General features: G+C 42.4%; 2 protein-coding genes across 2 annotated transcripts in view; one reads left to right on the top strand and one right to left on the bottom strand.

Annotated features, from left to right (window-relative positions):
• LOC109884937 (magnesium transporter protein 1) overlaps positions 1–8,292 on the bottom strand; it is a 35,692-nt gene extending 27,400 nt beyond the window's left edge. The window contains exons 1-3 of the mRNA XM_031797867.1: positions 8,160–8,292; positions 5,671–5,840; positions 3,964–4,081 (exon numbers count right to left, since the gene is read on the bottom strand). Of these exons, the coding sequence (XP_031653727.1) occupies positions 3,964–4,081; positions 5,671–5,840; positions 8,160–8,237 (366 nt within the window). The 5' untranslated portion in view covers positions 8,238–8,292. The remainder of the gene's footprint in view (positions 1–3,963; positions 4,082–5,670; positions 5,841–8,159) is intronic.
• Positions 8,293–32,129: 23,837 nt separating this feature from the next.
• On the top strand, positions 32,130–45,407 carry LOC109884936 (uncharacterized). The gene is made up of 11 exons (XM_031798088.1): positions 32,130–32,255; positions 32,782–32,895; positions 33,851–34,059; positions 36,397–37,420; positions 37,739–38,194; positions 38,564–38,663; positions 41,167–41,315; positions 41,478–41,590; positions 41,996–42,085; positions 44,394–44,516; positions 44,781–45,407. Exons 1-11 carry the CDS (start codon positions 32,195–32,197, stop codon positions 45,036–45,038), a joined length of 2,697 nt encoding a protein of 898 aa, XP_031653948.1. The 5' UTR covers positions 32,130–32,194; the 3' UTR covers positions 45,039–45,407.
• Positions 45,408–72,089: the final 26,682 nt, after the last annotated feature.

The following is a 72,089-nucleotide window of genomic DNA, read 5'->3' as shown; positions in this document are numbered from 1 at the left end:
AATAACACAGATATATAACTACTACTATGTACACAAATACTACTTAACTACTACTATATACACAAATATTACTTAACTACTACTATATACACAAACAACACAGATATATAAATACTACTATATACACAAATACTACTTAACTACTACTATATACACAAATACTACTTAACTACTACTATATACACAAATAACATATACACTGCTCAAACAAATAAAGGGAACTCTAAAATAACACATCCTAGATCTGAATGAATGAAATATTCTTATTAAATACTTTTTTCTTTACATAGTTGAATGTGCTGACAACAAAATCACACACAAATTATAAATGGAAATCAAAGTTATCAACCCATGGAGGTCTGGATTTGGAGTCACACTCAAAATTTAAGTGGAAAACCACACTACAGGCTGATCCAACTTTGATGTAATGTCCTTAAAACAAGTCAAAATGAGGCTCAGTAGTGTGTGTGGCCTCCACGTGCCTGTATGACCTCCCTACAACGCCTGGGCATGCTCCTGATGAGGTGGCGGATGGTCTCCTGAGGGATCTCCTCCCAGACCAGGACTAAAGCATCCGCCAACTCCTGGACAGTCTGTGGTGCAACGTGGCGTTGGTGGATGGAGCGAGACATGATGTCCCAGATGTACTCAATTGGATTCAGGTCTGGGGAACGGGCGGGCCAGTCCATAGCATCAATGCCTTCCTCTTGCAGGAACTGCTGACACACTCCAGCCACATGAGGTCTTGGGTTCTGGCAGTGCTCCTCCTTGCACAAAGGCGGAGGTAGAGGTCCTGCTGCTGGGTTGTTGCCCTCCTACGGCCTCCTCCACGTCTCCTGATGTACTGGCCTGTCTCCTGGTAGCGCCTCCATGCTCTGGACACTACGCTGACAGACACAGCTCGCATTGATGCCCCATCCTGGATGAGCTGCACTACCTGAGCCACTTGTGTGGGTTGTAGACTCCGTCTCATGCTACCACTAGAGTGAAAGCACCGCCAGCATTCAAAAGTAACCAAAACATCAGCCAGGAAGCATAGGAACTGAGAAGTGGTCTGTAGTCACCAACAGCAGAACCACTCCTTTATTTGGGGTGTCTTGCTAATTGCCTATAATTTCCACCTGTTGTCTATTCCATTTGCACAACAGCATGTGAAATTTATTGTCAATCAGTGTTGCTTCCTAAGTGGACAGTTTGATTTCACAGAAGTGTGATTGACTTGGAGTTACATTGTGTTGTTTAAGTGTTCCCTTTTTTTTTTTAAGCAGTGTATATAACTACTACTATACTTCAGTCTGGTTTTAGACCCAATCATAGCACTAAGACTGCACTTGTGAAGGTGGTAAATGGCCTTTTAATGGCGCCAGACCAAGGCTCTGCATCTGTCCTCGTGCTCCTAGTACTTAGAACTGCTTTTGATACCATTGATCACCACAATCTTTTGGAGAGATTGGAAACCCAAATTGGTCTACACGGACAAGTTCTGGTCTGGTTGAGATCTTAGCTGTCGGAAAGATATTAGTTTGTCTCTGTGGATGGTTTGTCCTCAAATCAACTGTAAATGTCGTTGTTCCTCAAGGTTCCGTTTTAGGACCACTATTGTTTTCACTATATAATTTTACCTCTTGGGGATGTCATTCAGAAACATAATGTTAACTTTCACTGCTATGTGGACGATACACAGCAGTACATTTCAATGAAACATGGCAAAGCCCCAAAATTGCCCTCCCTGGAAGCTTGTGTTTCAGACATAAGGAAGTGGATGGCTGCAAATGTTCTAATTTTAAACTTAGACAAAACAGAGATGCTTGTTCTAGGTCCCAAGAAACAAAGAGATCTTCTGTTGGATCTGACAATTCATCTTGATGGTTGTACAGTCGTCTCAAATAAAACTGTGAAGGACCTCGGCGTTACTCTAGACCCTGATCTCTCTTTTGAAGAACATATCAAGACCATTTCAAGGACAGCTTTTTTTCCATCTACGTAACATTGCAAAAATCTGAAACCTTCAGTCCAAAAATGATGCAGAAAAATTAATCCATGCTTTTGTTACTTCTAGGTTAGACTACTGCAATGCTCTACTTTCCGGGCTACCCGGATAAAGCACTAAATAAACTTCAGTTAGTGCTAAACACGGCTGCTAGAATCCTGACGAGAACCAAAAAATGTGATCATATTACTCCAGTGCTAGCCTCCCTACACTGGCTTCCTGTCAAGGCAAGGACTGATTTCAAGGTTTTACTGCTAACCTACAAAGCTTTACATGGGCTTGCTCCTACCTATCTCTCTGATTTGGTCCTGCCGTACATACCTACACGTACGCTACGGTCACAAGACGCAGGCCTCCTAATTGTCCCTATAATTTTTAAGCAAACAGCTGGAGGCAGGGCTTTCTCCTATAGAGCTCCATTTTTATGGAACGGTCTGCCTACCCATGTCAGAGACGCAAACTCGGTCTCAACCTTTAAGTCTTTATTGAAGACTCATCTCTTCAGTAGGTCCTATGATTGAGTGTAGTCTGGCCCAGGAGTGTGAAGGTGAACGGAAAGGCTCTGGAGCAGCGAACCGCCCTTGCTGTCTCTGCCTGGCCGGTTCCCCTCTCTCCACTGGGATTCTCTGCCTCTAACCCTATTACGGAGACTGAGTTATTGGTGCTCTTCCATGCCGTCCCTAGGAGGGGTGCGTCACTTGAGTGGGTTGAGTCTGGGTCCGAGTCTTCCTGTCTGGGTTGGCGCCCCCCTTGAGTTGTGCCGTGGCGGAGATCTTTGTGGGCTATACTCGGCCTTGTCTCAGGATGGTAAGTTGGTGGTTGAAGATATCCCTCTAGTGGTGTGTGTGCTGTGCTTAAGCAAAGTGGGTGGGGTTATATCCTGCCTGTTTGGCCCTGCCCGGGGGTATCATCGGATGGGGCCACAGAGTAACCTGACCCCTCCTGTCTCAGCCTCCAGTATTTATGCTGCAGTAGTTTATGTGTCGGGGGGCTGGGGTCAGTTTGTTATATCTGGAGTATTTCTCCTGTCTTATCCGGTGTCCTGTGTGAATTTAATTCTCTAATTCTCTCTTTCTTTCTTTCTCTCTCTCGGGGGACCTGAGCCCTAGGACCATGCCTCAGGACTACCTGGCAGGACTACTCCTTGCTGTCGCCAGTCCACCTGGCCGTGCTGCTGCTCCAGTTTCAACTGTTCTGCCTGCGGCTATGGAACCCTGCCCTGTTCACCGGACATGCTACCTGTCCAAGACCTGCTGTTTTCAACTCTCTAGAGATAGCAGGAGTGGCAGAGATAATCCTAATGATCGGCTATGAAAAGCCAACTGACATTTACTCCTGAGGTGTTGACCTGTTGCAACCTCGACAACTACTGTGATTATTATTATTTGACCATGCTGGTCATCTATGAACATTTGAACATCTTGGCCATGTTCTGTTATAATCTCCACCCGGCACAGCCAGAAGAGGACTGGCCACCCCTCAGAGCCTGGTTCCTCTCTAGGTTTCTTCCTAGGTTCTGGCCTTTCTAGGGAGTTTTTCCTAGCAACCGTGCTTCTACACCTGCATTGCTTGCTGTTTAGGGTTTTAGGCTGGGTTTCTGTACAGCACTTTGAGATATCAGCTGATGTAAGAAGGGCTATATAAATCAATTTGATTTGATTCAGGGAGTCAGGGAGACAGGCCGGTTCTAGCGGCCAGGGAGGCAGGCCGGTTCTAGCGGCCAGGGAGACAGGCCGATTCTAGCGGCCAGGGAGACAGGCCGGTTCTAGTGGCCAGGGAGGCAGGCCAGTTCTAGCGGCCAGGGAGGCAGGCCGGTTCTAGCGGCCAGGGAGGCAGGCCGGTTCTAGCGGCCAGGGAGACAGGACGGTTCGAGCGGCCAGGGAGACAGGCTGGTTCTAGCGGCCAGGGAGACAGGCCGGTTCTAAATAACATGTGAAGGGTGAAATAAACTAAAAGAGATAGAAGAGTTATACCATCTGAAAGACGTCAGATCCTTCATCAAAGTCGACGGTAGCGAAGAAGACCTTGTTGGTGAAGGCAGTGGAGTAACGCCAGGAATTAGCTAGGATCTGGTACTCATCGTCAGCCTGTCTGTAGTGGGGGTGGACACACACAGCATGTCAAATACCTTTCAATATTTCAGATACCAATGATTTAGTGTGTCAAGGACAATGGAACTAATAGAATAGTGCAAGCTGAATAAATCATACCATAAACAAATAATATGACATGTATTTGCCCCAACCATGTGTAAAACTAACATGTGACCCCTTACTGGCAGACTAGACACAGTCTCTGTTACTGACTGGCAGACTAGACACAGTCTCTGTTCTTGACTGGCAGACTAGACGCAGTCTCTGTTACTGACTGGCAGACTAGACACAGTCTCTGTTACTGACTGGCAGACTAGACAGTCTCTGTTACTGACTGGCAGACTAGACACAGTCTCTGTTACTGACTGGCAGACTAGACACAGTCTCTGTTACTGACTGGCAGACTAGACACAGTCTCTGTTACTGACTGGCAGACTAGACACAGTCTCTGTTACTGACTGGCAGACTAGACACAGTCTCTGTTACTGACTGGCAGACTAGACGCAGTCTCTGTTCTTGACTGGCAGACTAGACGCAGTCTCTGTTACTGACTGGCAGACTAGACACAGTCTCTGTTACTGACTGGCAGACTAGACACAGTCTCTGTTACTGACTGGCAGACTAGACACAGTCTCTGTTACTGACTGGCAGACTAGACGCAGTCTCTGTTCTTGACTGGCAGACTAGACGCAGTCTCTGTTACTGACTGGCAGACTAGACACAGTCTCTGTTACTGACTGGCAGACTAGACACAGTCTCTGTTACTGACTGGCAGACTAGACACAGTCTCTGTTACTGACTGGCAGACTAGACACAGTCTCTGTTACTGACTGGCAGACTAGACGCAGTCTCTGTTCTTGACTGGCAGACTAGACGCAGTCTCTGTTACTGACTGGCAGACTAGACACAGTCTCTGTTACTGACTGGCAGACTAGACAGTCTCTGTTACTGACTGGCAGACTAGACACAGTCTCTGTTACTGACTGGCAGACTAGACGCAGTCTCTGTTCTTGACTGGCAGACTAGACACAGTCTCTGTTACTGACTGGCAGACTAGACACAGTCTCTGTTACTGACTGGCAGACTAGACACAGTCTCTGTTACTGACTGGCAGACTAGACGCAGTCTCTGTTACTGACTGGCAGACTAGACACAGTCTCTGTGGCTGTTACTTGCAGACAGGTTTGTCTGAATTGAGAAAAGAAACACATTTTTTGCTCTATGAAGTACTCTGTCATGTTGTCTATTTGAAGTGTTCTCTTAGTATCCTGACATGCATCACTTTGGGGTGAACACCCACCTGTCTCAATGAGAGAAGACTTGAAATGGACAACATGGCGGTGTACACATTGTAGAATTACTCCATGGAGCAAATCATGTATTTATTTTCACAATTAAAACGGACACACTTTTATGACTCTCCTGTTTCCACTAAATGAGGACGAAGACAGTATTGCCAAGCTATGGTTGGTCGAAAATCCCCTGCGCTACACCAAACATTACCCACCCGATAACTCCCAAGAAATGGATACCAAAAATCTTTGTTTAAATCTCATTATGTAGTGTCACAATCTGTAGCGAACTTACTTGCAGACACCACACTGTCTCTGTGGCTGCAGGGCGGTGAACATGATGACCACAGAGTAGTTCCTGGGAGGAGCCTTCACAAAGCGACGGAACTTCTCCCCGTTCATACGGATCACAGCTCTTCTCCCTGTCCAGTCCATCAACTGACCTACCTTCTCAGAGAGCAGAGTCTGGAGAGAGAGAAGAAAGGTTAGGGTCTTATACCAGCCCAGTTCATCAACTAGCCCCCCCTCTCAGAGAGCAGGGTCTGGAGGGAGAGAGAGGTTAGGGTCTTATACCAGCCCAGTTCATCAACTAGCCCCCCCTCTCAGAGAGCAGGGTCTGGAGGGAGAGAGAAGAGAGGTTAGGGTCTTATACCAGCCCAGTTCATCAACTATCCCCCCCTCTCAGAGAGCAGTGTCTGGAGGGAGAGAGAGGTTAGGGTCGTATACCAGACCAGTTCATCAACTAGCCCCCCCCTCTCAGAGAGCAGGGTCTGGAGGGAGAGAGAGGTTAGGGTCGTATACCAGCCCAGTTCATCAACTAGCCCCCCCTCTCAGAGAGCAGGGTCTGGAGGGAGAGAAAAGAGAGGTTAGGGTCGTATACCAGCCCAGTTCATCAACTATCCCCCCCTCTCAGAGAGCAGGGTCTGGAGGGAGAGAAGAGAGGTTAGGGTCGTATACCAGACCAGTTCATCAACTAGCCCCCCCTCTCAGAGAGCAGTGTCTGGAGGGAGAGAGAGGTTAGGGTCGTATACCAGCCCAGTTCATCAACTAGCCCCCCCTCTCAGAGAGCAGGGTCTGGAGGGAGAGAGAAGAGAGGTTAGGGTCTTATACCAGCCCAGTTCATCAACTAGCCCCCCCTCTCAGAGAGCAGGGTCTGGAGGGAGAGAAGAGAGGTTAGGGTCGTATACCAGACCAGTTCATCAACTAGCCCACCCTCACAGAGAGCAGGGTCTGGAGGGAGAGAGAGGTTAGGGTCTTATACCAGCCCAGTTCATCAACTAGCCCCCCCTCTCAGAGAGCAGGGTCTGGAGGGAGAGAAGAGAGGTTAGGGTCGTATACCAGACCAGTTCATCAACTAGCCCCCCCCTCTCAGAGAGCAGGGTCTGGAGGGAGAGAGAAGAGAGGATAGGGTCTTATACCAGCCCAGTTCATCAACTATCCCCCCCTCTCAGAGAGCAGTGTCTGGAGGGAGAGAGAGGTTAGGGTCGTATACCAGACCAGTTCATCAACTAGCCCCCCCCTCTCAGAGAGCAGGGTCTGGAGGGAGAGAGAGGTTAGGGTCGTATACCAGCCCAGTTCATCAACTAGCCCCCCCTCTCAGAGAGCAGGGTCTGGAGGGAGAGAAAAGAGAGGTTAGGGTCGTATACCAGCCCAGTTCATCAACTATCCCCCCCTCTCAGAGAGCAGGGTCTGGAGGGAGAGAAGAGAGGTTAGGGTCGTATACCAGACCAGTTCATCAACTAGCCCCCCCTCTCAGAGAGCAGTGTCTGGAGGGAGAGAGAGGTTAGGGTCGTATACCAGCCCAGTTCATCAACTAGCCCCCCCTCTCAGAGAGCAGGGTCTGGAGGGAGAGAGAAGAGAGGTTAGGGTCTTATACCAGCCCAGTTCATCAACTAGCCCCCCCTCTCAGAGAGCAGGGTCTGGAGGGAGAGAAGAGAGGTTAGGGTCGTATACCAGACCAGTTCATCAACTAGCCCACCCTCACAGAGAGCAGGGTCTGGAGGGAGAGAGGTTAGGGTCTTATACCAGCCCAGTTCATCAACTAGCCCCCCCTCTCAGAGAGCAGGGTCTGGAGGGAGAGAAGAGAGGTTAGGGTCGTATACCAGACCAGTTCATCAACTAGCCCCCCCCTCTCAGAGAGCAGGGTCTGGAGGGAGAGAAGAGAGGTTAGGGTCGTATACCAGACCAGTTCATCAACTAGCCCCCCCTCTCAGAGAGCAGGGTCTGGAGGGAGAGAAGAAAGGTTAGGGTTGTATACCAGCCCAGTTCATCAACTAGCCCCCCCTCTCAGAGAGCAGGGTCTGGAGGGAGAGAAGAGAGGTTAGGGTCGTATACCAGCCCAGTTCATCAACTAGCCCCCCCTCTCAGAGAGCAGGGTCTGGAGGGAGAGAAGAGAGGTTAGGGTCTTATACCAGACCAGTTCATCAACTAGCCCCCCCTCTCAGAGGGAAAGTATCTACTTCCTAGCTAGCGCCAAAAGAGGGCGCCTTCCTGACCCGGAAGTGCTAACAGTTTAGTAGATGCGGATTATAGCTGCAGGAAGGTTAAAAGTTTTCGACCAAATAGAACATAGCCATGTCAATAAGTGATTTGTTAGTTATTACAAGTATCTAGATAGCTATATCTGCAGCATTTCGACGATGCAAACTAGCTAGGTAACCGGTTCCTGCCTAAAAGTTCATAGCTAGCTAGCTAGACCCATGAGCTAACGTTAGCGATTTAGTAAGTTTACGATGCTTGCAGTGTGATGATTATGTCACCGTGCGCTAAGAATAATATCTATACCTCCTTTTTCTTTTGTCCGGTTGAAGGGACACCATATAAAGTCAACACCAAAAACAACACAGTTAGATACATGTTCATTCTATTTCACAGAGGCGCTATCCGTCAGTCGTCTGGCCACGGATTCGCTGTTACATTCCCATTGGTACAATTTCAGCTTCAAGAGCCAATGGCGTGATAGAGGAAGAGACCGTAGATCCTGGTTGGGCCGCTCTGCTTATTGTCCCCGCCCGGTGGAGGAGGTGCCCCCAGGGAGAGTCATCTCGCTGGCTATTTCTTTATGGTCTGGGCTGGATGGGATCATAGACAAACTCAGCAACAACAAAAAAAGAAACGTCCTCTCACTGTCAACTGCGTTTATTTTCAGCATACTTAACATGTGTATATATACAATTGAGACCGAGATATAAACTGAACAAGTTCCACAGACATGTGACTAGCAGAAAGGGAATAATGTGTGCCTGAACAAAGGGGGGGGGGGGGGGGGGGTCAAAAGTATCAGGTGTGGCCACCAACTGCATTAAGTACTGCAGTGCATCTCCTCCTCATGGACTGCACCAGATTTGCCAGGTCTTGCTGTGAGATGTTACGCCACTCTTCCACCAAGGCACCTGCAAGTTCCTGGACATTTCTGGGGGGAATGGCCCTAGCCCTCACCCTCCGTTCCAACAAGTCCCAGACGTCCTCAATGGGATTGAGATCCTGGCTCTTCGCTGACCATGGCAGAACACTGACATTCCTGTCTCAGAGAGACATTGAACAAGCATGGGAAACGATCTGTGAAGATCGTGAAGTTATTTGGATTTTTATTAATTATCTTTGAAAGACAGGGTCCTGAAAAAGGGGCATTTCTTTTTTTGCTAATATAAACCAGATGGGACAGACCAGAGCTAGTTGTTCCCTCTCTCACTTCAGTGTGCTAGATATAGAGCTCACCAGCTTGTAGTCCTAAAACGTAGAAATGAGTTACCTCTGGTTCGTTCAGTCATCCCTATGGGAAAAATGTATTGGGAAAGAATAGGGTGTTGGAATAAAAGCTGAAAATAAGGTCTGAGGTTAATGCAGGACATCTTAGCTCTACATTTTGTTGTGTGAGTTAACAGCGGTCACTAACATGACCTTTATGAATTATGAAGCCTTGACCAGATACATGTCTCTCCGCCCAATGGGAGTCGTTGTCCACAAAGCAGCACTGACGACACACTACTTCCCGCCTATCCTTTCTTTGGATTGGTGGATATATCTGATTATTGTAATACTTTTTTGAATATTCAATAAGGGTTTTTGACGTCAACTGCCTGAATTCAATGGAGAGAGATGCTACTATGCCACTAGCCTTTGTCATGAATATGCATAGCCAACTTGTAAAATTATTTTTATTTTACCTTTATTTAACTAGGCAAGTCAGTTAAGAACAAATTCTTATTTACAATGACGGCCTACACATCAACCGCCTGAGAACTCGGATATAAAGTGTTTTTTCTCAAATTTGCCAGGATGTCACATGTCCTTGTTACAGTGGGGCAAAAAAGTATTTAGTCAGCCACCAATTGTGCAAGTTCTCCCACTTAAAAAAATGAGAGAGGCCTGTAATTTTCATCATAGGTACACTTCAACTATGACAGACAAAATTTGAAGAAAAAATTCCAGGAAATCACATTGTAGGATTTTTAATGAATTTATTTGCAAATTATGGTGGAAAATAAGCTAGGACATCAGAGACCCTGTCCATCTTCCCCCTGGAGCTAGGACATCAGAGTCCCTGCCCATCTTCCCCCCTGAAGCTAGGACAGCAGAGTCCCTGTCCATCTTCCCCCTGAAGCTAGGACATCAGAGTCCCTGTCCATCTTCCCCCCTGAAGCTAGGATAGCAGAGTCCCTGTCCATCTTCCCCCCTGAAGCTAGGACAGCAGAGTCCCTGTCCATCTTCCCCCTGAAGCTAGGACATCAGAGACCCTGCCCATCTTCCCCCTGAAGCTAGGACATCAGAGACCCTGCCCATCTTCCCCCTGAAGCTAGGACATCAGAGACCCTGTCCATCTTCCCCCTGGAACTAGGACAGCAGAGTCCCTGTCCATCTTCCCCTGATGCTAGGACAGCAGAGTCCCTGCCCATCTTCCCCCTGAAGCTAGGACAGCAGAGTCCCTGCCCATCTTCCCCCTGGAACTAGGACAGCAGAGTCCCTGTCCATCTTCCCCCTGGAACTAGGACATCAGAGTCCCTGCCCATCTTCCCCCTGAAGCTAGGAAAGCAGAGTCCCTGTCCATCTTCCCCCTGAAGCTAGGAAAGCAGAGTCCCTGCCCATCTTCCCCCTGGAACTAGGTCAGCAGAGTCCCTGCCCATCTTCCCCCGTGGAACTAGGTCAGCAGAGTCCCTGCCCATCTTCCCCCTGAAGCTAGGACAACAGAGTCCCTGTCCATCTTCTCCCTGAAGTTAGGACATCAGAGACCCTGTCCATCTTCCCCCTGGAACTAGGTCAGCAGAGTCCCTGCCCATCTTCCGAAAATGTCTGAAACCCTACTTAACCAGCACTGACCCCCCCACCCCCCTTCTAGCTCTGACTCTACTGACAGCAACGTTATTGAGAAAAATGTACTTTCTATGACGGTGATATGTGCTTGTCCCTCCTAGCTATCTGGAGATGAATGTACTGACTGTAAGTCATTCTGGATAAGACCATCTACTAAATGACTAAAATGTAAATGAAAACGCCTCTTATTTATCCACCATCTTTGATAAGGAGTCATTGGATGTATGAAGTAAGATTTGAGGTGTATTCAATACGAGTAAACTTTCTAAACATTTCAAATAGTTCACTCTGAACCATTTAAAACAAAGAGTTGAGACAAGTTAACTGAACAACAAACCAAAGAGGGTTTAAAGACAAGACAAAGGTACTCTCATTTTATATCACATGTCCAGTTCTTCTGGATCAGTGTCACTTTGAAAGTATCAATTCATTAACATCAGAATTTGGTGTTGGCATTGGTCTGTCATTGTGTTATAAATGGAGCCATATTTTTTTTTTAAGAGGACAATCTAGATGAGTTATACCCGTTGTAGTAATTTTCCTATTTTTACACATTCACAGAGACTTTTCTTGAAGGTGGAGCTATAACAGCCAACGCTCTTTATTTCACTTCCTGTTCTATTCTCACTTCCTGTTCAACACATCGTGTCAAACTCATTCCATGGAGGGCCGAGTGTCGGTGGGTTTTTGCTCTTCCCTTGTACTTGATGGACGAATTAAGGTCACTAATTAGTAAGGTAGTCCCCTCACCTGGTTGTCTAGGTCTCAGTAAGGAACTCCCCTCACCTGGTTGTCTAGGTCTTAGTAAGGAACTCTCCTCACCTGGTCGTCTAGGTCTCAGTAAGGAACTCCCCTCACCTGGTTGTCTAGGTCTTAGTAAGGAACTCTCCTCACCTGGTCGTCTAGGTCTCAGTAAGGAACTCCCCTCACCTGGTTGTCTAGGTCTCAGTAAGGAACTCCCCTCACCTGGTTGTCTAGGTCTCAGTAAGGACCTCCCCTCACCTGGTTGTCTAGGTCTTAGTAAGGAACTCTCCTCACCTGGTCGTCTAGGTCTCAGTAAGGAACTCCCCTCACCTGGTTGTCTATGTCTTAGTAAGGAACTCTCCTCACCTGGTCGTCTAGGTCTCAGTAAGGAACTCCCCTCACCTGGTTGTCTAGGTCTTAGTAAGGAACTCTCCTCACCTGGTCGTCTAGGTCTCAGTAAGGAACTCCCCTCACCTGGTTGTCTAGGTCTTAGTAAGGAACTCTCCTCACCTGGTCGTCTAGGTCTCAGTAAGGAACTCCCCTCACCTGGTTGTCTAGGTCTCAGTAAGGAACTCCCCTCACCTGGTTGTCTAGGTCTCAGTAAGGAACTCCCTTCTCCTAGTTGTCTAGGTCTTAGTAAGGAACTCCCCTCACATGGTTGTCTAGGTCTCAGTAAGGAACTCCCCTCACCTGGTTGTCTAGGTCTCAGTAAGGAACTCCCCTTACCTGGTTGTCTAGGTCTCAGTAAGGAACTCCCCTCACCTGGTTGTCCAGGTCTCAGTAAGGAACTCCCCTCACCTGGTTGTCTAGGTCTCAGTAAGGAACTCCCCTCACCTGGTTGTCTAGGTCTCAGTAAGAAACTCCCCTCACCTGGTTGTCTAGGTCTCAGTAAGGAACTCCCCTCACCTGGTTGTTGGGGTCTTAGTAAGGAACTCCCTTCTCCTAGTTGTCTAGGTCTTAGTAAGGAACTCCCCTCACCTGGTTGTCTAGGTCTCAGTAAGGAACTCCCCTCACCTGGTTGTTGGGGTCTCAGTAAGGAACTCCCCTCACCTGGTTGTCTAGGTCTCAGTAAGGAACTCCCCTCACCTGGTTGTCTAGGTCTCAGTAAGGACCTCCCCTCACCTGGTTGTCTAGGTCTCAGTAAAGAACTCCCCTCACCTGGTTGTCTAGGTCTCAGTAAGGAACTCCCCTCACCTGGTTGTCTAGGTCTCAGTAAGGACCTCCCCTCACCTGGTTGTCTAGGTCTCAGTAAAGAACTCCCCTCACCTGGTTGTCTAGGTCTCAGTAAGGAACTCCCCTCACCTGGTTGTCTAGGTCTCAGTAAGGAACTCCCCTCACCTGGTTGTCTAGGTCTCAGTAAAGAACTCCCCTCACCTGGTTGTCTAGGTCTCAGTAAGGAACTCCCCTCACCTGGTTGTCTAGGTCTCAGTAAGGATGTGTAAGGATGTGTAAGGATGTGTAAGGATGTGTAAGGATGTGTATGTGTAGAACCATACAGAGTACTTAGTGCTATATATATTTATATAACTTTATGTATCTGACTTAATTACCTTGTACCCCTGCACATTACTCAGTACTGGTACCCCATAGAGCCGTTATCATTACTCAGTACTGGTACCCCATAGAGCCGTTATCATTACTCAGTACTGGTACCCCATAGAGCCGTTATCATTACTCAGTACTGGTACCCCATAGAGCCGTTATCATTACTCAGTACTGGTACCCCATAGAGCCGTTATCATTACTCAGTACTGGTACCCCATAGAGCCGTTATCATTACTCAGTACTGGTACCCCATAGAGCCGTTATCATTACTCAGTACTGGTACCCCATAGAGCCGTTATCATTACTCAGTACTGGTACCCCATAGAGCCGTTATCATTACTCAGTACTGGTACCCCATAGAGCCGTTATCATTACTCAGTACTGGTACCCCATAGAGCCGTTATCATTACTCAGTACTGGTACCCCATAGAGCCGTTATCATTACTCAGTACTGGTACCCCATAGAGCCGTTATCATTACTCAGTACTGGTACCCCATAGAGCCGTTATCATTACTCAGTACTGGTACCCCATAGAGCCGTTATCATTACTCAGTACTGGTACCCCATAGAGCCGTTATCATTACTCAGTACTGGTACCCCATAGAGCCGTTATCATTACTCAGTACTGGTACCCCATAGAGCCGTTATCATTACTCAGTACTGGTACCCCATAGAGCCGTTATCATTACTCAGTACTGGTACCCCATAGAGCCGTTATCATTACTCAGTACTGGTACCCCATAGAGCCGTTATCATTACTCAGTACTGGTACCCCATAGAGCCGTTATCATTACTCAGTACTGGTACCCCATAGAGCCGTTATCATTACTCAGTACTGGTACCCCATAGAGCCGTTATCATTACTCAGTACTGGTACCCCATAGAGCCGTTATCATTACTCAGTACTGGTACCCCATAGAGCCGTTATCATTACTCAGTACTGGTACCCCATAGAGCCGTTATCATTACTCAGTACTGGTTCTCCATAGAGCCGTTATCATTACTCAGTACTGGTACCCCATAGAGCCGTTATCATTACTCAGTACTGGTTCTCCATAGAGCCGTTATCATTACTCAGTACTGGTACCCCATAGAGCCGTTATCATTACTCAGTACTGGTACCCCATAGAGCCGTTATCATTACTCAGTACTGGTACCCCATAGAGCCGTTATCATTACTCAGTACTGGTTCTCCATAGAGCCGTTATCATTACTCAGTACTGGTACCCCATAGAGCCGTTATCATTACTCAGTACTGGTACCCCATAGAGCCGTTATCATTACTCAGTACTGGTACCCCATAGAGCCGTTATCATTACTCAGTACTGGTTCTCCATAGAGCCGTTATCATTACTCAGTATTGGTTCTCCATAGAGCCGTTATCATTACTCAGTACTGGTTCTCCATAGAGCCGTTATCATTACTCAGTACTGGTTCTCCATAGAGCCGTTATCATTACTCAGTACTGGTTCTCCATAGAGCCGTTATCATTACTCAGTACTGGTTCTCCATAGAGCCGTTATCATTACTCAGTACTGGTACCCCATAGAGCCGTTATCATTACTCAGTACTGGTACCCCATAGAGCCGTTATCATTACTCAGTACTGGTTCTCCACGCATGAGCCAAGAGAGTTGCAAAGAAAAAGCAATATCTCAGACTGGCCAATAAAAATAAAATTGCTTCTTTTAATCAGAACAGCTTTCAGCTGTGCTAACATAACTGCAAAAGGGTTTTCTAATGATCAGTTAGCCTTTTAAAATTATAAACGTGGATTAGCTAACACAACGTGCCATTGGAACACAGGAGTGATGGTTGCTGATAATGGGCCTCTGTACGCCTATGTAGATATTCCATAAAAACAGCCGTTTCCAGCTACAATAGTCATTTACAACATTAACATTCTGATGTTATTGTTATACAGTCCAGGGTGATGTACATTCTGATGTTATTGTTATACAGTCCAGGGTGATGTACATTCTGATGTTATTGTTATACAGTCCAGGGTGATGTACATTCTGATGTTATTGTTATACAGTCCAGGGTGATGTACATTCTGATGTTATTGTTATACAGTCCAGGGTGATGTACATTCTGATGTTATTGTTATACAGTCCAGGGTGATGTACATTCTGATGTTATTGTTATACAGTCCAGGGTGATGTACATTCTGATGTTATTGTTATACAGTCCAGGGTGATGTACATTCTGATGTTATTGTTATACAGTCCAGGGTGATGTACATTCTGATGTTATTGTTATACAGTCCAGGGTGATGTACATTCTGATGTTATTGTTATACAGTCCAGGGTGATGTACATTCTGATGTTATTGTTATACAGTCCAGGGTGATGTACATTCTGATGTTATTGTTATACAGTCCAGGGTGATGTACATTCTGATGTTATTGTTATACAATCCAGGGTGATGTACATTCTGATGTTATTGTTATACAGTCCAGGGTGATGTACATTCTGATGTAACTTGGCTCTATGCATGGGCTACTGAGTCAATGTGCAGGGGTACGAGGTAATTGAGGTAGATATGTACACATAGGTAGGGATAAAGTAACTAGGCAACAGAACAGATAATAAACAGTAACAGCAGCATGAGTCAAAATAGTTTGTGCATAAAGGGTCAGTGTAGATAGTTAAGTAGTTAACCAATAGCCATTCAGACTATCAGTCTTATGACTTGGGGTAGAAGCTGTTCAGGTCCTGTTGGTTCTTGGTGCTTCGGTAACGGTTTCAGTATGGTAGCAGAGGGAACAGTCTATGACTTGGGTGGCTGGAGTCTGGCCCTTTTTAGGGTCTTCCGCTGAAGACATTATTTGTATTTATTGTATTGTATATATCTATGTATATGTATTTTAAAATCTGATTCTCCTGCTGCATCAGTTACTTGATGTGGAATAGAGTTCCATGTAGTCATGGCTCTATGTAGTACTGTGGAATAGAGTTCCATGTAGTCATGGCTCTATGTAGTACTGTGGAATAGAGTTCCATGTAGTCATGGTTCTATGTAGTACTGTGGAATAGAGTTCCATGTAGTCATGGCTCTATGTAGTACTGTGGAATAGAGTTCCATGTAGTCATGGCTCTATGTAGTACTGTGGAATAGAGTTTCATGTAGTCATGGCTCTATGTAGTACTGTGGAATAGAGTTCCATGTAGTCATGGCTCTATGTAGTACTGTGGAATAGAGTTCCATGTAGTCATGGCTCTATGTAGTACTGTGGAATAGAGTTCCATGTAGTCATGGCTCTATGTAGTACTGTGGAATAGAGTTCCATGTAGTCATGGCTCTATGTAGTACTGTGGAATAGAGTTCCATGTAGTCATGGCTCTATGTAGTACTGTGGAATAGAGTTCCATGTAGTCATGGCTCTATGTAGTACTGTGGAATAGAGTTCCATGTAGTCATGGCTCTATGTAGTACTGTGGAATAGAGTTCCATGTAGTCATGGCTCTATGTAGTACTGAGGAATAGAGTTTCATGTAGTCATGGCTCTATGTAGTACTGTGGAATAGAGTTCCACGTAGTCATGGCTCTATGTAGTACTGTGGAATAGAGTTCCATGTAGTCATGGCTCTATGTAGTACTGTGGAATAGAGTTCCACGTAGTCATGGCTCTATGTAGTACTGTGGAATAGAGTTCCATGTAGTCATGGCTCTATGTAGTACTGTGGAATAGAGTTCCACGTAGTCATGGCTCTATGTAGTACTGTGCACCTCCCATAGTCTGTTCTGGACTTGTGGACTGTGAAGAGACCTCTGGTGAGGTATGCATGGGTGTCCAAGCTGTATGCCAGCAGCTCAAACAGACAGCTTGGTGCATTCAACATGTCAATACCTCTCATAAATACAAGTAGTGATGAAGTCAATCTCTCCTCCACTAAGAACGTGAGAATGGGAGATCAAGCCTGACAGATCTCAGTAGCACTACATAGGATCACTCCAATATGGTATCCTTCCTTAAGACAGGATACATTCCGAGTACGAATTTCAGATTAGTCCCGTGTACCGGGTAGTGCTGTGGCTAACACCCTTAAATAGCTGCTGCCGCACTACTTCTTTTTTTTGGGCTCCTTCTAGAGAGAATTAGCTTGGTAAGAGCTCTATGTTAGAGTGTATGAGTGGAGAAGTATACCCTCAGCTTTTCAATAGCTTGGAGTAGCTAGCATCTCTATCAGAAGTATACCCTCAGCAATTCAATAGCTTGGAGCAGCTAGCTAGCTGGATGCTCTGCTGTCCCCCAACTCGGTTTGGCTTCTGCCATCTCGTTTGGGTTTTGTCCTTGTATTTAATTACTTCTGACAGTGTACCAAGCTGGGCGATACTCGGTTTGGTCGACCAGTATTGCGGCGCTGAGGGCTTGTCCTAGTTGTCTGTGACTTGTCTGTACACCCTCCGAGTTAGCCTTTGGTCTCAGCCTTTGGGCTCGGGGACTGCGCCTAACCCTGCAAGATCGGGAGTCTGTGTATGTTTCGCTCAGGCGGGCTTGCAGTTCTCCCTGAGAGTGAGCTATGTGTTGCGAGGCCACGTTTCATCTCCCACAGGGCGCAGCCATCTTGCCTAGACTCGTTTGTGTTCCACTGTGAACGAGCTATGCAAATTAGATAGCTTAATGTGAACACTGCAGGCCTAAGCACAGTTATAAACACACTTTCCCTTAAAACTTCTTGTGGCTGCAATCCCGTTAACAGGATCGATATGACAACAGCCAGTGAAAGTGCAGGGCGCCAAATTCAAAACAACAGTAATCCAATAATTCAAATTCCTCAAACATACAAGTATGTCATACCATTTTAAAGATAATCTTGTTTTTAATCCCACCTCAGTGTCCGATTTCAAATAGGCTTTACAGCGAAAGCACCACAACCGATTATGTTAGGTCACCAACAACTCACAGAAAAATACAGCCATGTTTCCAGCCAAAGAGAGGAGTCACAAAAAGCACAAATAGAGATAAAATGAATCACTAACCTTTGATGATATTCATCAGATGACACTCATAGGACTTCATGTTACACAATACATGTATGTTTTGTTTGATAAAGTTAATATTTATATAAAAAAATCTGAGTTTACATTGGCGCGTTACTTTCACTAGTTCCAAAAACATCCAGTGATTTTGCATAGCCACATCAATTCAACAGAAATACACTATACACTTCTCCTTAATGCAACCGCTGTGTCAGATTTCAAAAAATATTTACGGAAAAAGCAAACCATGCAATAATCTGAGTACGGCACTCAGAGCCCAAACAAGCCAAAAAGATATCCGCCATATTGTGCAGTCAACAGAAGTCAGAAATAACATTATAAATATTCCCTTACCTTTGATGATCTTCATCAGAATGTACTCCCAGGAATCCTAGTTCCACAATAAATGCTTGATTTGTTCGATAATGTCCATTATTTATGTCCAATTAGCTTCTTTTGTTTAGCGCGTTTGGTAAACAAATTCAAACTCACAAAGCGAGTTCACTAGTTGCAGATGAAATGTAAAAAAGTTCCGTTACAGTCTGTAGAAACATGTCAAATGATGTATAGAATCAATCATTCGGATGTTTTATCAGAAATCTTCAATAATGTTCCAACCGGAGAATTCCTTTGTCTGTAGAATTGCAATGGAACACAGGTCACTCTCACGTGAACGAGTGTGGCCAGCTCGTGGCTCTCTGCCAGACACCTGACTCATTCCCCTCTCATTCGGCCCCACTTCACAGTAGAAGCCTGCAACAACGTTCTAAAGACTGTTGACTTCTAGTGGAAGCCTTAGGAAGTGCACCATGACCAATATCCCACTGTATCTCCTAGCTGTATGGAGAAGGTACTGCTCTGTTTCAGCTGTTATGGTCAGTCTAGCTGTATGGAGGAGAAGGTACTGCTCTGTTTCAGCTGTTATGGTCAGTCTAGCTGTATGGAGAAGGTACTGCTCTGTTTCAGCTGTTATGGTCAGTCTAGCTGTCTGGAGAAGGTACTGCTCTGTTTCAGCTGGTATGTTCAGTCTAGCTGTATGGAGAAGGTACTGCTCTGTTTCAGCTGTTATGGTCAGTCTGGCTGTATGGAGAAAGGAGATTTTTGTATCCTTGTCGTTTTTAATTTTCATCCAAGACCTTTGAAATGTTTTAAGCATTGTTAATGTAATGTAATTAGTGATTTAAACTATCTGTGGATGGAAAGTGCGACACATACCTTTCGGGTATGACACTAACGATATGTGGATGGAAAGTGCGACACATACCTTTCGGGTATGACACTAACGATATGTGGATGGAAAGTGCGACACATACCTTTCGGGTATGACACTAACGATATGTGGATAGAAAGTGCGACACATACCTTTCGGGTATGACACTAACGATCTGTGGATGGAAAGTGCGACACATACCTTTCGGGTATGACACTAACGATATGTGGATGGAAAATGCGACACATACCTTTCGGGTATGACACTAACGATCTGTGGATGGAAAGTGCGACACATACCTTTCGGGTATGACACTAACGATCTGTGGATGGAAAGTGCGACACATACCTTTCGGGTATGACACTAGCGATCTGTGGATGGAAAGTGCGACACATACCTTTCGGGTATGACACTAACGATCTGTGGATGGAAAGTGCGACACATACCTTTCGGGTATGACACTAGCGATCTGTGGATGGAAAGTGCGACACATACCTATCGGGTATGACACTAACTATCTGTGGATGGAAAGTGTGACACATACCTTTCGGGTATGACACTAACGATCTGTGGATGGAAAGTGCGACACATACCTTTCGGGTATGACACTAACGATCTGTGGATGGAAAGTGCGACACATACCTTTCAGGTATGACACTAACGATCTGTGGATGGAAAGTGCGACACATACCTTTCGGGTATGACACTAGCGATCTGTGGATGGAAAGTGCGACACATACCTTTCGGGTATGACACTAACGATCTGTGGATGGAAAGTGCGACACATACCTTTCGTGTATGACACTAGCGATCTGTGGATGGAAAGTGCGACACATACCTATCGGGTATGACACTAACTATCTGTGGATGGAAAGTGCGACACATACCTTTCGGGTATGACACTAACGATCTGTGGATGGAAAGTGCGACACACCTTTCAGGTATGACACTAACGATCTGTGGATGGAAAGTGCGACACATACCTTTCGGGTATGACACTAGCGATCTGTGGATGGAAAGTGCGACACATACCTTTCGGGTATGACACTAACGATCTGTGGATGGAAAGTGCGACACATACCTTTCGGGTATGACACTAGCGATCTGTGGATGGAAAGTGCGACACATACCTATCGGGTATGACACTAACTATCTATGGATGGAAAGTGTCATATTTTTTTTCCCACGTGGACTTTAGAGGATGATACTTCAGACAAGGAAAAATGACTGATAGCTAATTAAAATAAGAAAGTACCTCTATGAATTAGGGTTAGGGTTAGGATAGCTAAGTAAAATAAGAAAGTACCTCTATGAATTAGGGTTAGGGTTTGGATAGCTAAGTAAAATAAGAAAGTACCTCTATGAATTAGGGTTAGGGTTAGGGTTAGGATAGCTAAGTAAAATAAGAAAGTACCTCTATGAATTAGGAAGCCTTCATGTGCTTTTTTAAAATCGCTAAATGGGTTAGGGTTAGTTACCAAATGGGACGTTAGTTACCAAATAAGTTGTTTTCAGCAATTCTCCAAAAACAACTCCAATAACGCCATTATTTACCAATAGACTGAACAGGTGTAATGAACACTGAACAGGTGTAGTGTACAGATGTAATGAACACTGAACAGGTGTAGTGTACAGATGTAATGAACACTGAACAGGTGTAATGAACATGTGTAATGAACACTGAACAGGTGTAGTGTACAGGTGTAATGAACACTGAACAGGTGTAATGAACATGTGTAATGAACACTGAACAGGTGTAATGAACACTGAACAGGTGTAACAAACACTGAACAGGTGTAATGAACACTGAACAGGTGTAATGAACACTGAACAGGTGTAATGAACACTGAACAGGTGTAACGAACACTGAACAGGTGTAATGAACACTGAACAGATGTAATGAACACTGAACAGGTGTAAGGAACAGGTGTAAGGAACACTGAACAGGTGTAATGAACACTGAACACGTGTAGTGTACAGGTGTAATGAACACTGAACAGGTGTAATGAACACTGAACAGGTGTAATGAACATGTGTAATGAACACTGAACAGGTGTAATGAACACTGAACAGGTGTAACGAACACTGAACAGGTGTAATGAACACTGAACAGGTGTAACGAACACTGAACAGGTGTAATGAACACTGAACAGGTGTAACGAACACTGAACAGGTGTAATGAACACTGAACAGATGTAATGAACACTGAACAGGTGTAAGGAACAGGTGTAAGGAACACTGAACAGGTGAAGTGTACAGGTGTAATGAACACTGAAAAGGTGTAATGAACACTGAACAGGTGTAATGAACACTGAACAGGTGTTGTGTACAGGTGTAATGAAAACTGAACAGGTGTAATGAACATTGAACAGGTGTAATGAACATGTGTAATGAACACTGAACAGGTGTAATGAACACTGAACAGGTGTAATGAACAGGTGTACTGAACACTGAACAGGTGTAATGAACACTGAACAGGTGTAATGAACACTGAACAGATGTAATGAACACTGAACAGGTGTAATTAACAGGTGTACTGAACACTGAACAGGTGTAATGAACACTGAACAGGTGTAATGAACACTGAACAGGTGTAATGAACACTGAACAGGTGTAATGAACAGGTGTAATGAACACTGAGCAGGTGTAACGAACACTGAACAGGTGTAATGAACACTGAACAGGTGTAACGAACACTGAACAAGTGTAATGAACACTGAACAGGTGTAATGAACACTGAACAGATGTAATGAACACTGAACAGCTGTAATGAACACTGAACAGGTGTAGTGTACAGGTGTAATGAACACTGAGCAGGTGTAATGAACAGGTGTAAGGAACACTGAACATGTGTAATGAACACTGAACAGGTGTAATGAACACTGAACAGGTGTAGTGTACAGGTGTAATGAACACTGAACAGGTGTAATGAACACTGAACAGGTGTAATGAACATGTGTAATGAACACTGAACAGGTGTAATGAACACTGAACAGGTGTAACGAACACTGAACAGGTGTAATGAACACTGAACAGGTGTAACGGACACTGTACAGGTGTAATGAACACTGAACAGGTGTAATGAACACTGAACAGGTTTAATAAACACTGAACAGGTGTAATGAACACTGAACAGGTGTAATGAACACTGAACAGGTGTAATGAACAGGTGTAATGAACACTGAACAGGTGTAATGAACACTGAACAGGTGTAATGAACACTGAACAGGTGTAATGAACACTGAACAGGTGTAATGAACAATGAACAGGTGTAATGAACAGGTGTAATGAACACTGAACAGGTGTAATGAACATGTGTAATGAACACTGAACAGGTGTAATGAACACTGAACAGGTGTAATGGACATGTGTAATGAACACTGAACAGGTGTAATGAACACTGATCGGGTGTAATGAACACTGAACAGGTGTAATGAACAGGTGTACTGAACACTGAACAGGTGTAATGAACACTGAACAGGTGTAATGAACACTGAACAGGTATAATGAACACTGAACAGGTGTAATGAACACTGAACAGGTGTAATGAACACTGAACAGGTGTAATGAACACTGAACAGATGTCATGAACACTGAACAGGTGTAATGAACACTGAACAGGTGTAACGAACACTGAACAAGTGTAATGAACACTGAACAGGTGTAATGAACACTGAACAGATGTAATGAACACTGAACAGCTGTAATGAACACTGAACAGGTGTAGTGTACAGGTGTAATGAACAATGAACAGGTGTAACGAACACTGAACAGGTGTAATGAACACTGAACAGGTGTAATGAACACTAAACAGGTGTAATGAACACTGAACAGGTGTAATGAACACTGAACAGGTGTAATGAACATGTGTAATGAACACTGAACAGGTGTAATGAACACTGAACAGGTGTAATGAACACTGAACAGGTGTAATGAATACTGAACAGATGTAATGAACAATGAACAGGTGTAAGAAACAGGTGTAAGGAACACTGAACAGGTGTAATGAACACTGAACAGGTGTAATGAACACTGAACAGGTGTAGTGCACAGGTGTAATGAACACTGAACAGGTGTAATGAACACTGAACAGGTGTAATGAACATGTGTAATGAACACTGAGCAGGTGTAATGAACACTGATCAGGTGCAATGAACACTGAACAGGTGTAATGAACAGGTGTACTGAACACTGAACAGGTGTAATGAACACTGAATGGGTGTAATGAACAGGTGTACTGAACACTGAACAGGTGTAATGAACACTAAACAGGTGTAATGAACACTGAACTGGTGTAATGAACAGGTGTAATGAACACTGAACAGGTTTAATGAACACTGAACAGGTGTAATGGACAATGAACAGGTGTAATGAACACTGAACAGGTGTAATGAACACTGAACAGGTGTAATGAACACTGAACAGGTGTAATGAACATTGAACAGGTGTAATGAACAGGTGTACTGAACACTGAACAGGTGTAATGAACACTGCACAGGTGTAATGAACACTGAACAGGTGTAATGAACAGGTGTAATGAACACTGAACAGGTGTAGTGTACAGGTGTAATGAACACTGAGCAGGTGTAATGAACACTGGACAGGTGTAATGAACACTGAACAGGTGTAGTGTACAGGTGTAATGAACACTGAACAGGTGTAATGAACACTGAACAGGTGTAACGAACACTGAACAGGTGTAATGAACACTGAACAGGTGCAACGGACACTGTACAGGTGTAATGAACACTGAACAGGTGTAATGAACACTGAACAGGTGTAATGAACAGTTGTACTGAACACTGAACAGGTTTAATAAACACTGAACAGGTGTAATGAACACTGAACCGGTGTAATGAACACTGAACAGGTGTAATGAACACTGAACAGGTGTAACGAACACTGAACAGGTGTAATGAACACTGAACAGGTGTAATGAACACTGAACAGATGTAATGAACAGGTGTAATGAACACTGAACAGGTGTAATGAACATGTGTAATGAACACTGAACAGGTGTAATGAACACTGAACAGGTGTAATGAACAGTGTTCATTACTGAACAGGTGTAATGAACACTGAACAGGTGTAATGAACACTGAACAGGTGTAATGAACAGGTGTAATGAACACTGAACAGGTGTAATGAACAGTGTTCATTACTGAACAGGTGTAATGAACACTGAACAGGTGTAATGAACACTGAACAGATGTAATGAACAGGTGTAATGAACACTGAACAGGTGTAATGAACAATGAACAGGTGTAATGAACACTGAACAGGTTTAATGAACACTGAACTGGTGTAATCAACACTGAACAGGTGTAATGAACACTGAACAGGTGTAATGAACAGGTGTAATGAACACTGAACAGGTGTAACGAACACTGAACAGGTGTAATGAACACTGAACAGGTGTAATGAACACTGAACAGGTGTAATGAACACTGAACAGGTGTAATGAACAATGAACAGGTGTAATGAACAGGTGTAATGAACACTGAACAGGTGTAATGAACACTGAACAGGTGTAATGAACAGGTGTACTGAACACTGAACAGGTGTAATGGACACTGAACAGGTGTAATGAACACTGAACAGGTGTGATCCACACTGAACAGGTGTAATGAACACTGAACAGCTGTAATGAACACTGAACAGCTGTAATGAACACTGAGCAGGTGTAATGAACAATGAACAGGTGTAACGAACACTGAACAGGTGTAATGAACACTGAACAGGTGTAATGAACACTGAACAGGTGTAGTGTACAGGTGTAATGAACACTGAACAGGTGTAATGAACACTGAACAGGTGTAATGAACATGTGTAATGAACACTGAACAGGTGTAATGAACACTGAACAGGTGTAATGAACACTGAACAGGTGTAATGAACACTGAACAGGTGTAATGAACACTGAACAGGTGTAACGAACACTGAACAGGTGTAACGAACACTGAACAGGTGTAATGAACACTGAACAGGTGTAATGAAAACTGAACAGGTGTAATGAACACTGAACAGATGTAATGAACAGGTGTAATGAACACTGAACAGGTGTAATGAACAATGAACAGGTGTAATGAACAGGTGTAATGAACACTGAACAGGTTTAATGAACACTGAACTGGTGTAATCAACACTGAACAGGTGTAATGAACACTGAACAGGTGTAATGAACAGGTGTAATGAACACTGAACAGGTGTAACGAACACTGAACAGGTGTAATGAACACTGAACAGGTGTAATGAACACTGAACAGGTGTAATGAACACTGAACAGGTGTAATGAACACTGAACAGGTGTAGTGTACAGGTGTAATGAACACTGAACAGCTGTAATGAACACTGAACAGGTGTAATGAACACTGAACAGGTGTAATGAACACTGAACAGGTGTAATGAACACTGAACAGGTGTAATGAACACTGAACAGGTGTAACGAACACTGAAAAGGTGTAATGAACACTGAACAGGTGTAATGAACACTGAACAGGTGTAATGAACACTGAACAGGTGTAGTGTACAGGTGTAATGAACACTGAACAGGTGTAATGAACACTGAACAGGTGTAATGAACATGTGTAATGAACACTGAACAGGTGTAATGAACACTGAACGGGTGTAATGAACACTGAACAGGTGTAATGAACACTGAACAGGTGTAACGAACACTGAAAAGGTGTAATGAACACTGAACAGGTGTAATGAACACTGAACAGGTGTAATGAACAGGTTTAATGAACACTGAACAGGTGAAATGAACACTGAACAGGTGTAATGAACACTGCACACGTGTAATGAACAGGTGTAATGAACACTGAACAGGTTTAATGAACACTGAACAGGTGTAATGAATACTGAACAGGTGTAATGAACATGTGTAATGCACACTGAACAGGTGTAATGAACACTGAACAGATGTAATGAACACTGAACAGGTGTAACGAACACTGAACAGGTGTAATGAACACTGAACAGGTGTAATGAACAGGTGTACTGAACAGGTGTAATGAACACTGAACAGGTGTAATGAACACTGAACAGGTGTAATGAACAGGTGTAATGAACACTGAACAGGTTTAATGAACACTGAACAGGTGTAATGAACACTGAACAGGTGTAACAGGTGTAATGAACACTGAACAGGTGTAATGAACAGGTGTACTGAACACTGAACAGGTGTAATGAACAGTGAACAGGTGTAATGAACAGGTGTAAGGAACACTGAACAGGTGTAATGAACACTGAACAGGTGTAATGAACACTGAACAGGTGTAATGAACATGTGTAATGAACACTGAACAGGTGTAACGAACACTGAACAGGTGTAATGAACATGTCTAATGAACACTGAACAGGTGTAATGAACACTGAACAGGTGTAATGAACATGTGTAATGAACACTGAACAGGTTTAATGAACACTGAACAGGTGTAATGAACAGGTGTAAGGAACACTGAACAGGTGTAATGAACACTGAACAGGTGTAATGAACATGTGTAATGAACACTGAACAGGTGTAACGAACACTGAACAGGTGTGATGAACATGTGTAATGAACACTGAACAGGTGTAATGAACACTGAACAGGTGTAATGAACATGTGTAATGAACACTGAACAGGTGTAATGAACACTGAACAGGTGTAATGAACAGGTGTAATGAACACTGAACAGGTTTAATGAACACTGAACAGGTGTAATGAACACTGAACAGGTGTAACAGGTGTAATGAACACTGAACAGGTGTAATGAACAGGTGTACTGAACACTGAACAGGTGTAATGAACAGTGAACAGGTGTAATGAACAGGTGTAAGGAACACTGAACAGGTGTAATGAACAGGTGTAAGGAACACTGAACAGGTGTAATGAACACTGACCAGGTGTAATGAACACTGAACAGGTGTAATGAACAGGTGTAATGAACACTGAACAGGTGTAATGAACACTGAACAGGTGTAATGAACATGTGTAATGAACACTGAACAGGTGTAATGAACATCTGTAATGAACACTGAACAGGTGTAATGAACACTGAACAGGTGTAATGAACATGTGTAATGAACACTGAACAGGTGTAACGAACACCGAACAGGTGTAATGAACACTGAACGGGTGTAAAGAACACTGAACAGGTGTAATGAACACTGAACAGGTGTAATGGACGTGTGTAATGAACACTGAACAGGTGTAATGAACACTGAACAGGTGTAATGAACACTGAACAGGTGTAATGAACACTGAACAGGTTTAATGAACACTGAACAGGTGTAATGAATACTGAACAGGTGTAATGGCCATGCTGCTGCTCCAGTTTCAACTTCAGTTTCAACTTCCACCTGACTGTGCTGCTGCTCTAGTTTCAACTGTTCTGCCTTATTATTATTCGACCATGCTGGTCATTTATGAACATTGAACATCTTGACCATGTTCTGTTATAATCTCCACCCGGCACAGCCAGAAGAGGACTGGCCACCCCACATAGCCTGGTTCCTCTCTAGGTTTCTTCCTAGGTATTGGCCTTTCTAGGGAGTTTTTCCTAGCCACCGTGCTTCTCCACCTGCATTGCTTGCTGTTTGGGGTTTTAGGCTGGGTTTCTGTACAGCACTTTGAGATATCAGCTGATGTACGAAGGGCTATATAAATAAATTTGATTTGATTTGATTTGATTTGTAATGAACATGTGTAATGAACACTGAACAGGTGTAATGAACACTGAACAGGTGTAAAGAACACTGAACAGGTGTAATGAACACTGAACAGGTGTAATGAACACTGAACAGGTGTAATGAACACTGAACAGGTGTAATGAACACTGAACAGGTGTAATGAACAGGTGTAATGAACACTGAACAGGTTTAATGAACACTGAACAGGTGTAATGAACACTGAACAGGTTTAATGAACACTGAACAGGTGTAATGAATACTGAACAGGTGTAATGAACATGTGTAATGAACACTGAACAGGTGTAATGAACACTAACAGATGTAATGAACACTGAACAGGTGTAACGAACACTGAACAGGTGTAACGAACACTGAACAGGTCTAATGAACACTGAACAGGTGTAATGAACACTGAACAGGTGTAATGAACACTGAACAGGTGTAATGAACAGGTGTAATGAACACTGAACAGGTTTAATGAACACTGAACAGGTGTAATGAACACTGAACAGGTGTAATGAACACTGAACAGGTGTAATGAACACTGAACAGGTTTAATGAACAGGTGTACTGAACACTGAACAGGTGTATTGAACGTGTGTAAAAATGACCATAACAAGCTTTCTAATCACCTGTAAACACACTGAACAGGTGTGCATTTACCGTAGGGTGCTTTTTTAGTCTTTAAGTTATAAACTTGTTATTCCTTGTTGTGTTTTATCCTCTTATGTTTCTAGTGTAGTACATATTTTTAAGTGCATTGTGTTGCATTCATGCCTGAAATGTGCTATATAAATAACGCCTGATTGTATTTATTATTCTGCTCCAGAATGGCATTAGTTTGACATCAAAGGGAGTCTGTGTAGCGCAGTCAGCCAGTCAGCCAGTCAGCCAGTCAGTCAGCCAGTCAGCCAGTCAGTCAGCCAGTCAGTCAGCCAGTCAGCCAGTCAGCCAGTCAGCCAGTCAGCCAGCCAGTCAGTCAGCCAGCCAGTCAGCCAGTCAGCCAGTCAGCCAGCCAGTCAGCCAGTCAGCCAGTCAGCCAGTCAGCCAGCCAGTCAGTCAGCCAGTCAGCCAGTCAGCCAGTCAGTCAGCCAGTCAGCCAGTCAGTCAGCCAGTCAGCCAGTCAGCCAGCCAGTCAGTCAGCCAGTCAGCCAGTCAGTCAGCCAGCCAGTCAGCCAGTCAGCCAGTCAGTCAGCCAGTCAGCCAGTCAGCCAGCCAGTCAGTCAGTCAGCCAGTCAGCCAGTCAGCCAGTCAGCCAGTCAGCCAGCCAGTCAGCCAGTCAGTTTGACCCTTTTCTGATGTCAATGACAACAGAATAAGCTTTTATTGCTCACATGAAAATATATATATATATTCTGAGTTAACATAATACAAATATCATAAAGAACACATTAAGTGCCAGATATGGATTACACAATGATTGAAGAGTACACATCCCAAATGAGTCCATTGCCCAGAGGGACACATTTCCCACATTTTCCCACTTTGTTGTGGCAAAGTCTAATGACAATTTACATTAAGGTCCATGTCTGTTATCACTGTGCTCAATGTGGTTATCACTGGCATAACCACCTATAGGAGGGAGCTCAATGTGGTTATCACTGGCATAACCACCTATAGGAGGGAGCTCAATGTGGTTATCACTGGCATAACCACCTATAGGAGGGAGCTCAATGTGGTTATCACTGGCATAACCACCTATAGGAGGGAGCTCAATGTGGTTATCACTGGCATTGGTTATTTTGACCAACAGGGTTGAGGATATGTAATGTAATTTTGTATTATCAGGAACAATCTTTGTATAATAAGGTACTTGATATGTTATTAACCTGTATGAAACAATGTATACAATAATTGGCATGTTAATGACATCTCCATGGGTCCACCTTGGGGAGTCAAAGGTCATACCTGCAAGCTCTGAGATGTGCTTTATTATCACAGCGTACCCTAGTTGATAACTACACCAACCTTCCCACAGAACAAGGAGACCCATTGGAAAATATTCACAGAGTCATCGTAGATTTAATGTAAAATCAGTCACAACAGCCTATTTTCAAGTTCGCTGCCATTCATTTCAATGTGGAGGAACTTAATTGATTTTTCAGGGCATAAATTAACTTAAGGATTGGACCCTTTTTAAATTTCCTCCTAAAATGACATACCCAAATCTAACTGCCTGTATCTCAGGACCTGAAGCAAGGATATGCATATTCTTGATACCATTTGAAAGGAAACACTTTGCACTTTGTGGAAATGTGAAATGAATGTAGGAGAATATAACACATTAGATCTGGTAAAAGACATTACAAAGAAAAAACATGCATATTTATTTTCATCATCTTTGAAATGCAAGAGAAAGTTCATTATACTACTTAAAAGTCTAGGCGCAATATAGATTATGGCCAGTAGATGGCAGCAGTGCATGTGCAACGGTTTAGACCGATTCCATGAACCATTTCTGTTCATAATGTTGTATCAAGACTGCCAAAATGTGTTTAATTGGTTTATTAATAACTTTTCATGTTCATAATTGTGCACTCTCCTCAAACAATAGCATGGTATTATTTCACTGTAATAGCTACTGTAAATTGGACAGTGCAGTTAGATTAACAAGAAGTTAAGCTTTCTGCCAGTATCAGATATGTCTATGTCCTGGGAAATGTTCTTGTTACTTAAAACCTCATAATAATCACATTAGCCTACGTTAGCTCAACCGTCCCCCAGGTGTAATGAACACTGAACAGGTGTAACGAACACTGAACAGGTGTAATGAACACTAAACAGGTGTAATGAACACTGAACAGCTGTAATGAACACTGACCAGCTGTAATGAACACGTGTAATGAACACTGAACAGGTGTAATGAACACTGAACAGGTGTAATAAGCACGTGTAATGAACACTGAACAGGTGTAATGAACACTGAACAGCTGTAATGAACACTGACCAGCTGTAATGAACACTGAACAGGTGTAATGAACACTGAACAGGTGTAATGGACACTGAACAGGTGTAATGAACACTGAACAGGTGTAATCCACACTGAACAGGTGTAATGAACACTAAACAGGTGTAATGAACACTAAACAGGTGTAATGAACACTGAACAGCTGTAATGAACACTGAACAGCTGTAATGAACACTGAACAGGTGTAATGAACACTGAACAGGTGTAATAAGCACGTGTAATGAACACTGAACAGGTGTAATGAACACTGAACAGGTGTAACGAACACTGAACAGGTGTAACGAACACTGAACACGTGTAATGAACACTGAACAGCTGTAATGAACAGGTGTAATGAACACTGAACAGGTGTAACGAACACTGAACACGTGTAATGAACACTGAACAGCTGTAATGAACACTGAACAGGTGTAATGAACACTGAACAGGTGTAATGGACACTGAACAGGTGTAATGAACACTGAACAGGTGTAATCCACACTGAACAGGTGTAATGAACACTGAACAGCTGTAATGAACACTGAACAGGTGTAATGAACACTGAACAGGTGTAATGAACACTGAACAGGTGTAATAAGCACGTGTAATGAACACTGAACAGGTGTAATGAACACTGAACAGCTGTAATGAACACTGAACAGGTGTAAATGAACACTGAACAGGTGTAATGAACACTGAACAGGTGTAATGAACACGTGTAATGAACACTGAACAGGTGTAACGAACACTGAACAGGTGTAATGAACACTGAACAGGTGTAATGAACACTGAACAGGTGTAATGAACACTAAACAGGTGTAATGAACACTGAACAGGTGTAATGAACACTAAACAGGTGTAATGAACACTGAACAGCTGTAATGAACACTAAACAGGTGTAATGAACACTGAACAGGTGTAATGAACACTGAACAGGTGTAATGAACACTAAACAGGTGTAATGAACACTGAACAGGTGTAATGAACACTAAACAGGTGTAATGAACACTGAACAGGTGTAATGAACGTGTGTAAAAATGACCATAACAAGCGTGCTAATCACCTGTAAACACACTGGACAGGCTCAAATTTCACATGTACAAAAAAATGATAATTACAAGTGTTAAGACGTGTACCGGGAAAGACGATTTGAACCTTTTGGCCTTCCATATTTGACCCCTTAGAAAATTACCTCTCCATTGTCAGTCCATGTTAATAATTAATGGCCTTATTTTAAGGCCCTAGGAAGAAGTTGGGTGACTTGGTGAGAGGTATCAGAAGCGTCACTTGGGTGAATCACCGCGCCATATCCTGTAACAAGTAGAGAGAATGACGTAAGATCACCGGACAGCATTTATAACCTCAGAGCGCTCCGTGGCGCGTGCATTAGACACTCCGGTGATGGCTGAGCTCGAGGCAGAATCGCTTCATTTCTCCGTGGGCATCCTCGGTATCTCCGGCGGTGAGTGAACATTTAGATCGGTTCTACTTTTTATATCGCCTAAAACCTTTCAAATAATTAGCCGTGTCTTGCGATTGAAATATATTGTAAAATAAATATATTATTGAGTTGATGAAGCAATGAGAAGTTGATCATAAAAACAATACTTGGCATGGTCCCCGACAATGAAAATACAGAGTAAATAAGATAACAACAGTTAGATCCCACTCGAATATATTTGATCCAAAAATAGAGTGGGGCTTTTTTAATGTCGTTATCTTATTTTCCTTTATTTTGATGATCCTTATAGGTCTCATAAAATATTGTATGATGTTGTACATGAATGCAGGCTGATTCTCAAAATACACTTCATAAGAGATGTGAGGGAGAGTGGTCAGGAGCATCGGCAAGTTGCAGTACAGAAACTTGGCCAATAGAGGGCGAATATGGCTCTGTGTTCATGGCTTCTTGTCAAACAATGGTTTTTTTGTGTGAGTTTGTGTGGTCTGAAGCCTGATGTCTTCTGACCTGTTGTTGAACCCTGCAGGTTCTCTACTGCTGCTGGTGAATAACTATGGCAGCTCTCCTGAAAAATCCCTCATCCCCCATACTGCACTGGGGGTTCTACTGCTTATCATCGCTGCCCTCTTGGCCTACTCTGGTACCCTACCTACTGTTTATTACCCATAATAACCCTACTCTGGTAGACTACCTACTGTATATTACTCATAATAACCCTACTCTGGTGGACTACCTACTGTTTATTACCAATAATAACCCTACTCTGGTAGACTACCTACTGTATATTACTAATAATAACCCTACTCTGGTAGACTACCTACTGTATATTACCAATAATAACCCTACTCTGGTAGACTACCTACTGTATATTACTCATAATAACCCTACTCTGGTAGACTACCTACTGTATATTACTCATAATAACCCTACTCTGGTACCCTACCTACTGTTTATTACCCATAATAACCCTACTCTGGTAGACTACCTACTGTATATTACTAATAATAACCCTACTCTGGTAGACTACCTACTGTATATTACCAATAATAACCCTACTCTGGTAGACTACCTACTGTATATTACTCATAATAACCCTACTCTGGTAGACTACCTACTGTATATTACTCATAATAACCCTACTCTGGTAGACTACCTACTGTTTATTACCAATAATAACCCTACTCTGGTAGACTACCTACTGTTTATTACCCATAATAACCCTACTCTGGTAGACTACCTACTGTATATTACTCATAATAACCCTACTCTGGTAGACTACCTACTGTATATTACTCATAATAACCCTACTCTGGTAGACTACCTACTGTATATTACTCATAATAACCCTACTCTGGTAGACTACCTACTGTTTATTACCAATAATAACCCTACTCTGGTAGACTACCTACTGTATATTACTCATAATAACCCTACTCTGGTGGACTACCTACTGTTTATTACCAATAATAACCTTACTCTGGTAGACTACCAACTGTTTATTACCCATAATAACCCTACTCTGGTGCCCTACCTACTGTTTCAGCTAGACATAAACAACTATTCCATACCCCCCCTCCCTCCCTCCCTCCCACCAGGTGTGCGACGCAGCTTGTCCCAGTCCCGTTTGTTCTCCAGTGTGTGTCTGACAGTGTCGGCCCTTTGGGGTGGATCCGGCCTGGTCTACCTGCTGGTTGGGGAGAGGGTGTTGGGGGCCACAGAGCTGAGGACCTCTCTGGTCCCTGGTCTTGCAGCCTTCACCCTGGCCCTCCTCATCCTGGCTATAGTCTCGCTCTTCCAGAGAGAGGTGTGTAATGTGTGCTATCTGGGGGGGAAGTAGGTTTCAAAAATTCTCGTAACTTTCCAAAAACTCTGTGGTTTTCCAGAAATCCTGGTTAAAGGATTCCTGGACTTTCTGCTTATGCCCTTGCAATTCCAGGAATCTTCCAATCAGGATTTCTGTAAACTGGGACATTTTTGGGAAGTTACTGGAATTTGGCAACCCAAAGTAAAATGTCTGTTATTCACTGTAATAATGTTTTTACATTTTTACATTTTTGCTGAACCCCAGGTAGAGTAGCTGCTGCCCTGGTAGGAACTAATGGGGATCCATAATAAACCCCAGGAAGAGTAGCTGCTGCCTTGGTAGAACTAATGGGGATCCATAATAAACCCCAGGAAGAGTAGCTGCTGCCTTGACAGGAACTAATGGGGATCCATAATAAACCCCAGGTAGAGTAGCTGCTGCCTTAGCAGGAACTAATGGGGATCCATAATAAACCCCAGGTAGAGTAGCTGCTGCCTTGACAGGAACTAATGGGGATCCATAATAAACCCCAGGTAGAGTAGCTGCTGCCTTAGCAGGAACTAATGGGGATCCATAATAAACCCCAGGTAGAGTAGCTGCTGCCTTAGCAGGAACTAATGGGGATCCATAATAAACCCCAGGTAGAGTAGCTGCTGCCCTGGTAGAACTAATGGGGATCCATAATAAACCCCAGGTAGAGTAGCTGCTGCCCTGGTAGAACTAATGGGGATCCATAATAAACCCCAGGTAGAGTAGCTGCTGCCCTGGTAGAACTAATGGGGATCCATAATAAACCCCAGGTAGAGTAGCTGCTGCCTTAGCAGAACTAATGGGGATCCATAATAAACCCCAGGTAGAGTAGCTGCTGCCTTAGCAGAACTAATGGGGATCCATAATAAACCCCAGGTAGAGTAGCTGCTGCCTTGGTAGAACTAATGGGGATCCATAATAAACCCCAGGTACAGTAGCTGCTGCCTTGGCAGAACTAATGGGGATCCATAATAAACCCCAGGTACAGTAGCTGCTGCCTTGGCAGAACTAATGGGGATCCATAATAAACCCCAGGTACAGTAGCTGCTGCCTTGGCAGAACTAATGGGGATCCATAATAAACCCCAGGTACAGTAGCTGCTGCCTTGGCAGAACTAATGGGGATCCATAATAAACCCCAGGTATAGTAGCTGCTGCCTTGGCAGAACTAATGGGGATCCATAATAAACCCCAGGTACAGTAGCTGCTGCCTTGGCAGAACTAATGGGGATCCATAATAAACCCCAGGTAGAGTAGCTGCTGCCTTGGCAGAACTAATGGGGATCCATAATAAACCCCAGGTACAGTAGCTGCTGCCTTGGCAGAACTAATGGGGATCCATAATAAACCCCAGGTACAGTAGCTGCTGCCTTGGCAGAACTAATGGGGATCCATAATAAACCCCAGGTGTAGTAGCTGCTGCCTTAGCAGAACTAATGGGGATCCATAATAAACCCCAGGAAGAGTAGCTGCTGCCTTGGCAGAACTAATGGGGATCCATAATAAACCCCAGGAAGAGTAGCTGCTGCCTTGGTGTAGGAACTAATGGGGATCCATAATAAACCCCAGGAAGAGTAGCTGCTGCCTTAGCAGAACTAATGGGGATCCATAATAAACCCCAGGAAGAGTAGCTGCTGCCTTGGCAGGAACTAATGGGGGTCCATAATAAACCCCAGGAAGAGTAGCTGCTGCCTTGGCAGGAACTAATGGGGGTCCATAATAAACCCCAGGAAGAGTAGCTGCTGCCTTGGCAGGAACTAATGAGGATCCATAATAAACCCCAGGAAGAGTAGCTGCTGCCTTGACAGGAACTAATGGGGATCCATAATAAACCCCAGGAAGAGTTGCTGCTGCCTTGGCAGGAACTAATGGGGACCCATAATAAACCCCAGGAAGAGTTGCTGCTGCCTTGGCAGGAACTAATGGGGATCCATAATAAACCCCAGGAAGAGTAGCTGCTGCCTTGGCAGGAACTAATGGGGACCCATAATAAACCCCAGGAAGAGTTGCTGCTGCCTTGGCAATGGAATCCATAATAAATACAAATACACATATAGACCATATCATTTGTATTATTGTATGGTATTGTGTTGTTGTGTTTTATTGTTATTTGTTGTTGTATTGTATAGTTATATTGTATTTGTAGTATTGTATTGTTATATTGTACCTTATTGTTATATTGTATTGTTATATTGTATTTGTAGTATTGTATTGTTATATTGTACCTTATTGTTATATTGTATAGTTATATTGTATTGTTATGTTGTATTGTTATATTGTATTGTTATATTGTATTGTTGTATTGTAGGTGGTCTTCTTTATCATCACCCTCTCTATCAGTCTGGCTTGTGGGCATCAAATCGCCGGTCTCTCCTCCCCGAGCTTCGGCCAGTCTGCCACCGCCGCCTGCTACCTGCTGGTCACTCTGGTGGGGGCGTACTTCGGCTGTGGCCGCCTGCTCTCCTTTATCACCCGAGGTAGAGTGGAGGCTCCTGGGACACGGCTGAAGAAGAGGAGGGCTGGGGGTCAGGGGGTCAGAGGTCCAGAGGACTGTAACGACGTGGTACCTGTAGGCCTGGTGATGAACCTCCTGTCTGCCAGTGTGTTAGCCTGCCCCCTACTGGCCGTGGTTCCTCAGCTCTCTGCGGGTCACGTCCCCTGGCTATGGACGGCTGCTGTATTCCAGCTGGGGGTGTGTGTCCTCTCCTACAGGGCCATGGACTCTCTGACAGCCACCTTCTATGGCTTCACCTCCATCCTACACTTCACTGAGGGCTACAGCGCTCTCCTCACAGCTCCCTCCTTCTCCATCCTCCCCTCCTCCCCAGTCCCCTTCCCCGTTGTCTTCTCTGTTCTGTTCTTCATCCTGGCTCTGTTCAGTTGTCAGAAGAGTCTAGCTGAGGGTCTGTATCAGCTGTTCTTCGTAGCGTATACCATCGCCCTCGCCGCGCAGCCATCCCTGTCCTTCCAGGCCGGGGCGCAGGGTGTACAGGCAGCAATCTTTGTCGTGTCAGCTGTGATGCTACTGGTCACCTCCTACAACATGTTAGCCAATAGGATCCCTACAGGGGAGGGCATGTTCAAGGCTTTGGTGATGCGTGTCAGCAACCTGACGCTCCGCCCCCGTGACAGACAGCTCCACGACCCTTACCTGGGCTACTCCAGGTATGCTGACGCCGAGGTGTTGGGCCACGCCTGCTCCGTGCTCGCTGCCTTCTCCATCACGTCGTCCGTGGAGGAGCGGGACCCGCTGGCTGTGCTGGTGCTCCCTTGGACTGTGGTGGCTGGGGGCATCCTACAGTTGCTGGTTGGCTCTGTAGCCTTCTCCCGAGGTAAGACCCGTGCATTATTAACATGTTCAAATCAAATCAAATGTATTTATATAGCCCTTCGTACATCAGCTGATATCTCAAAGTGCTCTACAGAAACCCAGCCTAAAACCCCAAACAGCAAGTGCTCCAGATATAACAAACTGACCCTAGCCCCCCGACACATAAACTACTGCAGCATAAATACTGGAGGCTGAGACAGGAGGGGTCAGGAGACACTGTGGACCCATCCGAGGACATGTTACAATTCAATATTTGTTCTGTTCGTGTGATTATTGTATATCCAACACATTTTCACCGTGTTCATTTCCGGTACCGTAGGTAAGACACTGGAGAGCACGGCATTCATCCTGTACGGTGTCATGTGGTCTGTCTGGGGGCTGACGCGGTACGGAGGTCTCTACGGTGACACCCGAGGTTTCAACGTAGCGGTCGGCATCATCAGCTTCCTGTTGTTCAACAGTCTGGTGACGGTGGGAGCTCTGTTCCTGAACATAGCCTGGTTCCTCTACGCCGCGACCTTTCACCTCATTATCATCTCCTTTCTGCTGGATGCCGTCGGAGCACTGCCTTATGGGTACGATATCGGCGTGTCTATCGTGTTCGGCCTGGTGTCTTTCTACTGCTTCCTGTCTGGTCTGTTCAACATGACCTTCCTGACCCCCCAGTTGCCCCTGGGAAGGGCCCTGGTTAGGCTGAGCGGGGAAGGAGGAGGAGGGCGGGACACCTGTCCACATGTCCCGGCACGCAAGGCCACCGCTGTTCACCAGATAGCAGGTAAGAGGGAGGCAACTAACCTGGTGTCTGTCCCAAATGGCACCCTATTCCCTTAGTGGACTGCTTTAGACCTCAGGGTCCTATTGTTTCTCTCTCTCTCTCTCTCTGTCTCTGTCTCTGTCTCTCTCTCGCTCTCTGTCTCTCTCTCTCTCTCTCTCTCTCTCTCTCTCTCTCTCTCTCTCTCTCTCTCTCTCTCTCTCTCTCTCTCTCTCTCTGTCTCTCTCTCTCTCTCCTTGTCTCTCTGTCTCTCTCTCTCTCTCTCTCTCTCTCTCTGTCTCTCTGTCTCTCTGTCTCACATGAACCCTGATACTGTAACACGAAGCCTGATACTGTAACAAGAAGCCTAAGTCTGTGTCTGTCTGTCTCCAGAGATCATGAAGAGTGGGGGTATATGTGGGATGCCCACTGACACAGTCTATGTACTGGTGGCAGCCTGTAACAGACCTGAGGCTGTGGAGAAGGCATACAGGTGAGTTACACTGCTTACTAGGCCCATATGCATCTCAGTGGATGAATAAACTTTGTACTCACAATACTGCATAGTGGTAGGCAGGTCCCAGAAAGGTTTAAACTGCCTCTCCAAACCCTTTGTCACCCCTATAGACAGTAGTACTGAGCCAACCCCTATAGACAGTAGTACTGAGCCAACCCCTATAGACAGTAATACTGAGCCAACCCCTATAGACAGTAATACTGAGCCAACCCCTATAGACAGTAGTACTGAGCCAACACCTATAGACAGTAATACTGAGCCAACCCCTATAGACAGTAGTACTGAGCCAACCCCTATAGACAGTAGTACTGAGCCAACCCCTATAGACAGTAATGTTGAGCCAACACCTATAGACAGTAGTGCTGAGCCAACCCCTATAGAGAGTAGTACTGAGCCAACCCCTATAGACAGTAGTACTGAGCCAACCCCTATAGACAGTAGTACTGAGCCAACCCCTATAGACAGTAGTACTGAGCCAACCCCTATAGACAGTAATACTGAGCCAACCCCTATAGACAGTGGTACTGAGCCAACCCCTATAGACAGTAATGCTGAGCCAACACCTATAGAGAGTAGTACTGAGCCAACCCCTAAAGACAGTAGTACTGAGCCAACCCCTATAGACAGTAATGCAGAGCCAACACCTACAGAGAGTAGTGCTGAGCCAACCCCTATAAACAGTAATGCTGAGCCAACCCCTATAGAGAGTAGTGCTGAGCCAACCCCTATAGACAGTAGTACTGAGCCAACCCCTATAGACAGTAATGCTGAGCCAACCCCTATAGACAGTAATGCTGAGCCAACCCCTATAGACAGTAGTACTGAGCCAACCCCTATAGACAGTAGTACTGAGCCAACCCCTATAGATGGTAATACTGAGCCAACCCCTATAGACAGTAGTACTGAGGCAACCCCTATAGAGAGTAGTGCTGAGCCAACACCTATAGACAGTAGTACTGAGCCAACCTCTATAGACAGTAGTACTGAGCCAACCCCTATAGACAGTAATGCTGAGCCAACCCCTATAGACAGTAATGCTGAGCCAACCCCTATAGACAGTAGTACTGAGCCAACCCCTATAGACAGTAGTACTGAGCCAACCCCTATAGATGGTAATACTGAGCCAACCCCTATAGACAGTAGTACTGAGGCAACCCCTATAGAGAGTAGTGCTGAGCCAACACCTATAGACAGTAGTACTGAGCCAACCTCTATAGACAGTAGTACTGAGCCACCCCCTATAGACAGTAGTACTGAGCCAACCCCTATAGACGGTAATACTGAGCCAACCCCTATAGACAGTAGTACTGAGCCAACCCCTATAGATAGTAGTGCTGAGCCAACACCTATAGACAGTAGTGCTGAGCCAACCCCTATAGACAGTAATGCTGAGCCAACCCCTATAGACAGTAATACTGAGCCAACCCCTATAGACAGTAGTACTGAGCCAACCCCTATAGACAGTAGTGCTGAGCCAACACCTATAGACAGTAGTGCTGAGCCAACACCTATAGACAGTAGTGCTGAGCCAACCCCTATAGACAGTAATGCTGAGCCAACCCCTATAGACAGTAATACTGAGCCAACCCCTATAGACAGTAGTACTGAGCCAACCCCTATAGACAGTAGTACTGAGCCAACCCCTATAGACAGTAGTGCTGAGCCAACACCTATAGACAGTAGTGCTGAGCCAACACCTATAGACAGTAGTGCTGAGCCAACCCCTATTATTTATTAATGTTACTTTACTTTAATTAAATATTTCAGTTGTGTATATTACATTCGTTTTATTTGATGACTTTATTTTGTTCATCATCTCATGTCTATAGAGCTGCTGCTACTGCAGTAGTTCATCATCTCATGTCTATAGAGCTGCTGCTACTGCAGTAGTTCATCAAAGTAAATACGCCATGCTTTTCTGACCGCTGAGTACCAACTGTCAATCATTTAGATTATGTATTTTCAGCTAGAGATTCATTACCTCACGAAGCAACAGCTGTTGTCTCTCCCTGTCTCTCCCTGTCTCTCCCTATCTCTCCCTCTCTCCCTGTCTCTCCCTCTCTCTCTGTCTCTCCCTGTCTCTCCCTATCTCTCCCTCTCTCCCTGTCTCTCCCTCTCTCTCTGTCTCTCCCTGTCTCTCCCTATCTCTGCCCCTCTCCCTGTCTCTCCCTATCTCTCCCTCTCTCCCTGTCTCTCCCTATCTCTCCCTCTCTCCCTGTCTCTCCCTATCTCTCCCTCTCTCCCTGTCTCTCCCTCTCTCTCTGTCTCTCCCTGTCTCTCCCTATCTCTGCCCCTCTCCCTGTCTCTCCCTCTCTCTCCGTCTCTCCCTGTCTCTCTCTGTCTCTCCCTGTCTCTCCCTGTCTTTCCCTGTCTCTCCCTATCTCTCCATCTCTCCCTGTCTCTCCCTCTCTCTCTGTCTCTCCCTGTCTCTTCCTGACTCCCCCTGTCTCTCCCTGTCTCTTCCTGTCTCTCCCTCTAGGTGTAAGCAGCAGGCCCAGGACCGGCCCATGTCTCTGTGGGTCTCCTCTATAAACCAGTTAGAACCGGTCAGATCCCTGCTGTCTCCTCTGCTCTGGGACTTCATGAGCGCTGCATGGCCCTCATCTATCAGCATGGTCATACCCAGGGGTTAGTGGGTGATTTATTAACACTGTGTGTGTGTGTGTGTGTGTGTCTGTGTGTGTGTGTGTGTGTGTGTGTGTGTGTGTGTGTGCTCTGGACAATGTGTTGTTGTTGTTGTCTTGTTTATTTGAGTTACTGTGATGAGTATGTCCTGTATTCTTCCACCAGGCCCGTGGATGGAGGTGTTTGGTCTCGGGGAATCAGCTAAACACATTGGAACCCCTCAGAGCATCGCTATCAGGAACCCAGACTGTGCAGTAGCTACTCATCTTATCAACCTGGTACGAACCCTAACCCCTGACCTCTCACCCCTGCCCCTTACCTCTGACCTCTAACCCTCAGAGCAGCTATCAGGAACCCAGACTGTGCAGTAGCTACTCATCTTATCAACCTGGTACGAACCCTAACCCCTGACCTCTCACCCCTGCCCCTTACCTCTGACCTCTAACCCCTGACCTCTAACCCTGACCTCTAACTCCTGACCTCTAACCCTTAGAGCAGCTATCAGGAACCCAGACTATGTTGTAACTACTCATCTTATCAACCGGGTGAGATCATATCATAGACCTAGTGCTGGGCTGGAACAAAAGCCTGCTCACCCTCTGTAGCTCTCAGGGACCAGGGTTTGTGGTCATTGGATATCTTAACAGATGCTTCCCATTCTTTCCCATTATTCTGCCCTGCAGGTGGGTCCCATCGCTGTGACGTCAGCCAACCCCACAGGAGAAGCAGACACAACACACCACAACCAGGTGTACGCCAAGCTGGGAGACAAGGTGCCCACAGCCTTGTTTATACCTGGCGCTAACATAGATATTTTTGTCCTGATCCTGTTTACATTCTGATTATGCCCACATTTTCTGAAATATATCTACACATGGTATGTTATCAGTCCACTGCATTGTGACCACATTTCCTGGTCCCTTCCTTTATGCAAATCACTTGACAGCTATACTTTCAAAAGAATATGTATTTATTTATTTAAAGACACATATATCAATATTACTGTAGTATTACTGTAGGCTATGAGGACTGGCCACCCCTCAGAGCCTGGTTCCTCTCCACCCGGCACAGCCAGAAGAGGACTGGCCACCCCTCAGAGCCTGGTTCCTCTCCACCCGGTACAGCCAGAAGAGGACTGGCCACCCCTCAGAGCCTGGTTCCTCTCTACCTGGTACAGCCAGAAGAGGACTGGCCGACCCCTCAGAGCCTGGTTCCTCTCCACCCGGTACAGCCAGAAGAGGACTGGCCACCCCTCAGAGCCTGGTTCCTCTCCACCCGGTACAGCCAGAAGAGGACTGGCCACCCCTCAGAGCCTGGTTCCTCTCCACCTGGCACAGCCAGAAGAGGACTGGCCACCCCTCAGAGCCTGGTTCCTCTCCACCCGGTACAGCCAGAAGAGGACTGGCCACCCCTCAGAGCCTGGTTCCTCTCCACCCGGTACAGCCAGAAGAGGACTGGCCACCCCTCAGAGCCTGGTTCCTCTCCACCTGGCACAGCCAGAAGAGGACTGGCCACCCCTCAGAGCCTGGTTCCTCTCCACCCGGTACAGCCAGAAGAGGACTGGCCACCCCTCAGAGCCTGGTTCCTCTCCACCCGGTACAGCCAGAAGAGGACTGGCCGACCCCTCAGAGCCTGGTTCCTCTCTACCTGGCACAGCCAGAAGAGGACTGGCCACCCCTCAGAGCCTGGTTCCTCTCCACCCGGTACAGCCAGAAGAGGACTGGCCACCCCTCAGAGCCTGGTTCCTCTCTACCCGGTACAGCCAGAAGAGGACTGGCCACCCCTCAGAGCCTGGTTCCTCTCTACCCAGTACAGCCAGAAGAGGACTGGCCACCCCTCAGAGCCTGGTTCCTCTCTACCCGGTACAGCCAGAAGAGGACTGGCCACCCCTCAGAGCCTGGTTCCTCTCTACCTGGCACAGCCAGAAGAGGACTGGCCACCCCTCAGAGCCTGGTTCCTCTCCACCCGGTACAGCCAGAAGAGGACTGGCCACCCCTCAGAGCCTGGTTCCTCTCTACCCGGTACAGCCAGAAGAGGACTGGCCACCCCTCAGAGCCTGGTTCCTCTCTACCCGGTACAGCCAGAAGAGGACTGGCCACCCCTCAGAGCCTGGTTCCTCTCCACCCGGTACAGCCAGAAGAGGACTGGCCACCCCTCAGAGCCTGGTTCCTCTCCACCCGGTACAGCCAGAAGAGGACTGGCCGACCCCTCAGAGCCTGGTTCCTCTCTACCTGGCACAGCCAGAAGAGGACTGGCCACCCCTCAGAGCCTGGTTCCTCTCCACCCGGTACAGCCAGAAGAGGACTGGCCGACCCCTCAGAGCCTGGTTCCTCTCCACCCGGTACAGCCAGAAGAGGACTGGCCACCCCTCAGAGCCTGGTTCCTCTCCACCCGGTACAGCCAGAAGAGGACTGGCCACCCCTCAGAGCCTGGTTCCTCTCCACCCGGTACAGCCAGAAGAGGACTGGCCACCCCTCAGAGCCTGGTTCCTCTCTACCTGGCACAGCCAGAAGAGGACTGGCCACCCCTCAGAGCCTGGTTCCTCTCCACCCGGTACAGCCAGAAGAGGACTGGCCACCTCTCAGAGCCTGGTTCCTCTCCACCCGGTACAGCCAGAAGAGGACTGGCCACCCCTCAGAGCCTGGTTCCTCTCCACCCGGTACAGCCAGAAGAGGACTGGCCACCCCTCAGAGCCTGGTTCCTCTCTACCTGGCACAGCCAGAAGAGGACTGGCCACCCCTCAGAGCCTGGTTCCTCTCCACCCGGTACAGCCAGAAGAGGACTGGCCACCCCTCAGAGCCTGGTTCCTCTCCACCCGGTACAGCCAGAAGAGGACTGGCCACCCCTCAGAGCCTGGTTCCTCTCTAGGTTTCTTCCTAGGTTCTGGCCTTTCTAGGGAGTTTTTCCTAGCAACCGTGGTTCTACACCTGCATTGCTTGCTGTTTGGGGTTTTAGGCTGGGTTTCTGTACAGCACTTTGAGATATCAGCTGATGTACGAAGGGCTTTATAAATAAGTTTGATTTGATTAGTTCTGATGGTCCAGCTGAGACACAGATAACAATCTCTCTCTGTCTGTCTAGGTGGATGGTGTGTTGTGTGATGGGCCGTCCCCTGAAAACAGTGCCTCCACTGTGGTCGACTGCACCAAGATAGAGAGCGGCCATATTGGATTCTTCAGAGTGGGCCTCATCCCCAAGTCCCAGGTAAACAGGGTTAAGGTTAGGGCTGGGGTTAGCGTTAGGGACTCTTCAGAGTGGGCCTCATTGTGTGTGTGTGTGTGTGTGTGTGTGTGTGTGTGTGTGTGTGTGTGTGTGTGTGTGTGTGTGTGTGTGTGTGTGTGTGTGTGTGTGTGTGTGTGTGTGTGTGTGTGTGTGTGTGTGTGTGTGTGTGTGTGTGTGTTTGTGTGTGTGTGTGTGCATGCTTGTCTATATGTAGTGTCTAACACCTCTGTTATGTGTGTGTGCCAGGTGCTCCAGATCTTTGAAGACATCCAGAAAAGGCACTCCCATGGCCAGATAAACCCTGGATTTGAAACAGACCTCACAGAGCCTGGCCCTAACCTGACAGACCCTCAGAGACACACAGAACAACACAATACACAGTCCCCAGAATCCTCTCCAGTTCCACCAGCCACCCAGTCTCCTGCCTACATAGACACCTCTCCACATCCATCAGACTCCCCAAGCTACCGCCCCTGGGTCCTGACAACTACTGAAGACTCTTAGTTACTGTCTTAGTTTAGAACATGTAGAAAGTGTAACATAAACTGTCTTATTTTAGCTTTCATGTTTTTTAGGTGGAAATTAGGCGGTGTTCCCTGAATAACCACAACACAGCAAGGAAATGAATATTTAAGACAAACAGTATTTATGTATGTTTAAATGTATATTAAAGGCAACATCTCTTTCTCTGCTGTTTGGTAATTACAGAACCTTCTCTCACCACAGAGCGGTGTCTTGTGTAAATATTGGGTTCATTCTAACTATGTATTCGGGTTGTAACTCTACAGTTGCTATGGAGACAGATAGTTGTCACATACATACTGTGTTCTCTGTAATGGAGTTGTATTAAAGAAACCTGTTGCCATCCACAAATTCATGTAAGAAACATATTTTCTTTGCGGATCCATAAAGGCATTAGCCTAAATAACGATCCCATATTCAGATTGTTATATCAGTCTGCACATCAACACAATAATGGAATATCAGTCTGCACATCAACACAATAATGGAATATCAGTCTGCACATCAACACAATAATGGAATATCAGTCTGCACATCAACACAATAATGGAATATCAGTCTGCACATCAACACAATAATGGAATATCAGTCTGCACATCAACACAATAATGGAATATCAGTCTGCACATCAACACAATAATGGAATATCAGTCTGCACATCAACACAATAATGGAATATCAGTCTGCACATCAACACAATAATGGAATATCAGTCTGCACATCAACACAATAATGGAATATCAGTCTGCACATCAACACAATAATGGAATAATCCCTTATGTAGCTGTCTTATTAGTCACATAGACAACTGCGTTTCCATGATTATATCAATTCCTATGTTGATGGCAGGACTGGTTCATATGTAATATAGAACACATGCAGATAGAGGATGTGTTGTTAATCACTGAATATATTAACCTACCCTTTCATTGGATCAACCTCAGAGATATCTCCCTCTAGATAGAATATATTAACCTACCCTTTCATTGGATCAACCTCAGAGATATCTCCCTCTAGATAGAATATATTAACCTACCCTTTCATTGGATCAACCTCAGAGATATCTCCCTCTAGATAGAATATATCCACCTCTAGACAGAATATATCCACCTCTAGATAGAATATATCCACCTCTAGATAGAATATATCCACCTCTAGATATAATATATCCACCTCTAGATAGAATATATCCACCTCTAGAGAGAATATATCCACCTCTAGATAGAATATATCCACCTCTAGATATAATATATCCACCTCTAGATATAATATATCCACCTCTAGATATAATATATCCACCTCTAGATATATCTACCTCTAGATAGAATATATCCGACTCTAGATATATCTACCTCTAGATAGAATATATCCACCTCTAGATAGAATATAACCACCTCTAGACAGAATATATCAACCTCTAGATAGAATATATCTACCTCTAGATATAATATATCCACCTCTAGATAGAATATATCCAACTCTAGATATATCTACCTCTAGACAGAATATATCCACCTCTAGACAGAATATATCCACCTCTAGATAGAATATATCCACCTCTAGATAGAATATATCCACCTCTAGATAGAATATATCCACCTCTAGATAGAATATATCCACCTCTAGAGAGAATATATCCACCTCTAGATAGAATATATCCACCTCTAGATAGAATATATCCACCTCTAGATAGAATATATCCACCTCTAGAGACAATATATCCACCTCTAGATAGAATATATCCACCTCTAGATAGAATATATCCACTTCTAGATAGAATATATCGACCTCTGAGGGGAGGACGGCTCATACTAATGGCTGGATTTTAGTGATTGAAATGGTATGTGTTCGATACCATTCCATTCATTACTATGATCCCGTCCTCCCCGATTCAAGTTCCCTTGAGCTAGATTAAGCTCAGATAACACTGAGTGTACAAAGCATTAGGAACACCTTGCTAATATTGAGTTTCACCTCCGTTTGCCCTCAGAACAGCCTCAATTCATCGGGGCATGGACTCTACAAAGTATCTAAAGCGTTCCACAGGGATGCTGGCCCATGTTGACTCCAATGCTTCCCACAGTTGTCAAGTTAGCTGGATGTCATTTGGGTGGTGGACCATTCTTGATACACACAGGAAACAGTTGAGTGAACAACCCAGCAGCGTTGCAGTTCTTGACACACTCAAACCGGTGCACCTGGCACCTACTACCTCTGTTAAAAAGGGACTTAAATCTTTGGTCTTGCCCATTCACCCCCTGAATGGCACATGTACACAATCCATGTCTCAATTGTCTCAAGGTTTCAAAATCCTTCCTTAACCCGTCTCCTCCCCTCCATCTACACTGATTGAAGTGGATTTAACAGGTGACATCAATAAGAGATCGTATCTTTCAACTGGATTCACCTGGTCAGTCTAACATGGAAAGAGCAGGTGTTCTTAATGTTTTGTACAGTCAGTGTCTTCACCTCTAGGTAAGGTTGAACCAAAGCCTAACATTATAACATCTCTAGTTGTGTGTTGAATGGTCTAGTCATGACAATGGGTTTGACTGCTCCCCATATCAGCCTGAATGGTCTAGTCCTGACAATGGGTTGACTGCTCCCCATATCAGCCTGAATGGTCTAGTCCTGACAATGGGTTGACTGTTTAATGCTCCCCATATCAGCCTGAATGGTCTAGTCCTGACAATGGGTTGGACTGTTTAATGCCCCCCATATCAGCCTAAATGGTCTAGTCCTGACAATGGGTTTGACTGCTCCTCATATCAGCCTGAATGGTCTAGTCCTGACAATGGGTTGGACTGTATAATGCTCCCCATATCAGCCTGAATGGTCTAGTCCTGACAATGGGTTTGACTGTTTAATGCTCCCCATATCAGCCTGAATGGTCTAGTCCTGACAATGGGTTTGACTGCTCCCCATATCAGCCTGAATGGTCTATTCATGACAATGGGTTTGACTGCTCCCCATATCAGCCTGAATGGTCTAGTCCTGACAATGGGTTTGACTGCTCCTCATATCAGCCTGAATGGTCTAGTCCTGACAATGGGTTGACTGTTTAATGCTCCCCATATCAGCTTGAATGGTCTAGTCCTGACAATGGGTTTGACTGCTCCTCATATCAGCCTGAATGGTCTAGTCCTGACAATGGGTCGACTGTTTAATGCTCCCCATATCAGCTTGAATGGTCTAGTCCTGACAATGGGTTTGACTGTTTAATGCCCCCCATATCAGCCTGAATGGTCTAGTCCTGACAATGGGTTTGACTGTTTAATGCCCCCCATATCAGCCTGAATGGTCTAGTCCTGGCAATGGGTTGACTGCCCCCCATATCAGCCTGAATGGTCTAGTCCTGACAATGGGTTTGACTGTTTAATGCTCCCCATATCAGCCTGAATGGTCTAGTCCTGACAATGGGTTTGACTGCTCCCCATATCAGCCTGAATGGTCTAGTCCTGACAATGGGTTTGACTGCTCCCCATATCAGCCTGAATGGTCTAGTCCTGACAATGGGTTTGACTGCTCCCCATATCAGCCTGAATGGTCTAGTCATGACAATGGGTTGACTGCTCCCCATATCAGCCTGAATGGTCTAGTCATGACAATGGGTTTGACTGTTTAATGCCCCCCATATCAGCCTGAATGGTCTAGTCCTGACAATGGGTTTGATCTGTAAACCTCAGATGAATGTAGAACTGTAATTTAACCTAGCCAAGTCAGAAGTCTGATAATATTTCACGCTTTTCTTTTCATTTGTTTCCTGTCACTTTGAAAGTATCAATGAGTCAATATCAGAATGTAACATGGTGCTTCTATAATTTATAATAAATAATTGCCTCCCCACATGACCACGATCAGACCAGCCAGTGCAGCTTCCACGCCAATCCTTTTCACCCATGTCAGATCACCTGTTTGTACCCTTTACCCTTTGGGAATAACAGCGTCACAAGCTACTGTCTGTGTGAGTAAATAATTAGGCTTGTTTTAGATGTGTATTCAGTGTAGTGATACGACACCCTTTGTTTAGCTTGTCTCCCAGACTCAGTGTCAGACAGCTCCCATCAGAACAGTCAGGTATCAGCTAAACACAGAGACTATTAAACACAGAGACTATTAAACAAAGAGACTATTAAACAAAGAGACTATTAAACACATAAACTATTAAACACAGAGACTATTAAACACAGAGACTATTAAACAAAGAGACTATTTAAACACAGAGACTATTAAACACAGAGACTATTAAACACATAGACTATTAAACACAGAGACTATTAAACAAAGAGACTATTAAACACAGAGACTATTAAACACAGAGACTATTAAACAAAGAGACTATTAAACACAGAGACTATTAAACACAGAGACTATTAAACACAGAGACTATTAAACACATAGACTATTAAACACAGAGACTATTAAACAAAGAGACTATTAAACACAGAGACTATTAAACACAGAGACTATTAAACAAAGAGACTATTAAACACAGAGACTATTAAACACAGAGACTATTAAACACAGAGACTATTAAACACAGAGACTATTAAACAAAGAGACTATTAAACACAGAGACTATTAAACACATAGACTATTAAACACAGAGACTATTAAACAAAGAGACTATTAAACACATAGACTATTAAACACAGAGACTATTAAACACAGAGACTATTAAACACAGAGACTATTAAACACAGAGACTATTAAACACAGAGACTATTAAACACATAGACTATTAAACACAGAGACTATTAAACAAAGAGACTATTAAACACAGAGACTATTAAACAAAGAGACTATTAAACACAGAGACTACTAAACAAAGAGACTATTAAACACAGAGACGATTAAACACAGAGACTATTAAACTAAGAGACTATTAAACACAGAGACAATTAAACACAGAGACTATTAAACACAGAGACGATTAAACAAAGAGACTATTAAACACAGAGACTATTAAACAAAGAGACTATTAAACAAAGAGACTATTAAACAAAGAGATTATTAAACACAGAGACTATTAAACACAGAGACTATTAAACAAAGAGACTATTAAACACAGCGACTATTAAACACAGAGACTATTAAACACATAGACTATTAAACACAGAGACTATTAAACTCAGAGACTATTAAACACATAGACTATTAAACACAGAGACTATTAAACACAGAGACTATTTAACACAGAGACTATTAAACACAGAGACAGACTATTAAACACAGAGACTATTAAACACTGAGACTATTAAACACATAGACTATTAAACACAGAGACTATTAAACACAGAGACTATTAAACAAAGAGACTATTAAACACAGAGACTATTAAACACATAGACTATTAAACACAGAGACTATTAAACAAAGAGACTATTAAACACATAGACTATTAAACACAGAGACTATTAAACACAGAGACGATTAAACACAGAGACTATTAAACAAAGAGACTATTAAACACAGAGACAATTAAACACAGAGACTATTAAACACAGAGACGATTAAACAAAGAGACTATTAAACACAGAGACTATTAAACAAAGAGACTATTAAACAAAGAGACTATTAAACAAAGAGATTATTAAACACAGAGACTATTAAACACAGAGACTATTAAACAAAGAGACTATTAAACAAAGAGATTATTAAACACAGAGACTATTAAACACAGAGACTATTAAACAAAGAGACTATTAAACACAGCGACTATTAAACACAGAGACTATTAAACACATAGACTATTAAACACAGAGACTATTAAACTCAGAGACTATTAAACACATAGACTATTAAACACAGAGACTATTAAACACAGAGACTATTTAACACAGAGACTATTAAACACAGAGACAGACTATTAAACACAGAGACTATTAAACACTGAGACTATTAAACACATAGACTATTAAACACAGAGACTATTAAACACAGAGACTATTAAACAAAGAGACTATTAAACACAGAGACTATTAAACACATAGACTATTAAACACAGAGACTATTAAACAAAGAGACTATTAAACACATAGACTATTAAACACAGAGACTATTAAACACGGAGACTATTAAACACAGAGACTATTAAACAAAGAGACTATTAAACACAGAGACTATTAAACACATAGACTATTAACACAGAGACTATTAAACAAAGAGACTATTAAACACAGAGACTATTAAACACAGAGACTATTAACACAGAGACTATTAAACAAAGAGACTATTAAACACATTAAACACAGAGACGATTAAACACAGAGACTATTAAACACAGAGACTATTAAACAAAGAGACTATTAAACACAGAGACTATTAAACAAATAGACTATTAAACAAAGAGACTATTAAACACAGAGACTATTAAACACAGAGACTATTAAACAAAGAGACTATTAAACACAGAGGTTATTAAACACAGAGACTATTAAACACAGAGACTATTAGACACAGAGACTATTAAACACAGAGACTATTAAACACAGAGACTATTAAACAAAGAGACTATTAAACACAGAGACTATTAAACACATAGACTATTAAACACAGAGACTATTAAACAAAGAGACTATTAAACACAGAGACTATTAAACACATAGACTATTAAACACAGAGACTATTAAACACAGAGACTATTAAACACAGAGACTATTAAACAAAGAGACTATTAAACACAGCGACTATTAAACACAGAGACTATTAAACACAGAGACTATTAAACACAGAGACTATTAAACACAGAGACTATTAAACACATAGACTATTAAACACAGAGACTATTAAACAAAGAGACTATTAAACACAGAGACTATTAAACACAGAGACTATTAACAAAGAGACTATTAAACACAGAGACTATTAAACACAGAGACTATTAAACACAGAGACTATTAAACACATAGACTATTAAACACAGAGACTATTAAACAAAGAGACTATTAAACACAGAGACTATTAAACAAAGAGACTATTAAACACAGAGACTATTAAACACAGAGACTATTAAACACAGAGACTATTAAACACAGAGACTATTAAACAAAGAGACTATTAAACACAGAGACTATTAAACACATAGACTATTAAACACAGAGACTATTAAACAAAGAGACTATTAAACACATAGACTATTAAACACAGAGACTATTAAACACAGAGACTATTAAACACAGAGACTATAAACACAGAGACTATTAAACACAGAGACTATTAAACACATAGACTATTTAACACAGAGACTATTAAACAAAGAGACTATTAAACACAGAGACTATTAAACACAGAGACTATTAAACAAAGAGACTATTAAACACAGAGACTACTAAACAAAGAGACTATTAAACACAGAGACGATTAAACACAGAGACTATTAAACAAAGAGACTATTAACACAGAGACAATTAAACACAGAGACTATTAAACACAGAGACGATTAAACAAAGAGACTATTAAACACAGAGACTATTAAACAAAGAGACTATTAAACAAAGAGACTATTAAACAAAGAGATTATTAAACACAGAGACTATAAACACAGAGACTATTAAACAAAGAGACTATTAAACACAGCGACTATTAAACACAGAGACTATTAAACAAAGAGACTATTAAACACATAGACTATTAAACACAGAGACTATTAAACACGGAGACTATTAAACACAGAGACTATTAAACAAAGAGACTATTAAACACAGAGACTATTAAACACATAGACTATTAAACACAGAGACTATTAAACAAAGAGACTATTAAACACAGAGACTATTAAACACAGAGACTATTAAACACAGAGACTATTAAACAAAGAGACTATTAAACACATTAAACACAGAGACTATTAAACACAGAGACTATTAAACACAGAGACTATTAAACAAAGAGACTATTAAACACAGAGACTATTAAACACATAGACTATTAAACACAGAGACTATTAAACAAAGAGACTATTAAACACAGAGACTATTAAACACATAGACTATTAAACACAGAGACTATTACACTCAGAGACTATTAAACACATAGACTATTAAACACAGAGACTATTAAACACAGAGACTATTTAACACAGAGACTATTAAACACAGAGACAGACTATTAAACACAGCGACTATTAAACACAGAGACTATTAAACACAGAGACTATTAAACACATCGACTATTAAACACATCGACTATTAAACACAGACTCTATTAAACACAGAGACTATTAAACACAGAGACTATTAAACACATAGACTATTTAAACACAGAGACTATTAAACACAGAGACTATTAAACACAGAGACTATTAAACACAGAGGCTATTAAACACATAGACTATTAAACACAGAGACTATTAAACACAGAGACTATTAAACACAGAGACTATTAAACACAGAGACTATTAAACAAAGAGACTATTAAACACAGAGACTATTAAACACAGAGACGATTAAACACAGAGACTATTAAACAAAGAGACTATTAAACACAGAGACAATTAAACACAGAGACTATTAAACACAGAGACGATTAAACAAAGAGACTATTAAACACAGAGACTATTAAACAAAGAGACTATTAAACAAAGAGACTATTAAACAAAGAGATTATTAAACACAGAGACTATTAAACACAGAGACTATTAAACAAAGAGACTATTAAACACAGCGACTATTAAACACAGAGACTATTAAACACATAGACTATTAACACAGAGACTATTAAACTCAGAGACTATTAAACACATAGACTATTAAACACAGAGACTATTAAACACAGAGACTATTTAACACAGAGACTATTAAACACAGAGACTATTAAACACTGAGACTATTAAACACATAGACTATTAAACACAGAGACTATTAAACACAGAGACTATTAAACAAAGAGACTATTAAACACAGAGACTATTAAACACATAGACTATTAAACACAGAGACTATTAAACAAAGAGACTATTAAACACATAGACTATTAAACACAGAGACTATTAAACACGGAGACTATTAAACACAGAGACTATTAAACAAAGAGACTATTAAACACAGAGACTATTAAACACATAGACTATTAAACACAGAGACTATTAACAAAGAGACTATTAAACACAGAGACTATTAAACACAGAAGACTATTAAACACAGAGACTATTAAACAAAGAGACTATTAAACACATTAAACACAGAGACGATTAAACACAGAGACTATTAAACACAGAGACTATTAAACAAAGAGACTATTAAACACAGAGACTATTAAACAATAGACTATTAAACAAAGAGACTATTAAACACAGAGACTATTAAACACAGAGACTATTAAACAAAGAGACTATTAAACACAGAGGTTATTAAACACAGAGACTATTAAACACAGAGACTATTAGACACAGAGACTATTAAACACAGAGACTATTAAACACAGAGACTATTAAACAAAGAGACTATTAAAACACAGAGACTATTAAACACATAGACTATTAAACACAGAGACTATTAAACAAAGAGACTATTAAACACAGAGACTATTAAACACATAGACTATTAAACACAGAGACTATTAAACACAGAGACTATTAAACACAGAGACTATTAAACAAAGAGACTATTAAACACAGCGGACTATTAAACACAGAGACTATTAAACACAGAGACTATTAAACACAGAGACTATTAACACAGAGACTATTAAACACATAGACTATTAAACACAGAGACTATTAAACAAAGAGACTATTAAACACAGAGACTATTAAACACAGAGACTATTAAACAAAGAGACTATTAAACACAGAGACTATTAAACACAGAGACTATTAAACACAGAGACTATTAAACACATAGACTATTAAACACAGAGACTATTAAACAAAGAGACTATTAAACACAGAGACTATTAAACAAGAGACTATTAAACACAGAGACTATTAAACACAGAGACTATTAAACACAGAGACTATTAAACACAGAGACTATTAAACAAAGAGACTATTAAACACAGAGACTATTAAACACATAGACTATTAAACACAGAGACTATTAAACAAAGAGACTATTAAACACATAGACTATTAAACACAGAGACTATTAAACACAGAGACTATTAAACACAGAGACTATTAAACACAGAGACTATTAAACACAGAGACTATTAAACACATAGACTATTAAACACAGAGACTATTAAACAAAGAGACTATTAAACACAGAGACTATTAAACACAGAGACTATTAAACAAAGAGACTATTAAACACAGAGACTACTAAACAAAGAGACTATTAAACACAGAGACGATTAAACACAGAGACTATTAAACAAAGAGACTATTAAACACAGAGACAATTAAACACAGAGACTATTAAACACAGAGACGATTAAACAAAGAGACTATTAAACACAGAGACTATTAAACAAAGAGACTATTAAACAAAGAGACTATTAAACAAAGAGATTATTAAACACAGAGACTATTAAACACAGAGACTATTAAACAAAGAGACTATTAAACACAGCGACTATTAAACACAGAGACTATTAAACACATAGACTATTAAACACAGAGACTATTAAACTCAGAGACTATTAAACACATAGACTATTAAACACAGAGACTATTAAACACAGAGACTATTTAACACAGAGACTATTAAACACAGAGACAGACTATTAAACACAGAGACTATTAAACACTGAGACTATTAAACACATAGACTATTAAACACAGAGACTATTAAACACAGAGACTATTAAACAAAGAGACTATTAAACACAGAGACTATTAAACACATAGACTATTAAACACAGAGACTATTAAACAAAGAGACTATTAAACACATAGACTATTAAACACAGAGACTATTAAACACGGAGACTATTAAACACAGAGACTATTAAACACAGAGACTATTAAACACAGAGACTATTAAACACAGAGACTATTAAACAAAGAGACTATTAAACACAGAGACTATTAAACACATAGACTATTAAACACAGAGACTATTAAACTCAGAGACTATTAAACACATAGACTATTAACACAGAGACTATTAAACACAGAGACTATTTAACACAGAGACTATTAAACACAGAGACAGACTATTAAACACAGAGACTATTAAACACTGAGACTATTAAACACATAGACTATTCACACAGAGACTATTAAACACAGAGACTATTAAACAAATAGACTATTAAACACAGAGACTATTAAACACATAGACTATTAAACACAGAGACTATTAAACAAAGAGATTATTAAACACATAGACTATTAAACACAGAGACTATTAAACACGGAGACTATTAAACACAGAGACTATTAAACACAGAGACTATTAAACACATAGACTATTAAACACAGAGACTATTAAACAAAGAGACTATTAAACACAGAGACTATTAAACACAGAGACTATTAAACAAAGAGACTATTAAACACAGAGACTATTAAACACAGAGACTATTAAACACAGAGACTATTAAACACATAGACTATTAAACACAGAGACTATTAAACAAAGAGACTATTAAACACAGAGACTATTAAACAAAGAGACTATTAAACACAGAGACTATTAAACACAGAGACTATTAAACACAGAGACTATTAAACACAGAGACTATTAAACAAAGAGACTATTAAACACAGAGGACTATTAAACACATAGACTATTAAACACAGAGACTATTAAACAAGAGACTATTAAACACATAGACTATTAAACACAGAGACTATTAAACACAGAGACTATTAAACACAGAGACTATTAAACACAGAGACTATTAAACACAGAGACTATTAAACACATAGACTATTAAACACAGAGACTATTAAACAAAGAGACTATTAAACACAGAGACTATTAAACACAGAGACTATTAAACAAAGAGACTATTAAACACAGAGACTACTAAACAAAGAGACTATTAAACACAGAGACGATTAAACACAGAGACTATTAAACAAAGAGACTATTAAACACAGAGACAATTAAACACAGAGACTATTAAACACAGAGACGATTAAACAAAGAGACTATTAAACACAGAGACTATTAAACAAAGAGACTATTAAACAAAGAGACTATTAAACAAAGAGATTATAAACACAGAGACTATTAAACACAGAGACTATTAAACAAAGAGACTATTAACACAGCGACTATTAAACACAGAGACTATTAAACACATAGACTATTAAACACAGAGACTATTAAACTCAGAGACTATTAAACACATAGACTATTAAACACAGAGACTATTAAACACAGAGACTATTTAACACAGAGACTATTAAACACAGAGACAGACTATTAAACACAGAGACTATTAAACACTGAGACTATTAAACACATAGACTATTAAACACAGAGACTATTAAACACAGAGACTATTAAAACAAAGAGACTATTAAACACAGAGACTATTAAACACATAGACTATTAAACACAGAGACTATTAAACAAAGAGACTATTAAACACATAGACTATTAAACACAGAGACTATTAAACACGGAGACTATTAAACACAGAGACTATTAAACACAGAGACTATTAAACACAGAGACTATTAAACACAGAGACTATTAAACAAAGAGACTATTAAACACAGAGACTATTAAACACATAGGACTATTAAACACAGAGACTATTAACTCAGAGACTATTAAACACATAGACTATTAAACACAGAGACTATTAAACACAGAGACTATTTAACACAGAGGACTATTAAACACAGAGACAGACTATTAAACACAGAGACTATTAAACACTGAGACTATTAAACACATAGACTATTCAACACAGAGACTATTAAACACAGAGACTATTAAACAAATAGACTATTAAACACAGAGACTATTAAACACATAGACTATTAAACACAGAGACTATTAAACAAAGAGATTATTAAACACATAGACTATTAAACACAGAGACTATTAAACACGGAGAGACTATTAAACACAGAGACTATTAAACACAGAGACTATTAAACACAGAGACTATTAACACAGAGACTATTAAACAAAGAGACTATTAAACACAGAGACTATTAAACACATAGACTATTAAACACAGAGACTATTAAACAAAGAGACTATTAAACACATAGACTATTAAACACAGAGACTATTAAACACAGAGACTATTAAACACAGAGACTATTAAACACAGAGACTATTAAACACAGAGACTATTAAACACATAGACTATTTAACACAGAGACTATTAAACAAAGAGACTATTAAACACAGAGACTATTAAACACAGAGACTATTAAACAAAGAGACTATTAAACACAGAGACTACTAAACAAAGAGACTATTAAACACAGAGACGATTAAACACAGAGACTATTAAACAAAGAGGACTATTAAACACAGAGACAATTAAACACAGAGACGATTAAACAAAGAGACTATTAAACACAGAGACTATTAAACAAAGAGACTATTAAACAAAGAGACTATTAAACAAAGAGATTATTAAACACAGAGACTATTAAACACAGAGACTATTAAACAAAGAGACTATTAAACACAGCGACTATTAAACACAGAGACTATTAAACAAAGAGACTATTAAACACATAGACTATTAAACACAGAGACTATTAAACACGGAGACTATTAAACACAGAGACTATTAAACAAAGAGACTATTAAACACAGAGACTATTAAACACATAGACTATTAAACACAGAGACTATTAAACAAAGAGACTATTAAACACAGAGACTATTAAACACAGAGACTATTAAACACAGAGACTATTAAACAAAGAGACTATTAAACACATTAAACACAGAGACGATTAAACACAGAGACTATTAAACACAGAGACTATTAAACAAAGAGACTATTAAACACAGAGACTATTAAACAAATAGACTATTAAACAAAGAGACTATTAAACACAGAGACTATTAAACACAGAGACTATTAAACAAAGAGACTATTAAACACAGAGGTTATTAAACACAGAGACTATTAAACACAGAGACTATTAGACACAGAGACTATTAAACACAGAGACTATTAAACACAGAGACTATTAAACAAAGAGACTATTAAACACAGAGACTATTAAACACATAGACTATTAAACACAGAGACTATTAAACAAAGAGACTATTAAACACAGAGACTATTAAACACATAGACTATTAACACAGAGACTATTACACTCAGAGACTATTAAACACATAGACTATTAAACACAGAGACTATTAAACACAGAGACTATTTAACACAGAGACTATTAAACACAGAGACAGACTATTAAACACATAGACTATTAAACACAGAGACTATTAAACACAGAGACTATTAAACACATCGACTATTAAACACATCGACTATTAAACACAGACTCTATTAAACACAGAGACTATTAAACACAGAGACTATTAAACACATAGACTATTTAAACACAGAGACTATTAAACACAGAGACTATTAAACACAGAGACTATTAAACACAGAGGCTATTAAACACATAGACTATTAAACACAGAGACTATTAAACACAGAGACTATTAAACACAGAGACTATTAAACACAGAGACTATTAAACAAAGAGACTATTAAACACAGAGACTATTAAACACAGAGACGATTAAACACAGAGACTATTAAACAAAGAGACTATTAAACACAGAGACAATTAAACACAGAGACTATTAAACACAGAGACGATTAAACAAAGAGACTATTAAACACAGAGACTATTAAACAAAGAGACTATTAAACAAAGAGACTATTAAACAAAGAGATTATTAAACACAGAGACTATTAAACACAGAGACTATTAAACAAAGAGACTATTAAACACAGCGACTATTAAACACAGAGACTATTAAACACATAGACTATTAAACACAGAGACTATTAAACTCAGAGACTATTAAACACATAGACTATTAAACACAGAGACTATTAAACACAGAGACTATTTAACACAGAGACTATTAAACACAGAGACAGACTATTAAACACAGAGACTATTAAACACTGAGACTATTAAACACATAGACTATTAAACACAGAGACTATTAAACACAGAGACTATTAAACAAGAGACTATTAAACACAGAGACTATTAAACACATAGACTATTAAACACAGAGACTATTAAACAAAGAGACTATTAAACACATAGACTATTAAACACAGAGACTATTAAACACGGAGACTATTAAACACAGAGACTATTAAACAAAGAGACTATTAAACACAGAGACTATTAAACACATAGACTATTAAACACAGAGACTATTAAACAAAGAGACTATTAAACACAGAGACTATTAAACACAGAGACTATTAAACACAGCGACTATTAAACAAAGAGACTATTAAACACATTAAACACAGAGACGATTAAACACAGAGACTATTAAACACAGAGACTATTAAACAAAGAGACTATTAAACACAGAGACTATTAAACAAATAGACTATTAAACAAAGAGACTATTAAACACAGAGACTATTAAACACAGAGACTATTAAACAAAGAGACTATTAAACACAGAGGTTATTAAACACAGAGACTATTAAACACAGAGACTATTAGACACAGAGACTATTAAACACAGAGACTATTAAACACAGAGACTATTAAACAAAGAGACTATTAAACACAGAGACTATTAAACACATAGACTATTAAACACAGAGACTATTAAACAAAGAGACTATTAAACACAGAGACTATTAAACACATAGACTATTAAACACAGAGACTATTAAACACAGAGACTATTAAACACAGAGACTATTAAACACAGAGACTATTAAACACATAGACTATTAAACACAGAGACTATTAACAAAGAGACTATTAAACACAGAGACTATTAAACAAAGAGACTATTAAACACAGAGACTATTAAACACAGAGACTATTAAACACAGAGACTATTAAACACAGAGACTATTAAACAAAGAGACTATTAAACACAGAGACTATTAAACACATAGACTATTAAACACAGAGACTATTAAACAAAGAGACTATTAAACACATAGACTATTAAACACAGAGACTATTAAACACAGAGACTATTAAACACAGAGACTATTAAACACAGAGACTATTAAACACAGAGACTATTAAACACATAGACTATTAAACACAGAGACTATTAAACAAAGAGACTATTAAACACAGAGACTATTAAACACAGAGACTATTAAACAAAGAGACTATTAAACACAGAGACTACTAAACAAAGAGACTATTAAACACAGAGACGATTAAACACAGAGACTATTAAACAAAGAGACTATTAAACACAGAGACAATTAAACACAGAGACTATTAAAACACAGAGACGATTAAACAAAGAGACTATTAAACACAGAGACTATTAAACAAAGAGACTATTAAACAAAGAGACTATTAAACAAAGAGATTATTAAACACAGAGACTATTAAACACAGAGACTATTAAACAAAGAGACTATTAAACACAGCGACTATTAAACACAGAGACTATTAAACACAGACTATTAAACACAGAGACTATTAAACTCAGAGACTATTAAACACATAGACTATTAAACACAGAGACTATTAAACACAGAGACTATTTAACACAGAGACTATTAAACACAGAGACAGACTATTAAACACAGAGACTATTAAACACTGAGACTATTAAACACATAGACTATTAAACACAGAGACTATTAAACACAGAGACTATTAAACAAAGAGACTATTAAACACAGAGACTATTAAACACATAGACTATTAAACACAGAGACTATTAAACAAAGAGACTATTAAACACATAGACTATTAAACACAGAGACTATTAAACACGGAGACTATTAAACACAGAGACTATTAAACAAAGAGACTATTAAACACAGAGACTATTAAACACATAGACTATTAAACACAGAGACTATTAAACAAAGAGACTATTAAACACAGAGACTATTAAACACAGAGACTATTAAACACAGAGACTATTAAACAAAGAGACTATTAAACACATTAAACACAGAGACGATTAAACACAGAGACTATTAAACACAGAGACTATTAAACAAAGAGGACTATTAAACACAGAGACTATTAAACAAATAGACTATTAAACAAAGAGACTATTAAACACAGAGACTATTAAACACAGAGACTATTAAACAAAGAGACTATTAAACACAGAGGTTATTAAACACAGAGACTATTAAACACAGAGACTATTAGACACAGAGACTATTAAACACAGAGACTATTAAACACAGAGACTATTAAACAAAGAGACTATTAAACACAGAGACTATTAAACACATAGACTATTAAACACAGAGACTATTAAACAAAGAGACTATTAAACACAGAGACTATTAAACACATAGACTATTAAACACAGAGACTATTACACTCAGAGACTATTAAACACATAGACTATTAAACACAGAGACTATTAAACACAGAGACTATTTAACACAGAGACTATTAAACACAGAGACAGACTATTAAACACATAGACTATTAAACACAGAGACTATTAAACACAGAGACTATTAAACACATCGACTATTAAACACATCGACTATTAAACACAGACTCTATTAAACACAGAGACTATTAAACACAGAGACTATTAAACACATAGACTATTTAAACACAGAGACTATTAAACACAGAGACTATTAAACACAGAGACTATTAAACACAGAGGCTATTAAACACATAGACTATTAAACACAGAGACTATTAAACACAGAGACTATTAAACACAGAGACTATTAAACACAGAGACTATTAAACAAGAGACTATTAAACACAGAGACTATTAAACACAGAGACTATTAAACACAAACTATTAAACACAGAGACTATTAAACACATAGACTATTAAACACATAGACTATTAAACACAGAGACTATTAGACACAGAGACTATTAAACACAGATACTATTAAACACGGAGACTATTAAACACAGAGACTATTAAACAAAGAGACTATTAAACACAGAGACTATTAAACACAGAGACTATTAAACACAGAGACTATTTAATCATCAGTTTTATTACATCTTATTGTCTTGGGACTGAATCCTTTGTAGTTGATCCTTCTAAAGGAGAGCAGTGGTGTTGACCTGTCTTGACTCCTAAATGGCACAATATTCCCTATATGGTGCAATACATTTGACCCATAATAGGACACTATATAGGACCCATAATAGGACACTATATAGGACCCATATTAGGACACTATATATGACCCATAATAGGACACTACATAGGACACTATATAGGACCCATAATAGGACACTATATAGGACCCATATTAGGACACTATATAGGACTCACAATAGGACACTATATAGTACCCATAATAGGACACTATATAGGACCCATATTAGGACACTATATAGGACCCAAAATAGGACACTATATTGGACCCATAATAGGACACTTTATAGGACTCATAATAGAACACTATATAGGACACTATATAGGACCCATAATAGGACACTATATAGGACCCATAATAGGGCACTATATAGGACCCATATTAGGACACTATATAGGACACTATATAGGACCCATAATAGGACACTATATAGGACAAAATATAGGGAATTCGGGTGTCATTTGGGACAAAACCCTGAACTGACCACCTCAGAGAAGTTAGAACCAGACACATTCAGTTGCCTACTCTAGCCCTGGTCAGTTGGCTACTCTAGCCCTGGTCAGTTGGCTACTCTAGCCCTGGTCAGTTGGCTACTCTAGCCCTGGTCAATTGGCTACACTAGCCCTGGTCAGTTGTCTAAGATGGCTGAGATGTTATGACCTACCTGATTGGTCCAGAGGGAGACTGAGATGTTATGACCTCACTGATTGGTCCAGAGGGAGACTGAGATGTTATGAACTAACTGATTGGTCCAGAGTGAGACTGGGATGTTATGACCTGACTGATTGGTCCAGAGCAAGACTGAGATGCTATGACCTAACTGATTGGTCCAGAGGGAGACTGAGATGTTATGACCTAACTGATTGGTCCAGAGGGAGACTGAGATGTTACTGATTGGTCCAAAGGGAGACTGAGATGTTATGACCTGACTGATTGGTCCAGAGGGAGACTGAGATGTTATGACCTAACTGATTGGTCCAGAGGGCGACTCAGATGACTCAGATGTTACGACCTAACTGATTGGTTCAGAGGGAGACTGAGATGTTCCTGTTTACGAGACACGACATTGCAGTCATATTTTTACTCTATATTGCTTCTTGAATAATTTTTCAAGATTGACATATTGGCGATGAGAGAGGTATCTTGGGGCTGGTATTGGCAATGAGAGAGGTATCTTGGGGCTGGTATTGGCGATGAGAGAGGTATTGGCGATGAGAGAGGTATCTTGGGGCTGGTATTGGCGATGAGAGAGGTATTGGCGATGAGAGAGGTATCTTGGGGCTGGTATTGGCGATGAGAGAGGTATTGGCGATGAGAGAGGTATCTTGGGGCTGGTATTGGCGATGAGAGAGGTATTGGCGATGAGAGAGGTATCTTGGGGCTGGTATTGGCGATGAGAGAGGTATTGGCGATGAGAGAGGTATCTTGGGGCTGGTATTGGCGATGAGAGAGGTATTGGCGATGAGAGAGGTATCTTGGGGCTGGTATTGTCACATAAAACGTATATAAAAATGTTTGATAAGTGATGAGAGGAAAGACCGGTACCTTCACAATGATGCCAAGGAAACATGTTTCAGGAAATACTGTATGTTGAATGGATGGATAAAACATTCCTGATGATAGAGGCAGAAGACAGATAGCACTAAGGAGTAATGAAGCATGACATCACTTACGCTATAAGGAAGTTCATCCATCATGACACAATGCTTAAGGCGGGTGTGGAAAGACTGGTCAAACACAAACAACAGAACTTGGCCATGGGGTTTTCCCCCTAAATGTTTCCTTACTGCTCTATATCCCAGTTAACCATTACATCTTATTGGTTTGGGACTGAGTCCTTTGTAGTTGATCCTTCTAAAGCATACTTTATTTGGCACATGCCCCGAATAAAACATGTGTAGACCTTACTGTGAAATGGTTCCCTACACGCCCTTAACCAACAGTGCAGTTCAAGAAGAGTTAAGAAAATATTTACCCAATAAATTAAAGTAAAAAATAATAAAAAATAACACAATAAAATAACAATAAGAGGATTTATACAGGGGGTACCGGTACAGAGTCAATGTGGAGGCTATATACAGGGGGTACCGGTACAGAGTCAATGTGAAGGCTATATACAGGGGGTACCGGTACAGAGTCAATGTGGAGGCTATATACAGGGGGTACCGGTACAGAGTCAATGTGGAGGCTATATACAGGGGATACTGGTACAGAGTCAATGTGGAGGCTATATACAGGGTATTACGGTACAGAGTCAATGTGGAGGCTATATACAGGGGGTACCGGTACAGAGTCAATGTGGAGGTATATACAGGAGGTACCAGTACAGAGTCAATGTGGAGGCTATATACAGGGGGTACCAGTACAGAGTCAATGTGGAGGCTATATACAGGGGGTACCAGTACAGAGTCAATGTGGAGGATATATACAGGGGGTACCAGTACAGAGTCAATGTGGAGGCTATATACAGGGGGTACCAGTATAGAGTCAATGTGGAGGCTATATACAGGGGGTACCAGTACAGAGTCAATGTGGAGGCTATATACAGGGGGTACCAGTACTGAGTCAATGTGAAGGCTATATACAGGGGGTACCAGTACAGAGTCAATGTGGAGGCTATATACAGGGGGTACCAGTACAGAGTCAATGTGAAGGCTATATACAGGAGGTACCAGTACAGAGTCAATGTGGAGGCTATATACAGGGGGTACCAGTACAGAGTCAATGTGGAGGATATATACAGGGGGGTACCAGTACAGAGTCAATGTGGAGGCTATATACAGGGGTACCAGTATAGAGTCAATGTGGAGGCTATATACAGGGGGTACCAGTACAGAGTCAATGTGAAGGCTATATACAGGAGGTACCAGTACAGACTCAATGTGGAGGCTATATACAGGGGGGTACCAGTACAGAGTCAATGTGAAGGCTATATACAGGAGGTACCAGTACAGAGTCAATGTGGAGGCTATATACAGGGGGTACCAGTACAGAGTCAATGTGGAGGCTATATACAGGAGCGGTACCAGTACAGAGTCAATGTGGAGGCTATATACAGGGGGTACCAGTACAGAGTCAATGTGGAGGCTATATACAGGGGGGTACCAGTACAGAGTCAATGTGGAGGCTATATACAGGGGGTACCGGTACAGAGTCAATGTGGAGGCTATATACAGGGGGTACCGGTACAGAGTCAATGTGGAGGCTATATACAGGGGGTACCAGTACAGAGTCAATGTGGAGACTATATACAGGGGGTACCAGTACAGAGTCAATGTGGAGGCTATATACAGGGGGTACCAGTACAGAGTCAATGTGGAGGCTATATACAGGGGGGTACCAGTACAGAGTCAATGTGGAGGCTATATACAGGGGGTACCGGTACAGAGTCAATGTGGAGGCTATTACAGGGGGTACCGGTACAGAGTCAATGTGGAGGCTATATACAGGGGGTACCGGTACAGAGTCAATGTGGAGGCTATATACAGGGGGTACCAGTACAGAGTCAATGTGGAGGCTATATAAAGGGGGTACCAGTACAGAGTCAATGTGAAGGCTATATACAGGGGGGTACCAGTACAGAGTCCAATGTGGAGGCTATATACAGGGGGTACCAGTACTGAGTCAATGTGAAGGCTATATACAGGGGGTACCAGTACAGAGTCAATGTGGAGGCTATATACAGGGGGTACCAGTACAGAGTCAATGTGAAGGCCTATATACAGGAGGTACCAGTACAGAGTCAATGTGGAGGCTATATACAGGGGGTACAGTACAGAGTCAATGTGGAGGATATATACAGGGGGTACCAGTACAGAGTCAATGTGGAGACTATATACAGTGGGTACCGGTACAGAGTCATGTGGAGGCTATATACAGGGGGTACCGGTACAGAGTCATGTGGAGGCTATATACAGGGGGTACCAGTACAGAGTCAATGTGAAGGCTATATACAGGGGGTACCAGTACAGAGTCAATGTGGAGGCTATATACAGGGGGTACCAGTACAGAGTCAATGTGGAGGCTATATACAGGGGGTACCAGTACAGAGTCAATGTGGAGGCTATATACAGGAGGTACCAGTACAGAGTCAATGTGGAGGCTATATACAGGGGGTACCAGTACAGAGTCAATGTGGAGGCTATATACAGGGGGTACCAGTACAGAGTCAATGTGGAGGCTATATACAGGGGGTACCAGTACAGAGTCAATGTGGAGGCTATATACAGGGGGTACCAGTACAGAGTCAATGTGGAGGCTATATACAGGGGGTACCGGTACAGAGTCAATGTGGAGGCTATATACAGGGGGTACCGGTACAGAGTCAATGTGGAGGCTATATACAGGGGGTACCAGTACAGAGTCAATGTGGAGGCTATATACAGGGGGTACCAGTACAGAGTCAATGTGGAGGCTATATACAGGAGGTACCAGTACAGAGTCAATGTGGAGGCTATATACAGGGGGTACCAGTACAGAGTCAATGTGGAGGCTATATACAGGGGGTACCAGTACAGAGTCAATGTGGAGGCTATATACAGGGGGTACCGGTACAGAGTCAATGTGGAGGCTATATACAGGGGTACCGGTACAGAGTCAATGTGGAGGCTATATACAGGGGTACCAGTACAGAGTCAATGTGGAGGCTATATACAGGGGGTACCAGTACAGAGTCAATGTGGAGGCTATATACAGGGGTACCAGTACAGAGTCAATGTGGAGGCTATATACAGGGGGTACCAGTACAGAGTCAATGTGGAGGCTATATACAGGGGGTACCAGTACAGAGTCAATGTGGAGGCTATATACAGGGGGTACCGGTACAGAGTCAATGTGGAGGCTATATACAGGGGGTACCGGTACAGAGTCAATGTGGAGGCTATATACAGGGGGTACCAGTACAGAGTCAATGTGGAGGCTATATACAGGGGTACCGGTACAGAGTCAATGTGGAGGCTATATACAGGGGGTACCGGTACAGAGTCAATGTGGAGGCTATATACAGGGGGTACCAGTACAGAGTCAATGTGGAGGCTATATACAGGGGGTACCAGTACAGAGTCAATGTGGAGGCTATATACAGGGGTACCAGTACAGAGTCAATGTGGAGGCTATATACAGGGGGTACCAGTACAGAGTCAATGTGGAGGCTATATACAGGGGTACCAGTACAGAGTCAATGTGGAGGCTATATACAGGGGGTACCAGTACAGAGTCAATGTGGAGGCTATATACAGGGGTACCAGTACAGAGTCAATGTGGAGGCTATATACAGGGGGTACCAGTACAGAGTCAATGTGGAGGCTATATACAGGGGGTACCAGTACAGAGTCAATGTGGAGGCTATATACAGGGGTACCAGTACAGAGTCAATGTGGAGGCTATATACAGGGGTACCAGTACAGAGTCAATGTGGAGGCTATATACAGGGGTACCAGTACAGAGTCAATGTGGAGGCTATATACAGGGGGTACCAGTACAGAGTCAATGTGGAGGCTATATACAGGGGTACCAGTACAGAGTCAATGTGGAGGCTATATACAGGGGGTACCAGTACAGAGTCAATGTGGAGGCTATATACAGGGGGTACCAGTACAGAGTCAATGTGGAGGCTATATACAGGGGTACCAGTACAGAGTCAATGTGGAGGCTATATACAGGGGGTACCAGTACAGAGTCAATGTGGAGGCTATATACAGGGGGTACCGGTACAGAGTCAATGTGGAGGCTATATACAGGGGTACCGGTACAGAGTCAATGTGGAGGCTATATACAGGGGTACCAGTACAGAGTCAATGTGGAGGCTATATACAGGGGTACCAGTACAGAGTCAATGTGGAGGCTATATACAGGGGTACCAGTACAGAGTCAATGTGGAGGCTATATACAGGGGGTACCAGTACAGAGTCAATGTGGAGGCTATATACAGGGGTACCGGTACAGAGTCAATGTGGAGGCTATATACAGGGGGTACCGGTACAGAGTCAATGTGGAGGCTATATACAGGGGGTACCGGTACAGAGTCAATGTGGAGGCTATATACAGGGGGTACCAGTACAGAGTCAATGTGGAGGCTATATACAGGGGTACCAGTACAGAGTCAATGTGGAGGCTATATACAGGGGGTACCAGTACAGAGTCAATGTGGAGGCTATATACAGGGGGTACCAGTACAGAGTCAATGTGGAGGCTATATACAGGGGGTACCAGTACAGAGTCAATGTGGAGGCTATATACAGGGGGTACCAGTACAGAGTCAATGTGGAGGCTATATACAGGGGTACCAGTACAGAGTCAATGTGGAGGCTATATACAGGGGGTACCAGTACAGAGTCAATGTGGAGGCTATATACAGGGGGTACCAGTACAGAGTCAATGTGGAGGCTATATACAGGGGGTACCAGTACAGAGTCAATGTGGAGGCTATATACAGGGGTACCAGTACAGAGTCAATGTGGAGGCTATATACAGGGGTACCAGTACAGAGTCAATGTGGAGGCTATATACAGGGGGTACCAGTACAGAGTCAATGTGGAGGCTATATACAGGGGGTACCAGTACAGAGTCAATGTGGAGGCTATATACAGGGGGTACCAGTACAGAGTCAATGTGGAGGCTATATACAGGGGGTACCAGTACAGAGTCAATGTGGAGGCTATATACAGGGGGTACCAGTACAGAGTCAATGTGGAGGCTATATACAGGGGGTACCAGTACAGAGTCAATGTGGAGGCTATATACAGGGGGTACCGGTACAGAGTCAATGTGGAGGCTATATACAGGGGGTACCGGTACAGAGTCAATGTGGAGGCTATATACAGGGGGTACCAGTACAGAGTCAATGTGGAGGCTATATACAGGGGTACCGGTACAGAGTCAATGTGGAGGCTATATACAGGGGGTACCGGTACAGAGTCAATGTGGAGGCTATATACAGGGGGTACCGTACAGAGTCAATGTGGAGGCTATATACAGGGGGTACCAGTACAGAGTCAATGTGGAGGCTATATACAGGGGGTACCAGTACAGAGTCAATGTGGAGGCTATATACAGGGGGTACCAGTACAGAGTCAATGTGGAGGCTATATACAGGGGGTACCGTACAGAGTCAATGTGGAGGCTATATACAGGGGGTACCAGTACAGAGTCAATGTGGAGGCTATATACAGGGGTACCAGTACAGAGTCAATGTGGAGGCTATATACAGGGGGTACCAGTACAGAGTCAATGTGGAGGCTATATACAGGGGGTACCAGTACAGAGTCAATGTGGAGGCTATATACAGGGGGTACCGGTACAGAGTCAATGTGGAGGATATATACGGGGGGTACCGGTACAGAGTCAATGTGGAGGCTATAATAGGGGGTACCAGTACAGAGTCAATGTGGAGACTATATACAGGGGGTACCAGTACAGAGTCAATGTGGAGACTATATACAGGGGGTACCAGTACAGAGTCAATGTGGAGGCTATATACAGTGGGTACCAGTACAGAGTCAATGTGGAGGCTATATACAGGTGGGGTACCAGTACAGAGTCAATGTGGAGGCTATATACAGGGGGTACCGGTACAGAGTCAATGTGGAGGCTATATACAGGGGGTACGGTACAGAGTCAATGTGGAGGCTATATACAGGGGGTACCGGTACAGAGTCAATGTGGAGGCTATATACAGGGGGTACCAGTACAGAGTCAATGTGGAGGCTATATAAAGGGGGTACCAGTACAGAGTCAATGTGAAGGCTATATACAGGGGGTACCAGTACAGAGTCAATGTGGAGACTATATACAGTGGGTACCGGTACAGAGTCAATGTGGAGGCTATATACAGGGGGTACCGGTACAGAGTCAATGTGGAGGATATACAGGGGGTACCGGTACAGAGTCAATGTGGAGGCTATATACAGGGTGTTACGGTACAGAGTCAATGTGGAGGCTATATACGGGGGGTACCAGTACAGAGTCAATGTGGAGGCTATATACAGGGGGTACCGGTACAGAGTCAATGTGGAGGCTATACAGGGGGTACCAGTACAGAGTCAATGTGGAGGCTATATACAGGGGGGTACTGAGTCAATGTGGAGGCTATATACAGGGGGTACCAGTACAGAGTCAATGTGGAGGCTATATACAGGGTACCGGTACAGAGTCAATGTGGAGGCTATATACAGGGGATACCGGTACAGAGTCAATGTGGAGGCTATATACAGGAGGTACCAGTACAGAGTCAATGTGGAGGCTATATACAGGTGGTACCAGTACAGAGTCAATGTGGAGGCTATATACAGGGGGTACCAGTACAGAGTCAATGTGGAGGCTATATACAGGGGGTACCGGTACAGAGTCAATGTGGAGGATATATACAGGGGGTACCGGTACAGAGTCAATGTGGAGGCTATATACAGGGGGTACCAGTACAGAGTCAATGTGAGACTTATACAGGGGGTACCAGTACAGAGTCAATGTGGAGACTATATACAGGGGGTACCAGTACAGAGTCAATGTGGAGGCTATATACAGGGGTACCAGTACAGAGTCAATGTGGAGGCTATATACAGGGGGTACCAGTACAGAGTCAATGTGGAGGCTATATACAGGGGGTACCGGTACAGAGTCAATGTGGAGGCTATATAGGGGGTGGGGGTACCGGTACAGAGTCAATGTGGAGGCTATATACAGGGGGTACCGGTACAGAGTCAATGTGGAGGCTATATACAGGGGGTACCAGTACAGAGTCAATGTGGAGGCTATATAAAGGGGGTACCAGTACAGAGTCAATGTGAAGGCTATATACAGGGGGTACCAGTACAGAGTCAATGTGGAGGCTATATACAGGGGGTACCAGTACAGAGTCAATGTGAAGGC

The sequence above is a fragment of the Oncorhynchus kisutch genome, linkage group LG19, assembly GCF_002021735.2.
Source record: "Oncorhynchus kisutch isolate 150728-3 linkage group LG19, Okis_V2, whole genome shotgun sequence".
NCBI lineage: Eukaryota > Metazoa > Chordata > Actinopteri > Salmoniformes > Salmonidae > Oncorhynchus > Oncorhynchus kisutch.
Note: the sequence above shows the minus strand (reverse complement) of the source record. Positions and strands in the feature narration are given on the sequence as shown.

Coding starts and splice junctions, on each gene's coding strand:
- LOC109884936 (XM_031798088.1), top strand. CDS start 32,195: ATGGCTGAGCTCGAGGCAGAATCGCTTCATTTCTCCGTGGGCATCCTC. Junction 32,896..33,850: donor TGCCCTCTTGGCCTACTCTG/GTACCCTACCTA, acceptor CCCTCCCACCAG/GTGTGCGACGCAGCTTGTCC. Junction 44,517..44,780: donor GCCTCATCCCCAAGTCCCAG/GTAAACAGGGTT, acceptor TGTGTGTGCCAG/GTGCTCCAGATCTTTGAAGA.